The 72,089-nt window shown below is 40.2% G+C and overlaps 2 protein-coding genes across 2 annotated transcripts; one reads left to right on the forward strand and one right to left on the reverse strand.

The window, feature by feature from the left end:
* The first annotated feature begins 2,321 nt into the window (after window positions 1-2,321).
* Window positions 2,322-34,461, forward strand: MAP1LC3A (microtubule associated protein 1 light chain 3 alpha). Its single transcript, XM_014053154.2, has 4 exons — window positions 2,322-2,606; window positions 24,382-24,437; window positions 31,645-31,751; window positions 33,326-34,461. Exons 1-4 carry the CDS (start codon window positions 2,567-2,569, stop codon window positions 33,486-33,488), a joined length of 366 nt encoding a protein of 121 aa, XP_013908629.1. The 5' UTR covers window positions 2,322-2,566; the 3' UTR covers window positions 33,489-34,461.
* Window positions 34,462-41,913: 7,452 nt separating this feature from the next.
* On the reverse strand, window positions 41,914-63,541 carry PIGU (phosphatidylinositol glycan anchor biosynthesis class U). Its single transcript, XM_014053155.2, has 12 exons — window positions 63,321-63,541; window positions 62,084-62,148; window positions 60,345-60,404; window positions 59,145-59,207; window positions 57,161-57,270; window positions 54,745-54,845; window positions 50,630-50,727; window positions 49,456-49,610; window positions 46,929-47,072; window positions 45,617-45,741; window positions 44,344-44,486; window positions 41,914-42,123 (listed from the first exon to the last, which is right to left on the reverse strand). The coding sequence occupies exons 1-12, from the start codon at window positions 63,448-63,450 to the stop codon at window positions 42,010-42,012; spliced, it is 1,308 nt and encodes a 435-aa protein (XP_013908630.1). The 5' UTR covers window positions 63,451-63,541; the 3' UTR covers window positions 41,914-42,009.
* Window positions 63,542-72,089: the final 8,548 nt, after the last annotated feature.

A 72,089-nucleotide genomic window follows, 5' to 3' on the forward strand; every position in this document is an offset into this window, starting at 1 on the left:
TGCTGCCAGACAGGACCTTCGCTGGATTGTAGATAGCAGTCACTGAATAAAGAGCTGTTGTTACTGAGCCTGAGTCTGCCTCCTCCGTTCACCCTGTCTAACAACTACAATCCCAATCAAACCAATATTCAAGGGCAGTTTAAGAATAGACTTGAGAGTCTCATTTTCACTTGCATTGGATTAACCCATGAGCTGATAGTTTAATGCAAACTAAAATTCTAAAGGTACCTACATTCTCCAAAAGTTGGAATTTTTAATGTGACAGAAAGCAGTTTTATGAAATCCATAATTCAAGACCAGCCATATCAATAATATTTGAACTAAATAGAAATGGAGGTGAAATTACATTTAAAGTGCAACCTTGGCAATCTACAAAGGCTTTTTTTTTAGGCTCTTAGCCCTAAAAAGCTTTTCAGATTTATCCTGCAATCAGTGATGTTGCTGTGCAATCACTAGGTGGCTCCCTCCCCAAAAAAAGAGGCCTGCAGCTTTCTAATTTCAGACAAACTACTCTAGTAAACCCAATCCTATAATTTTGCCAACAGTTACTAGCAGTACAGGAGAAATAGGGAAAGCCAAATCTTCTTCTAGCCAAACTTAACTTCTTGTGACTTCATGGACATAGTTTTCTTGACAAAAGCTCTTCAATTTGTCACTGACATCATTTAAAATATTTTTTTGAAATTTCCAATGTAGTCTACAGTCTGAATGTTTCCTAGAAAATTCCCATTCAAATACACACCACCAGTTCCAGCTTGCTTAGCTTCTGATCTGCTGAAGCTTCCTAGGAAAAACAGCCTTTGATAACTTCTGCAGCTGGAAACTTTGCTAAGTCAACAACTGTCTTTTTCAGCAAAGCTCATTCTTTTCCTGGAATATGTAATTCAGCTGTTGAAAAACTAGAGCCAAAATGATAAAGGGCGCTGGTTTGACTGAGTCGTTGTAAAATGTCCATCTAATCTATAAGACAAAGTCATAACTGTCACATTTCAAGTTACTACAATAGTCCTTAGTTAGTGACCACAATTGGGATAGGTAAGTTGGTCACTAATCACATGATTGCAACTTGCAGTTTTATTAAAGGGTTGGAAATTCAACTAAACTGACCAACACCAATAAGCACCAATAAGCTGTTGTTTTGACCACTGAAAAAGGCAGAAAAGAGTACAGCAGAAAACTAATTTTTAAGGCAGTTGAAAGACCTACTACACATTCCAAGCTCATGCAGCAATAGATGTTGTTTATAGGATCTCAGCAAAGATTAATGTTTAATTTCTAAGCCATTAAGTGTTCTTGGCATAGTTACTTAGCCTAACTTACCTCAGGTTGTTCTCAGAATAAAGTGGGGAGTAGCATTCTCAGTAGCTAGAAGCTATAAATACATCAAGTACATGTGAGACGCTTCTCTTCAAATCCTTCTCATCCAGAAGCCTGAACCAGAGTTTCACTTTGCCTTCTAACCACAAATACAAGTAACGTCATTCTGTGTTGAGACCCTAAAGTTGCTTCTCCAAAAGGCAGCTGTACTTTTGGTGGGTTTTTTTCCTTCACAATGTTTTGATTCTCACCCAAGAAGTTTTTCCGGTTCAGACTGAGAACCTACACAGACATTTTATGATGAGAACATTCTCCCCATGTTCAGCGTCACTTCCCTGGCACTGGGGCAGGGGAACAACATGGCTAAGCCTCAAAGTGTTTATCAGTGTACAAACAAAACGTGAAATCATTTGGGATTCCTGACTTGGAAAGTCATCTTAAATTAAAGATTTAATTCAGCAAATCAGCATTTTCAGTGAATCATAACAAAGCCAGCCTTATATATCAAGCACATGTGATCCACCAAAGTGTATACAGTAGTACAAATATGTTAATTTTTAAGATGACACTTCTGCTGTCATTGACCAGTTTTTCCAGTTGTGCTGCAGCCAAGTAACAGCCAACTGAAAGCTGTTCAGGACCGGCTAAAAGAGAAGTATTAATTATAATAAATTGCTATTAAATAAACGAATAAACAAATGTCCTTTGTGGGATTATTTCTAGATGAACACCTGGCAATGCTTTTTAATAGTGTGTGCGTGCGCGTGTGTTTTACTTATTATCTGAGGACATCTGCTCTTCATGCATATTTTATAACATTTTCCTGGACGCGGCTTAATTCTTTCTCCGTGGGGATGGGGGGTGGGGGGTGGGGGAGCGAGTCTGCTGGCCGAGAGTGCCAGCAAGATCGCCGAGGGCAGCCCGGGGTTGAGGCCGGTGCGCCCCTGGCAACGAGGCCGCACTGCAGAAGGGGCGGGATCGCGCGCCTCCCCTTTAAGGAGGTTGTGGGATGAAGTCACCGCTGCGCTGCCACCTTCGGGGATCGGTGTGGCTCAGTTATCCGATCGGGAGCAGACGGCGTCAGCCGACCGAGGAAGAGGAGGCGCGCGCCGCGGCACTTGTTTTCGGGGGCTCCGGAGATCTCCCCTGCCTTCCCCAAGGCGGCGACAGCGTTTTCTGAGTCTTATCGACGACCTTCTCGCCCGTGCCGAGGCGCGGTGGTCTCGGTATTGTCCGGTTCCCGGCCGCGATGCCTTCGGACCGGCCTTTCAAGCAGCGGCGGAGCTTTTGTAAGTCCTGACTCGATTTTTTTTTTTGGGGGGGGGGGAAGAGTCCGAACGCCGTGGAGAAAGAACGGCGGCTGGGAAAGAAGCCAAATTGGGGGACTGGCTGGCGTCCAGGATCATCTCCCCTCACCTCATCCCAGCCACCACCCCCTGGAACGAGCACCGGAGGACCGAGTCCTGGAGGGGTGTGTGTGTGAAGATAGTTTGGGGGCAGGTGCCCAGCGGTGTCGCCTTCGCCCCCTCAAAATTGGGGCACAGAGGATTCTTGTTTGCTTCTCTATTTTCCCCGGAGATGCTCCACCCCCTCCCCAATTCCCACACTCCCATCCTGGAGGGTTTGGCGATCCGGATTGGAGAGGGTCGCTGCGGGGTTAGAAACGAGGGGAATCCGTGTTCGTTCGCCTACAAGGTGCCCTCCCAAAAGAGGACATTCGGCCCATCACCTCGATGGGAAACCTTCGACCAGCGGGACTGGTCCGGTGGGGATGATGAGGGGCCTTGTGGTTCGACACAATCCGAGGACCCCTCCTTGGAGAAGACGACTGGGGGAGTGGAAAAGAAAGAATCTGCCGCCATTGGATTCTATCTTCAGACTTAGCTGCCAGCCAAGAAACGCTCTCTTGTTCTGGCAGATCGAAACAGATTCGGGCCTGGGTTGTTTGTTTTTTGGTAATAATTATCTCCTCGCTTCGGCGCTTTGTCTTGGCGACAAGAACGCACAATGCCGCTTACGCTCTTGGGCGCACCCAAGAAAGGCACTTGCTCCACCGGGGATGGGAAACTGAGCCCCCTCGGAGGCCTGCCTAGCATTGTGCGGGGCACAATACGGCAGCATCTTGAAACTTATCTTGCGTTTTCATGGCTTATTCACGGTTAATCTAACCCCGATTTCCTCGATTCAAGTCTCTGGAACAGCAGACTAAAACGTGCCAGGGCTGCTACTCCGGGCTGGGTCGTGCAAACCGACACTGGCTGCAGGTTCAGGCCCTTGGAGAGGGCGAGGGGAGGGTACCCAAAACACTGCTTTAGTCGCTAGTTGCCCAAATCCCGAAGATCGATTAACTCGGGAGACTCACAAGCGGCCAAGCAACCCGTTGAGTCTTTGTTTAGCTCAGCTCCCAAGTTTCCTACTGGGCAGCCAAAGGAAGCAGGAAAGAAGACGGCGGAGGTAATTGGCAGCCGACGACGAGATGTCGTGCCCTGCTGGTGATGTAATGCCTGCCAATGGGATTCGGGGAAGGTCCCTGCGTTTCGTCGATAGGCTTTGGAGAGCAGAGCTGGAAAATAGGCCCGGCTTGGAAGAAGCCAAACTGAGGGTGGGGAGGGGGTGGAGGGGGGAGAAGCGGGGTAGGTTTTCAGGAAGAAACGTACGCTGAAGAGAGACTATGCTCCCCTTCTGGTGGAAAACTTTATTGGGTCCAAGACGGTAGGCGTGGCCTTTCCTGCTTTATTGACAGTCTAGTTATGTTTATGCTCTTAGTACAGTGTTTCCACATCCTGTGAGTCAAGTATAAAGGGCTTTATATAATAAGAACTTAAGAAGCAATCTTCACTGTTGTTCCTTTTTCACTGTAAAATAAAAATAATGCAGAAACCAAAGGGAGGGATCAGTTCTTGTCCCCCCCCCATAGAATAGAATAGAATAGAATAGAATTCTTTATTGGCCAAGTGTGATTCCTCACAAATCATAAGGTACAGCACTTAATGATAGTCATAGGGTACAAATAAGCAATCAGGAAACAATCAATATCCATATAAATCGTAAGGATACAAGCAGTGTATTAGAATAAGAAGTTAGTGGAAATTATGGTATGAAATGTGGGTGCATTTTATATGGGAGAGTTTGCCTTCTATACAAAGTTAGAATCCTCAATGCTATCAAGGAGTCTTCAACCCAACTGCCTTAAAACTTTTTTCAGGCATTGAAAACACATTTTACGGCACTTATTTACAATACCTCCGATCATTGGTCATTTTAAACTACAGGTAGTCCTTGATTTATGACCACAATTGAGCCCACAATTTCTGTTGTAAACTGATACATTTGTTAAGTGAGTTTTGCCCCACTTTATGAACTTTCTTGCCAAAGTTGCTAAGTGAATCCCTGCAGTTGTTAAGTGAACCTGGTTTCCCCATTGAGTTTGCTTGTCAGAAGGTCGCAAAAGGTGGTCACATGATTCACATGAGTGGAAATTTTGAGTAGTTTGGAGAACCGATAAATACCACCTCTGACTGGTCCCACCCCCATCTATTCTCTGCCTCCCAAGTCTCAGTTGATCGGGAGGAAATGGGGATTTTCCAGTAACCTTCCCCTGGAGTGGGGTGGGAATGGAGATTTTACAGTATCCTTCCCCTGCCATGCCCACCAAGCCATGCCATGCCCACCAAGCCATGCCATGCCCACCAAGCCATGCCATGCCCACCAAGCCACACCCACAGAACCAGTAGTAAAAAAAATGAATCCCACCACTGCACTGCAGCCATCATAAATAGGAACCAAGCACCTGCATTTTGATCATGTGGCCATGGAGATGCTGCAATGGTTGTAAGTGAAAAATTGACACTATTTTCAGTTCCATTGTAACTTCAGTCACTATAAACAAACTGTTGTAAGTCAAGGACTACCTGTAGCAATTTAACTTAGATATGTATTATTTATTTTTTGTGTGCTGCTACTGACCTTTGGAGTGTACGTACTTTAAATGTGATGCTGACAATCTCTTCTTGGTCTCTCTCTGGACAAGTCCCTACACTTTTCTTGGCCAGATTTCTGAAATGGTTTGTCATTGCCTACATCCTAGACTAGCATGGCTGTCTGTCCAACCTTTTGGCTGGCATGGGCTGCACTGAGTGAAGAGGAATTGTCTTGAGCCACAAATAAAATATATGATATAGTTAATTATATAAATAACAAACTTCCTTTATTTTAAGCATTTTTTAAATTATCTTATAGGACCATGTTACTAGCTGTCCAGGGCCATATTTGGCCAATGAGCAGCAGGTTGGACATGTCTGTCCTTGAGTTAAGAAAAAATAGGAAATCACACAGCTGGCTTTTTGCTTAAGGCAAGACTGGAATTTGCTGGTGTTTTAACCACTACACCAAATTGTAACTACTGTTAGTAGTTCTTAAGAACATTATAATATAGATCTGGATATAGGAAATCAGTTTGAGTAATTAAGGTGAACAGTTCAAGAGCAGGCCTTGTAATTTTCTAGATACCTATGCAACACATATTAAATCTTTCCTTCAGTGAATCCTCCTCCTCTCTCCAGGTTAAATGATATTGGCTCTTATTTCAAATTCCCTGATTTCACACACACACCCAAACATTCTATTTTGGCCATCAGGTGGTATGAAAGCTGACCAAAAGGAAACAAGTTATATGCACACTTGATTGTGTCCCCCCCTAGCATAGGATTTATGTAGTAGGGAGGCTTTTTTAAAAGTTATCCCTTAAGGGCCTTGTTGAGATGAAGTGGAATACTGTAAGAGATTACTGATTGTATGTTTTCATCTTTGGGAGATTTGTAAGAGTTTGCAAGAACAGTTACTAATCAGATCTGCATTTAATAAAAAAATGCCAGTGAGTAATAAACATTTTCTTGTATTCTGAATTCCAGGTTGTCATTTGTTTGTGTAGGACAAAGCAGCTATCTGTATCCTCTATTGCTCTAAAGTTTCTTGTTCTAACGCCCCTTTGTCACATTTCCAACCCAGCTCAATAAGAATTTTCACAGCTGGTTGATAGGCACAGATCTATTGTCTTTTTTTTTCCATTTCCACTACATCAAACCCTCTTTTTGAAAATATATTTCGCTAAAAATCAGCTTATTATTCATTTAAGTAAGCTTTATAATTGCAGTGGAAAACCTGAGACTTGGAAAACAATTAAACCATTATATAAGTTTTAAAACAAAGTATATATTTATTTGAAATACCAAATTTAGAGATATTGTATGATAGCAGAGGTACGCTTTTAAACAAGGAGGTTTTATATTCTATAACAGTAGAGAATGTTGTGCTTTCTAAATGTTTTGAACTGTGGCTCCTTGCATTCTTCGTAGGATTATATTTACAATAATAAATTCCATCGTAACATCTTAACACATTTATAATCCTATTAATTTTTCTGCCACATTGTCCAGTTTATCAAATACATGAAATATCTTGAAGGAAGAGTATTCCATATATACATTTATTGTTGGAAAAAAATGAAGGAATAATAAAACAAAAGGTCAAAGGAAAATGAAATGTGTAAAAATTACCTTTAGATAGTGACCATTCACAATCCAGTTATTGGACATTGTATGAGCACTTTAATAGGATAAATAATTTGGTTAGTTTAATTCAATGTAAAATTATTTAAACTTTTACAATGAATTCTACTTCAGCTATACTGTTTTGAGACAAGCCATTGTAATTCATTTCTTCATGTCCTGGGAGTGGAAGTCACAATGCAGTGTCTAGAGGGTACCAAAGAGCTCTAATGGGTGAATTATAATTGTATGCCACTGAATTTACATGATTGTAATTGCATTGTTTTGGCATTAAAGGTCCTTTTAATTATTCATGGCATGAATACATTTTGGGATCCTGAATCTCTACTACTCAAAGTGTCCTTGAGAGGATTATAAATAATAAGTGGAAAAGGAGCTTCATTTATTTCATTCCTTATCCTGTTTTCTACCCTGCAAACTACTCAAGACATCCACTTTCTTTCTTTCTTGATATTCAGAAGCTGATCTTCCAAGTTGCCCCGGGTAAATTTTATCATTGCAAATAGGCAGATAACACTTTAAGCATTTTCAGCCTCAAATATATTATGTGGAAGATACTGTTATCATTTGCCTTTTGTAGATGGAGGATTTGGGATAAGGAGGGATGAATGGAATTGAACTGCTTACTGATGACATCATGAAATGCAACTGGTAACTGTTTAGGGAAATGATGCCACTTGTCTTTTTGTTGTTGTTGTTGTTGTTGTTGTTGTTGTTGTTGTTATCTGAGGTCAGGAGCGAAAGAGATACTGCCAATTTGTGACCAGATTCCATGACTGATTGGGGGAAGAGGTGATATTGAAATGAACTTAAGGCTTCAATTTTGTACAGAGCTGCCACTCTTGGAATTTAAGTTCTGCATTGCTTAAAGACAAGCCACAGCTGAAAATTCATAGATGGCAGCATTAAGTAGGACACTAGCAAGTATAGTTTGTATGTGCATTTACTTTGGCCAGTTGAAGATTTGATCAATCCTCCTATGTTGCTTTACTCCTCATAAGCAATTACTGTGTGTAATCTCATTCTTGATAAAGTTTTATCAAGAATGTGTACTGTATAACCTCTATGCTAATTGGTTTGGCCTTTAGCCTATTAACCCTGTTAATGTTGTTGTCTGCTAAATGCTGTGTCCTTTTTTATTCATATATTCATATCTTGCCTTACATTCAGAAGCTGAAAGCGGCTTTTATAGAAAACATTTATCTTTATTCGCGTTTCAGCCAAAGAGTCTGGTGGCTTTTTAAAGGACAACATATCTATTATTGTGTAAGGTCACACAGCATTAAATGTGTTGGTTTTCAGAAGTTTTAAAACTGCAAGAGTCTGCGATTTTGACTTCCTCTTGAATCCAGATGTGCAGCCTCCAACCTGCAGAATTCCCAGCAGTGTCCCTTGCAGGCCAGGAAATATTAACTATATTCTTAGATATGGATTGCCTAGGTTGGGAGGAAGAGTTTTGCTATATAGAGAGAGAAGATACACTCGAGGAAATCTGTTTTCCTCTCGTCTTGTGGATTGTCATTATAACCCTGACCCTTCCACATGCCACAACTCTGAGTGCACCTCAAGCAGTTTGTTGTTGTTACACTCTGACTCACCCCGACATTGACAAAAACTCTGTAGCAAGAGAGAATAACAAACCCAGAGAAAACACGTGCCATGCCCTGTTACTCCATCTCCCCCTTTCAGCTTCACTTCTCTATGGAGCAGTGGATCTCCTTCAGAAAAATAACAGGCCGAGACGCTCCCTTCCTCCCTGCTGCCCTTTGCTAGCAGCAACATGGCTTGGATGCCACAGGGGTGGAGCAGGCAGATGGTGCTTGGTCTGCCTCCAGTTACTCTCCCTAACTGTCCCAGCTCAAAAGCAAACAGGATGAAAATAGCTCAAAAGCAGCAGGGGTGGGTGGGGGATGTGAGCCCAGGCAGCTGCAACTGTTGAGTGCCTTTCAGCTTATTTTCCATATATCTTTTTTTTTTTTTTTTGCTTCCTCAGCTGACTGGCTTTCTCTGTTTTCTGGGAAGAAAGGCAGAGGGAAAGAGGGTCAGCCGGATAGCTCTATAGAGCCACAATTATGGGCAAGGGGTAGAAAAGGGGGAGGATCTTTAAGAAGCCGAGTAATATCCATGAAAGAAAATGCCTTTCGATCAAATGTCCTCTGGGCTTCAGCATTTTTCAGGCTGCAAAATTTGTAGCATTAGACTAGCCTGAACAGTGTAAACCTGGCAGTGACATAACTGAATGTTGACAAAGCACTTGAAAAACACTCTTACCTGCCCTTAGGTGCACTGCACTTAAAATTTGTTGACAAGGGGTTTCTAGAAAGAATTGTTTTTTTAAAAAGTTCCTTTTAGTATTTTGTATCATTGCTTTCATCATGAAGTTAGTTTTTAAACTTTTAAGGTAAACTAGGACGATGAATGGCGAACCTGTGACACGCGTGTCAGAGGTTGCATGCTGCGGTGTCTCTGAGGGCATATGAGCCATTGCCAGAGCAATAAAAATTGCGCAGAAGCAAAAACCGTTTTGGGGATGTGGCAGGCCTGGGTTGCTGCCGGTTCCCGTGACCCAGGCCGCCAAAGCACTACTGGTTCAGCCAAACTGATCCGAACCAGTAGGAATCACCACTGGTTGTCGCCCCAGTTCAGCTCCACCATGCATGCGTGCGCCCGCTGGTCTTTGGGTCTCTGCTGCGCATGCGCATGGTGCCTGCGAGGGGGTGCATGCGCGGGGCCACTCACGCTTTGGGCACTTGGTCCGGAAAAGGTTATCCATCACTGAACTAGGAAATAATCGGATTGTTTCATCTTTTTTGTGATCTTTTTTTGTAAGCCACTCTGTGAGCGAGATGGGTGGTCTCCAAATTTGATACCAACAAATAAATACATAAAATTAATGCAAAGATTTTAAATGTAGTCTGGCTTGGTTTGAGGGTGGGGATTGGTTAGATTTTCATTGTTCTTGTACTTTAGCAATATTGCTGACATTTGATCTCGAAAGAAAGTCCCCAGGGCAGCATCTTTCCTTTTAGTATTGTCACATGGCAACCTCTGTTGTTGTATTGTGCAAGTCTGTGAAATGCTTCAAATGGAAGCACTTCCTTGATGGAAACTCAACAGCGGCCCAGAAATAAAAATGAAGCAAAAAACAGCAAAAAACACATACATTTTCATAATCAAATGGAGGGATTATCCCACAGCTTTTTTTTTAACTAATGGTTTTGTTTTCAATTATTAAATATTTCTCAATCCTTCTAAGTGTTTGCTCTTTTCCTCATATCCGCATCCCCAACTTCAAGAAAATCTTAGCCTGAAATTTAATGCACAAAGCGAGTTGCTTCAGATAATTTGCTAGGCCATTATGTTTGCTTGATTAGGTTTAATATGAGATGTGTATCTTACCGTGTTTCCCCGAAAATAAGAATCTTCCAGCAGCAGCTGCTCTAGGAGTGCGATCTATGGTTGTGGGCTGGCTGCCGGACAGAGAGTCTTCCAAACAGAGAGTCTTCCAGCAGCCAGCCCACAACAATAGATCACACTCCTAGAGCGGCTGTTGCTGGAAGACTCAGCAGCTAAATTTTGAAGTTTGGAAGCCGGAGAAGAAATTATGCTCGGAGCGCGCCGGCACCCTGGTCCTGCAGGGAGATCTGGGCCAGGGCATGGTGAGGCTGGCAAGGCATGCTTGCCGGGGGCAGAATAGGCGCTCGTGCAACCCCCCTCTCCAGCAAGGCAGAGCTCCATGCACTGACCTAGGGGGTATCCCTCATGTGCCAAGCCGCGGGAGCTGGGGGGTGGGCAGAGCGCCACGTGGCTTGGTGCTTTAGGGATACCCCTAGGTCAGTGAATGGCGTTCTGCCCGACTGGAGAGAGGGTTTCCCGGGTGGCTGCTCATGAGCATGGTCACCTCATGGCTGCTTCGCCCCTGAGGCTGTGCCCGGCTCTTCGGGAGCCCGCTCACAAGGGAACAGCCACCTGGCAACTCCCCCCTCCAGCCAGGAAGAATGCCACTCCCCAATCTAGTGGTATCTCGAAGGTGCCAAGCAATGTGGGCGCCTTTCCCCCCCGTGGCTTGGTGCCTTCGGGATACCGCTAGGTCAGTGAGCGATGCTCTGCCTGGCTGGAGGGGGGGTTGTCCAGGGGGCTTATTTTTGGGGGTGGGCTTATATTTTTGCCCACGCGAAAAATGTGGTAAGGTGTTAGTTTCAGGACAGGTCGTATTTTCGGGGAAACATGGTACCTTATTGTCATTTAAGATTTTTCATTATGTGTGAATTAAGCCACAGTGACTTAGTAGATGTCCCATCTCTCATTTGAGAGCTTAAGATAGCATATTCAACAACTCAGTGCAGTGGGTTGGACAGAGAGCCTCAAGTCACCCAATGTGTTTTTATAACTGTGCATTGACCAGAATGTGGGTTTCTCAACTCTTAATCCACTACCTTAAACACGACACTACATCTGTTTTACCACATTCTTATATTTCTGGAATATCTCAACCTTCCTCTCAGAAGCATAAGTTAAAACAACAGTACATAAGGTAGTTTGGGCCAAAAGAAAATAAGTGTTCTAAAGTCAAATAATGGGGCTTCTGTTTTCAACTCCAAATTCCTAAGAAGTTTTATTATTACTATAGTAATGTCTTTTTTAAAAAAAACCAAGGCTTTTTTTAAAAACCAAGACAAAGACACTGCTTTGTCCTTCTTCACTTTGGAAGAGTGAAAGAAAGCTCTTGTGCTCTATGTTTTGGCACACATACATAAACTCGTAGAATATCTGCAGGGTGGCACATTACCTTAAGGTGGCATTCAGCAGCTGATGGTGTGGCATTCTGAAGAACTACATTGAACAGAGCCTTTCTTGAGGCTTCACACAGGCCTGAAAGCTGGCTACTGTATTTTTTGGTCTATAAGACACACTTCCCCCCCCTCCCCAAAAGTGGGTGGAAATCTGTGCGTATTCTGGGAGGCCAATCCAACCACCAATTAGCTGCTTGTGCTGAAGACTGTGCTGAAGCTGACCTGGCTGTTCTCCATAGTGAGGGGAGGAGTATCCAGGATGGATTGACCTTGTCCTCCCGTTGATTGGACTGAGTCAGATAAGCTCTTTGGAACACGCCCCTGGTCTACCAGGTACTGCCCACTTATCGACTCAGTCCCTCAACTGGACAGTTTGCCATCCTGGATCTCCGTTAAACTTGGAAAAAATTCAAAAGGATGCTGAAAAAAGCCAAACAGAATTGCCACCCTGCCGTAAGCAGCCTCCTTCGAGCAGGACAACTCCCTGATGCTGAGAAAGGACTGCTGCAAGTCCTCAGGTGGCACGCTGACCAGGCCACTGAGTGAGACCAGGGTCACTTAGTGAGGACTTCTGCCGGGCAAGCCAGAGGCCAAAGGCACAAGCCTTATCAAGGCAAGTCTTGTCACAGAGGCTCTATCGGCACCGGAGTGCTCCGCCGCTCCCCACAAGGGTGGAGCGGCGAACCGCGGCTTTTCCAAGCGCCGCGGAGCATCCGCACCACTTCCACATGGCCCAATTCATCGGAGGAGACCACGAGCAGAGCCAGGCTACAGTGGCACCGGAAGGAGGCAAGTTCAGTTCAGTTCAGTTTATTTATAGGCCGCCCTTTTCCCTGAGGGGACTCAGGGCGGCTAACAACTTGTATGGAAGGGGAAGACATACAATAACAAAAAACACAATATATAATTAAAACCAAGCAACATTCATACAACATTCGGGTGGGGGCGGACTATGGTCTTACCCCCAGGCCTGACGGGATAGCCAGATCTTGAGGGCTGTGCGGAAGGTCTGAAGGGTGGTGAGGGTACGAATCTCCACGGGGAGATCGTTCCAGAGGGTCGGAGCTGCTACTGAAAAGGCTCTCCTCCGCGTAGTTGCCAGCCGGCACTGGCTGGCAGATGGCACTCGGAGGAGGCCTAATCTATGCGATCTTATGGGTCGAGAGGAGGTAATTGGCAGGAGGCGGTCTCCCAAGTACACAGATCCACTACCATGAAGGGCTTTGTAGGTAGTAAGAAGCACCTTGAAGCGCACACGGAGATCAACAGGTAGCCAGTGCAGCTCGCGGAGGATAGGTGTTATGTGGGCGAACCGAGGTGCACCCACAATCACTCGCGCGGCCGCATTCTGGACTAGCTGAAGCCGCCGGATGCTCTTCAAGGGCAGCCCCATGTAGAGCACATTGCAGTATTCCAGCCTAGAAGTCACGAGGGCGCGAGTGACTGTTGTGAGAGCCTCCCGGTTCAGGTAGGGTCGCAACTGGCGCACCAGGCGAACCTGGGCAAATGCCCCCCTGGTCACAGCCGACAGGTGGTGATCGAAGGTCAGCTGTGGATCCAGGAGGACTCCCAAGTTGCGAACCCTGTCTGAGGGGTGTAAAATTTGATCCCCCAGCCTGAGTGGTGGAACACTAGCCAAATTTTTGGGAGGGAAACACAACAGCCACTCGGTCTTTTCTGGGTTGAGTACAAGCTTGTTAGCCCTCATCCAGTCCCTAACAGCTTCAAGTCCCTGGTTCATCACGTCCACCGCTTCATTGAGTTGGCACGGGGCGGACAGATACAGCTGCGTATCGTCCGCATATTGGTGGTATCTTATCCCGTGCCTCCGAATGATCTCGCCCAGCGGTTTCATGTAGATGTTAAATAGTACGGGGGACAGGACCGACCCCTGCGGCACCCCATATGTTAGGGGCCTCATGGTCGATCTCTGTCCCCCGACCAACACCGACTGCGACCTGTCCGAGAGGTAGGAGGAGAACCACTGCAAAACAGTGCCTCCCACCCCCACCTCCCGCAGTCGTCGCAGAAGGATACCATGGTCGATGGTATCAAAAGCCGCCGAGAGGTCAAGGAGAACCAAGATGGAGGGGTGGCCTCCATCCCTGGCTCTCCAGAGATCATCGGTCAATGCGACCAAAGCGGTTTCTGTGCTGTAACCAGGTCTGAAGCCGGACTGGAAGGGGTCCAGATAGTCGGCTTCCTCCAAGGACCGCTGGAGCTGGTAGGCCACCACCTTCTCAACAACCTTCCCAATAAAGGGGAGGTTGGAGACTGGACGATAATTGTTAAGTACAGCTGGATCCAAAGATGGTTTCTTCAGGAGGGGTCTCACCACCGCCGTTTTAAGTGCGGCGGGGAAGTGCCCCTCCCGAAGCGAGGCGGTAATAACCGCTTGGATCCAGCCCCGTGTCACCTCCCTGCTGTTAGCAACCAGCCAGGAGGGACACGGGTCCAGTACACAGGTGGAGGCACTCACAGCCCTCATGGCCTTGTCCACGTCCCCGGGGGTAACATCCTGAAACTCAACCCAGCGATGGTCTACCAAATCGTCCTCTTGTGTCACGGCTGGCTCTGCAAAGGTGGAGTCCAAATCCGACCGAAACCGAGCAACTTTGTCCGCCAAGAACTGGGCATAGTCTTCAGCCCTACCCTGCAAGGGGTCCCCCGTATCCCTCTTATTTAAGAGGGAACGGGTTATCCTAAACAGGGCGGCTGGACGGGACTCGGCGGACGCAACCAAGGTGGCAATATAAGATCTCTTTGCTGCCCTAAGTGCCCTGATGTAATCCTTGGTGCAGGTTGTTAAGAGTGCTCGGTTCGATTCGGATTTATCGGACCTCCACTGGTGCTCTAGGCGTCTCCTCCGGCGCTTCCTCTCCCGGAGCTCCTCGGTGAACCAAGGAGGCCTCCGGGATCCGCCGCCTCGGGCAAGAGGAGAAGAAAACCATCGGCAAGGGTGCATGGCAGCTCCTCTGACCACAAGCTGCTTGGAAAAGCTTTTTAAAAGCAGCGCCCTTTGTTTCTGGCATGTGGCACCATTTTGAAGCCGAGAGGAAGCACGTGACCCAAGATGGTGGCGCCCAGCAGCTCTGACGAAGCCAGCAGGACCCAGGTAGCTGCAGCTACAGCCAGCAGCCCCACTGGAGGGGCAGAAGATCACCCAACCAGGTTAGTGGCCACCCCAGAGGTTGCCCAAAAGGGGGGGGGGAGCAAAGGCTAGAGCCAAGAAGAAGCACCTTTCCCCCAGGGCAGAGTTAGAGGCAGAGGGTGGTCCCAAGCCTTCCAAACCTTCTTCTAAATATGAGAAGCGAAGGCACCAGAAACTGGAGCGGATCTGCAAGAAGCAGACAGCCATAAGACTATCCCAGAGCCAGGAACAGAGGGGAAGGCTCCTGGAATTCCTTCAACCAGCGGGGCCACAGAGGAGGAACCTGCCTTGCAAGCAAGGATCCCTATTGACACTTCAGGTCTTTGGGGCCCTGCTCAGGGATGGCAACCCCCCCCCCACTGCTTCACTGGGGTAAGCCCTGCCCATGGGACTACCACCTCTGGATTCCCCCCTGCACAGGTGGACATGGGCACCAGCCAGCAACCCCCCATAGGAGTTCCCAACTTTCAGGACCTGATGATGCGGGCCTTCCAGCAGTGCATGGCAGCGGCATTCCAGCAGCTACAAATTTCAGCCACAGGTGGCATCTCCTCCTAGGGTTCCAGAGAGCCAAGTAGCACATGGGGAGGACCCTCCCAGCTCCCCAGCCTCATCCCAAGAGGACAGTGACCTGGAATGCGAGGAAATCGAAATTAGAGAGGATAAGCTATCTGAAGACGAAGGTATGCCCCCTCCTAAGCCGGTCTTTTCTGGGTTATTCCAGGCCTCATTGTACAAGTCACTTCTCTTCAAAGCCAAGGCAGCCGCCAAGCTTGGAAACAGAGCAGCAGAAGCACCGCCTCAGCGCCAGGGCTTCTCAGCAGAAACCATCTTCGATGAGCAGGCCCTTGAGACCGACACAGTGCCAGCCCCCAGGGCTTTTCTTGACCTGGTCAAGCACCAATGGGCATCTCCCACAGCAGGACCCACGCCCACGTCCACTAGTCTAATCCATCTAGGGGCTCTGATAGATACAGAGGCAGGCAAGTTTCCTCTGTCATCAGAAAGATAGCTCTCTCTAAGACAGCTAGCTGCTCAGGTAGCCAGGGAACGTAGGGTGTCCTTAGCCACTCTGACCAAACTGCTGGGCACCATGGTCTCTGCCATTGGCATTATCCCTTGGGCTCGCCTCCACACCAGAGACCTCCAATGGTTTATTTTGCCTTTCCAGCGAAGGCGCATAAGCTGTTCCCAGACCAAAGTCCTTCTCCCAGCTGCATCCTGCTATCTTAGAGGAGGTGACAGAGCACTTCGGTCACCCGGAGGTTGATCTATTCGCCACCCCTCTCAACACCCAACTTTCAAGGTTCTACTCCAGGTACTAGACATGGGGGGGTGGAGGGGGTGGATGCTCTCCGATGCCCGAAGCCTCGGGGACTCCTCTATGTCTATCCACCCTTGCCCCTGATTCCCAAGGTCATTCAAAAAATCCTTTGGGAGGGGGCAGAGGTGGTGCTGATTTCCCCTCACTGGCCCAGGAGGCTGTGGTTGGCCGATCTCCAATCGCTCTCAGTGGACAAGCTTTGGAGGATCCCCCAAGAGAGGATCTCCCTTAGCCAGGGGTTACTGGAGCACTCGGATCCCCAGTGGCTCCAGCTGACCGCTTGGCGCTTGAGCGGAGCATCCTGAGGGCAGACCACTTCTCCCCCAGGGTAATACAGACTATCCAGGCCGCCCGCAGACCCTCCATGGAACGCATTTACAGCGCGACCTGGCGTGCCTTCTCTACATGGTGCAGCTCCCGGAGGCACGATCCAGTGCGGGCCACTGTTCCACTAGTTCTGGACTTTCTCCAGATGGGCCTGGACAGAGGGTTAGCTCCCAATACAATTAGGAGACAAGTCTCGGCCATCTCATCGGTTCTTCTGTGTGGCAGGGCCCAGACACTGACTCACCACCCCATGGTCAGGCAATTCCTCAAAGGGGCATCCAACCTCAAACTGCCCACGGTACATAGGTACCCTTCCTGCGACTTGCACAAGGTATTGAACACTCTGACGGGTGCTCTGTTTGAACCATTACGAACAGTGTGACTAAAGTTTTTAACTCTTAAGGTGGTGTTTCTGGTGGCCGTCACATCCACCAGACAGATATCTGAACTGCAAGCACTGTCCACTAGGGAGGACCTCTGCATGTTTCACCAGGACAGAGTGGTGCTACGGTTGGACCCCTCCTTCATACCCAAGGTGTGTTCCTGCTTCTACTGCTCACAGGAGCTGATATTGCCCAACTTCTGTCCAGACCCTTCTCACCCGTTGGAGAGAAAGTGGCACACCTTAGACATAAGGAGGGCTCTGAGGATTTACCTCAGAAGAACCCGGCCAAATAGGAAATCCGAAGCCCTGTTCATCTCCTTCCAGGCGGGGCCTCTGGGCAACAAGGTGACTTCCACCACCATAGGCAGGTGGTTGGAACCTGCATTGCTATGGCTTACCAATCTCAGGGTCTGCAGTCACCGAGCCCTATCATAGCGCACTCCACACGAAGCGCGGCCACCTCTACAGCCTGGGCCACGCAGGCTTCATTGACTGAGATCTGTAGGGCATCCACATGTCTTCCCCCTCATCCTTCATGAGGAACTACAAGTTGGATTCCTTTGCCTCAGCGGAGGCATCGTTTGGTCGCAGGGTGTTACAGGCGGTTCACAGGGCAGGGGACACACCACACCAGGCATAGTTTGGCCATGTTCCCTTCATATGTTACCCTCCCTAGGGACGTGTAGGCTTTGGTACATCCCATCCTGGATACTCCTCCCCTCACTATGGAGAAAGGGCATTGGTACTTACCTGATACGCCTCTTCTCATAGTGGGAGAGGAGTATCCAGCCCCTCCCTGACATGGGGATGTAGCATGCATTATGTTGGTTGTTACACTGTTATGTTGAAGGTATGACTCAATAAAAGTTTGAAACTATAATAAAAGTCTGAAGTGGATGGCACGAGTCGGATAGAGTTCTTCGGGCAGTACCTGGTGCACCAGGGGTGTGTCCCAAAGAGCTTATCTGACTCAGTTCAATCAACGAGAGGACAAGGTCAACCCATCCTGGATACTCCTCCCCCACTATGAGAAGAGGCGTATCAGGTAAGTACCAACGCCCTTTTGCTGTTTGCTGTAAGGAGGCAAATTGCTGGGAGGCAAAGGCAGATTTTTTTTCTTGTTTTTCTCCCCAAAAGCTAGGTGTATCTTATGGTCCGGAGTGTCTTATAATGCAAAAGATACGGTATATTATTTATCTCACCTTTATTATTTTTATAAATAACTCAACATGGTGAACATACCTAATACTCCCTCCTCCTATTTTTTTCCCAAGAGGTGGATTGGGCTAGCCCAAAGTCACCCAGCTGGCTTTCACACCTAATATAAGACTAGAACTCACAGTCCCCCAGTTTCTAGCCTGGTGTCTTAACCATTAGACCAAACTGGCTCTTCAGTTTTCATTATATGACAGGTCTCAATATACGAGACCAAAGGTAAACAAATGTCTATTGGCAGGCAGTTTTATGTCCCAAGAGAATGGTTAAGAGAATATATGATTCAGAAAAATAATCTTGTGATCTGATGTTGTGTACCGCACGTCTATTTCACTCTGGTTTTTTTCCTCTGCCTGTTTGTAACTTCTTGAGTCAGGCGTAGAAAGCTGCTTTGTTATATGACTACCTGGTACTATACAGTCAATGCTACAGAAGTAAGCTATGTAATATATAAACAATGGTCATGAAAGGTATAAGATAATGATTGAAATCATAATTTCAGGCCAAAAGTGGCTTGAAAAAATGTCGTAATAGTTGTAATAGTTTTTTCTTGCTGATTCTTATTCTGCCAAATTTCATTCTATATGGGGACATGCATATATACCTGATCACAGTTCATATATAAATTATGTAATGTGTAAAGAATATAAATGGAGTTTAAGACACAGCTTAAGATACATAATGGTCTTCATCATTTCTTTAATCACCCACTGAAGCTAAATCAAGGACACTTGGGATGAAGGAGAGGAAGCACTATTGTGAAGTCCCTGGAAGAATGTGGTTGGCTACAGGCCTGCACAAAATGCTGATTGTCCTTTACTCTTACTGAGCAGTTTTTCTTACCATCTTCTTCATATAATAAGAGACTAGTATAGTGCCTTGCCAGGGCCACCTTACCAAGTTCAAATTATATACATTAAATTTAAACTATGAACCAAAAATCCTCATTTGTGTGCATGTGGCTGAGCCACCATTCCTTACTCTTCAGCTAAATTTTAAAGTATTTCTGAGAACTTAAAAGGCAGGATAAGAATGGATTTCTTATCCTGCCTTTTAAAGTATTTCTGAGAACTTAAAAGGCAGGATAAGAATGGATCATTTCAAAAGGCCATAATGAAATAGAGCCTCCAATGCCTTCTCAGTATTCCCATTTTTTTTCTTTTTTTTTTTTTGTGATCAGTCACAATGATTTACAGAAGTCTGGATACAACAGGACCAGTAATATGCATTGCAGTATCTGGGAGTAAATATTATTACAGGAAAAATATGGGAAGTATTTTCAAAGCTCAAGGTCTCCGTGAGTCCTGTTACTTTTATAGCTAGCTTAGGACAAAACGCTGAACTAAAATCAATCATCCAACAAGTTGTGGGGCCAACTGTAGATGTTGCCTTAGCTTGTTATATGATCACAGTAATCTTGTTTGTGAATTCAGGTTTAGCTTGTGCAGTAAATAAAGTCACTGAGTAATATGCTTTTGGGCATAATAGTACAATTCATTTATAAAATACTTGGGAGGCATCAGACATTCTGATTGGATTTTATTGTATTTTATTTATTGGGAAGAAATGCCCATTCAGCTTCTTTTGTGGCAACTGGCAGAATCCAACATGGCTGCTTTCAATTGACTGTCAGACTCTCATTTATAGGCTGTTGGTACACATGGCTAAGCATTTGCCCTAACAAATATGTGACTTGGTTATATAAAGTGCTTACTTGATATGTGCATATGCACTATTGAACATGTAGAAATTAGGGACAGAACAGTGGTTGTACCCCATGCTCCTTTCCAGATTTTCAATTTCTATTGTGGGTATAGCTGGATATTTCCACAGCATTTCCTTAATCCATTATGTTGATATGTACATACCAATTGCCTTTCTCTTTCAGAACTCTTGATTTTATACAATCAGTTTGCAGAGATTGTGAGAGAGAACATAGGTTTCCAAGTTGTCCTAGCCCTAACCCAGTGTTATCTTGGCTTACTTACAGGTCACTGTGTTCCTTTAGAAACTGTGACCATCAGATAAAATTATCTACTCTCTGCTATTTTCCTGATGGCTAGCTGTGGGCTGAAAACCTAAGACAGCTTTGTTTTTGCTAGTAGTTGGTTGACATTTCAATTTCTCTTCTCCCCTTGAACATGTGAGCAAATTGGAGGCTGAAATTGCTTGTCTCATGATAAGTGATCATGAAACCAGAGCTTTCCAAATGCCTTTGACTAGAGAACTTATTGGAAAGCACAAATGTTATGATAAAAAGAACTTCATCAGCGAGATCTCATTGTTTTCAAGTATATAAGTGTATGTGGTAATGACCTAAAGCTACTTAAAAGCAACCTGAGTAAGCCTGGGAATAAAGTAAGCTTTTTTTTTCAGATTTGGATTTATTTTCTTATTGGAAATATGCTGTTCCTGTTAGCCAGCAGTAAACTCCAGCCTTGAGGCTACATAATCAGATTTAATAAGTCACAATCTCAATCTCAAATGTGAAAATGTTGGCTTTGTTGCAGGATGCCCTGTGAAAGCCAAGGGTAAGAGATATATTGCTTACATGTTTATACATCAATAAATTAACTAATAAATAATATCTTCTGGTTTTTGTTGGTCAAAGAATCTGTGAATCTTGATAGCATGAAAACAGTTTTTATCATTAGATCTTTCCAAAATGAAGGATTTATAAATATTTTATTACTACTATTGCTTTGGGAAGCCCTTACTGATATCTCATCCCACTTGGTAGTGTCGAGTGAAATTGCAGGTTTGACAGCCCCCTAACATATTATTTCACAATATAAACCTGTAGAGAGGCCTCCACAACGATATCTTTTTTCTTTGTTTCCATTTGTTTTTAAAAAAGAAAAGCTTGCCTAAGGAAAAATTTATGAAACTTAAACCTGAAATTATTGTTTACAACTTCAGTTCACTAATACAGTAAAAGTATTGCCCATAAATATTTCTATCTCTCTCTGTGTGTGTGTGTGTGTGTGTGTGTGTCTGTCTGTCTGTCTGTCTACCTACCTACCTACCTACCTACCTACCTACCTACCTACCTACCTACCTACCTATCTATCTATCTATCTATCTATCTAATCTACCTACCTATCATTGTTCTTATACTTTTTAATAAACATTAGAGGACCCACATGATGGTCACAGGTAAATATTTTTAGTAATTGTTAGGAATATAATCTAATGGTTGGGTTGGCAATATATAAATCATGTAACAATGCTGTACCTGTTTCTTTAAATCATGCTGTAAATGTGATTGGTTGCTGTTTCCTCAATTGGCCATAAGATGGAGCCAGAATCACTGTTAGACGCTGATCTGATCTGAGTGTTTGGAAGCTGGCTGTTAGAAGTGCCTATAGTGATCAGCATGAGCTCTTGTAAGTTTTGCAACTGTTAGCAAACTTTGTGTACCGGACTGTTTGTATGATTATGGACTATGTTATTTGGATTATCTCTTAACCATAAGATGTTGATGACTGACTGTCTTAACCGTGCATGACTTGGACTGTTTGAAGGACTCTGATACCTCTATTTCCATGAAAGTAAAAGCCTATTTAAACTGCAGTGTCTCTGTATGCCAGTTTGTGTATTCTCCAACACCACTCTCACAACGCTTCTCTGAATACACTCGCTCTCCCAACGGGGAACTTACTGAACAGTAATGATTTTAAAAATTGAGTGATTTGACTCTGGAACATGACCAGCCACTCCCTGTTCTGGGTAATATGGTTGAGTAAAGGCAGAAGCCAATTCTTAGAATATGTAGAATGGGCTGTTCTAGGTGAAAACACTCCCAGAATCAGATTAGGCACATCTCTAATTTTTAGGCAGCTTCCAAACAATGACTCATGAATTCCAAAGGCTCTTTGGAAGCATCTAAGGCAATCAGTTTTATGTTAAGGTGGTAAATAGTTAATCAATATTTACAGGCAGGATATCAACTTTTAAGTCATATTATGTCAGATACTAGAAATGTGTCCTTCTAAGAATTCCTAGTTCTGTTTTCTAGTTGTTGATTTGGGAACCCTCAAGAGTTTGATATAAGATGGGTGACTATATAAACATTTTTAATAAACAAACTGTTGAGTCCTTGGTGTTCTCTGAGCTTGGTTGCTTTCTTGCAAATGTTTCATTACCAAACAAGGTAACATCAGGCTTGTTTGTCATCAAACAAACTGTATTTCTTTCCCTGTTGCATATGAAATGAGAAACCTACACAGTTGCTTAGAATATTTGTTTCAATCATTAATAAGTCAGCATCCTTCCTGGTACCAAAATATAAAGTTCACAAGAAACTCACAAAGCCAGTTCTGACTTTGTTCTTCAGTAATCTGGATCATTCATATTGTGGGAAAAAGGAAGATCCAGCATGTAATACTTGCACTAACTGAATAATTTGGCTAGCCTTCAATTAAGTGCTTGAATGTACATATTTAAGATTTCAAATTTATTTTAATCTCAGTACTTTGGCTGTAAATATTGTGCTGGCTAATAGCAATTGCTATCACCCCCTTTTTTAAGATAGCTTCTTGCAAAAATATTCACATGATCCTTTGGGAGTAAACAAACCACCTATAAGTCCTTAGCACTGACTTGTTGATCATGAGTTAGGGTGATGGTGTTGTGTTTTGCTTCCAGGAAACGAAACTGTTCTTGCATGTGAACAAGTGGAACAGTATCTGACACTGGGCAAAGTTAATAAGTTATCTTCCTTGCTGTTAATAATGAAATTTCTTGGAAACATAGCTTTGAGCTCTCTGCTTTTTATCAGCTCTCCCAGAATCCTTTTATTGCAGGTGATAGTTTTTAGTTTGTTTGCATTGGCCTTTCTGTGCTTCCAGGGCCTCTGTCTAGTCTACAGTATTGTGTTTCTAGACCTTGCCAGTCAGGTGCTATCCTCTTAGTCGAATCTAATTTATTACCTCTAAAAACTAGCTTGACTAGAAATATGTTTTGCAGCGAAACTTTTACTATGTAGTTCATTGACAGTGGCATTCCTCATCCTGGTTCAGGGGGCTGAGTCAAATGATCACATATGAAATATGCAGAAATGTACATGTGTTTTAGGAATTTTAACAAAACAGGTAAGCTTGAAGAGCTGAAAACGAACAACTTTGTTCAAAATAGGTTAGTGTTCCTATTTTGCAGAAGAAGGTTGTGAAATAAGCAAATTAACATGAAACTAGAAATGTTCAAGAATTGGAAATCGTTGCAGATCTGCTGGAAAGAATTAAATAGAACTGAGGTAGATCATATCTTATCTTCTGCTTACCTGTGAGGTAGAAGACTGAAAGATAGGAAAATTAAGGACAAGACTGCCTTTGGTCATTGTGGCCCCAAAACCCTCCAGAAAGGACAAGATTGAAAATAGTGGATTTTTATTGTTTGCTTGATTCATTTTTCAAGGCTTACTGAATAGTATAGCACCCATAGCATCCTTTTAAAGAAGGCAAAATAAAAACAAACAAAAAAAAAACAACCATGGGGGGGGGGCAGTCCTGTGTTTTGTGTTGATAGAAGCTGCGTAAAGAGCTCCCTTTTTGGAACAAAACAGGCTATATAATCCTTAAAATACATAATCTGATACTAAAATTATTGCTGCTCAAGTAAATATCTTGGCAGAAGGCAGGCCATAATTCATTTTACATTGCACTATGACAGATGCTTCAAGAACAGGTAGTTATTATTGCAGAATTTTATCTCTACCTTTCTTGATAGATTAAAAGGTATTGGATCCATTACATATAAGGTACAAATAGACCAGAGTAGTGGCCTAGTGGTAAACATGCTCACCCTCCCACTTGGAAGATTGAGGGTTCAATCCTAGGTAGTTGCAGATGTATCTCTCCCAGGGCGCAAAGAAAAAACATTTGCTATGAGCTCGGTATAGGTGTCAGGAAGGGCACCTGGCCAGTAAAAGCTCAGCTCCATCTAATCTCCCTGACTCTGTCCAGAATTAAGGGTCATAAAAAGAGAGTTATTTTTTTAATGTGAGGTGCAAATGGGTAGGGATTAGTAAATTCACATTCTTGGTGAACAGGTCAAGAGGGCTTGTATTCAGATGGCTTAAACAATTAAACATACTAAATATTCTTCTTTATAAGTATTACTGTTGACACCATGCCACTATATTTGGATTGGTAAGATTAATGTTTTTTTAATTTAAAAAACTGCTTAGAATCACCACTCCCTCTTCCATATTTTTTTCTGAGGTTTATAAAACTGTTGAATATGAACAGTAGGCTAGAAAATTATTTCGAATTCCTAAAATTAATTATGCTTCCTTTTTACAGCGGATCGTTGTAAAGAGGTACAGCAGATCCGAGAACAGCATCCAAACAAAATTCCAGTAAGTAAAGAAGATTATCTATGCTTTTAAATCAATTTATATAAATCCCTGAAACATAATAAGTGTCTGGTAGGTCATATGCCAGGATCATGAAGCATTCCCTGTTTTTTTCCACACTGACCATTTGATTGTATATATTGCTCAGTTTAGGGAGTGGCTTTATAAATGTTATTTTCTTTTTAAATGAGACTTTTTTTAAAAAAAATCATAAATATTTTGAATACAGTATATTGTCAGGGTATATCATTTACAAAAGAAAAACAAAGAGAAAACAAAATTAAATATTAACACATATACTAATAACAATAGTAATAATATAACAGAATAATTTTGGTTCAATTTCTTCTTTATATTAGTTTATTCATAATCCTGTTAATTATATAAGCATATTTATAATTATAAACCATCTTTATATTTAATTCATACATAGCACTAATCTTTCTTCATCTAATTTCTACCTCTTATCTCTAACCACTCATAAAATCTGTTCCATGTCAAATAATAGTATGCCTCTTTTTTGTCTTTTAATTTTCAAATCAATCTATCCATCTCTTCACAGTCTAACATTTTTCGAATTACATGCTCATCTGATGAAGTGTTCTTATTTTTCCAATATTGTGCAAACACAATCCTTGCTCTTGTTAATACATGCAAAACTAAATATATAGTCCCTTTATCATAACCCTATGGCATTATACCCAACAAAAATATTTCTGGTTTCAGATCTATATTTTGCTTAATCATATTTTCCAACCGCGTATGTATTTTGTTCCAATATTTTCTTGCTTTCATACAAGCCCACCACACATGATAATAAGTACCTGGGTTTTGATCTGGGTTCAATCAGAGTCACAGTACAATTGAATCCAGTCTTTGGGGGACAGGAAGAGTGTTACCCCTCAAGTCTCTGAAATATGTGGCAGAAGAGTGGTGATTGGGATGGTGTCAAGCTATGACATTTATCTCCTCTTACCAAGGCAGATCTCATGCCAAGTTAAGAACGAAGAGGAAGATGTTGCTTTTGGCCAGTCTCCTAATGGGAGTAAGGTTTGGCCAACTTTACTCTTGTAATAAATCACCTCTTGTGATGATAGGGAGCAAAAAGCAAAATTGCTTGTCTGTTTATTACATGAGATGAACAGAAATGTTTTGACTCCCATAAGACTCGCCCCATAGGAACTCTCTTGTGTCCCATTTAATTTTTCTTCTAAGTTTTTTCCTCCAAAGAAATTCTTTGAGACTGGAATTTTTATTGCGTTATTATTCATATGTGAATATTCCATTGCTATAGTAACAACTGATTACGTGCATGGAAGTATCATGTTTTGCTTATTACATTATGTTAATATATAAACATATTGGAAAGCACTAAATCTGCATAGTACAGGCTTGCCATCAATTATCCTCTATTTTTTTCTTGTTTTCCTTTATTGTTCTTAGATAATAAAATAATTTAAGCTCCTCTTTCTTTTTTTCACTAGTCATGCCCCAAATGTTATTGCCCAGGGCAGAAAATTGCATAGGCATGTTCTGCAAACTTTTATTAATCAACAATTAAGTTATGTGAATATTAATCAAAAATTTGATGGTATCAATATTGCACAAAGATATCACGTAGAATGTGACAGTCAAAATAAGCATCCCAGACTCATTTCTGGGCAAAAAGGGAACAAGAAATTAATGTAAAGAGATTGTTGTTGGGATATTTAATGTTAATGCTATGCCTCAGTTTAAAATGGATGATGAAATACCTAATTAAATGTAATGATGAAATGCTCTGTGTCAATTACTTATCCTATACAGCATTTGTGTTTCAGCCAATATATTAGATAGGTGGGCCTTTGTTAATAGTATGAATCCTTCCCCCCCAAAAAGTGCTCCAGAATATACAGTAGCTCTTCTCTCAAATGATTGAAACATTCCCTCATCCACCCAGCTCTCACATACTTCAGAAGCTGTTTCTGGCTGTCTTTGAAGTACAGAGCTAAAGGGCTAATCGTGCTCATGCATGTACAGTAGAGATAGCTGGGAGCAGTTTCTGAAACAGCTGTGCCAGTTCAAAAAAAGATGCACCTGCTTTAACAATTTGAAAAGAGATGCTGTGCAATCTGAAAGCCATCTTTCAAAAGGTTTGTCAGCCCTATGGAACAAGTGTTAACTGGTTCATAATTATTATTGAAGTCTGCTGGTGTTATTTATTTATTTATTTATTTATTCGTTTGTTTGTCTCTTTATTATTTTCATAATCCATAGCTGACAACACAGCCTAATGCTCCTTTTTTCTCCTTTTCCCCCCACAACAACAACAACAACCCTGTGAGGTGGATTAGGCTGAGGGAGAGTAACTGGCCCAAAGTCACCCATTTGGCTGTCATGCCTAAACTGGGACTAGAACTCACATTCCCCCCCACCCCCGGTTTCTAGTGTGATCCTTAACCACTACAACTACTGGCTCTTTTCCTTATTTTTCCTGCTCATTTTCAGTATGGCACACTGTTTATATGTTTTACAATTTTAAATATATAAATATATAATTTCTTTGTAAGCTGCTTTTAGTGTACAGTGGGCCGAATACAGTGGTATCTCAGTATCCATCGGTAATTCATTCTGGGAAACACGACAAATACTAAAACCGATGAGTACCAAGAAAACCACATGACCCACTGTTTTGGCCAGAAGAAATAGCGAGTCACAAGGCAGCCAACTTCAGCAAGTTATTCCTTGCACATTGACTATCAAGAGAAAGATGAGTACCAGGACACGTTTTCTGCTTCAGAATGTGTCAAACGCCAAATTTAATGAGCTTTGAAGCAGTCGAGTGCCAAGGTATGATTGTACCAATTAAGAAAAATAAAAATAAATAAAACATTTCCAAACAACTTGATTTATGTTAGGGCTGCATTGCAGATCACAATTCGCATATCAGGCATTAGAGCTTACTGATTTAAGCACATGGTTTAACTGTTTTGAAATGGTTATAATGCTTTACCTCTTTAAGTGACTGAAAACACATTAAGAAATCTTATAATTTTTAAACGTGTCTCTCACACTGTAACCCTTAGCATTCCCACCAACCTCTCCAATGCAAGGTGAATAGGAAAAGCTAAATGTGTGCCTTTGTTAAACCTTGAACTGTTCTTTGAATACATCCCTAAAGCATCTACTTCACTACCTTACACTCAACTGATAGAGCTAACTTCCTCCAATTTATTTTGCTCCAATTTAGGTAAAGAATATGTTATAAACATAAGCAATGGTGGGGAGAGAGACAAGCAAGAGAGCAAGAAGGGGAAAATGATAAACTTGCACAATGACTTTGTGGTGCAAACATCTCCCCTTCCATCTTTGTGTGTGACATTGCAACAGGAGTACAAAAAGCTTGTATTGTGATGTCACCGTGTATGTTTTATTATTTTGATGTGCTGTGGAATTGTATCTAAATTGAATACTTTGTCTCTAGTCTTGATTTCTTTTCTAATCACCTGATACTAAGAAGCTGACTTTCATGCAAAGAAGCTATGAAAATGTCTGGGGTTATAAATTAGGTTGAGGGTTATAAATTAGGTTGAGGGTCTCTAGTACTATTTGTAGGATTTTAAATCCTGATTCAAGAGCTGGTATACACTGGAGTTAAAGCAAGTTCAGGGTGAGATCAGATTGGCAGCTGATCTATCACAGGTTTGCTGTATTAAGTTCTCTCTAAGTGTCAGATGTCATACATGTGATACTGAGTCCAAGAAATCTGCCAATTTACATATGAATCTGATGTGAATGACTTGGGGGGGAAGGAATAGGTGAAAGTCTGTCCTGCTTCTGTTTTAAAAATTAGTCAGATTGTGTCATTTTTATTAGTAATGGTAGAAGTAATAAAAGTGAAGGAATTAAACCCAAATTCTACATTTAAACAAACTTCCGTCCTGGAGAAGGGAAACGAGGTGAATGCTGTTGGATGTAATTCCAGTCCAGCTTTCTTGCTAGCAGATAGTAAGGGGAGAGGTAGACTAGGAATTCATTTTTAAGATTTTCTGGATGCTAAACTTGATCTCAAATTCATAGCCCCAGAGGAGGTGACACCAAAGCTTTTGCTGTACTTCAAAATAATAATCTTTAATGCCTGAAGTGATTCAGCACTATCATATCTCTCTCCGAAGCTATTTTCTCCTTTTCTACATTAATTTTAGTTCCCCCACTTGCCAATTCCTGTGTCCTGCAGGGTCTCAGGACCACACAGTCTTTGCCTAAATATAATATATGTTGGTAGACGGCTAATTTTAGAAGAATTACAGACATCTTAGGCTGCCTAAAATGAGCCACGAGGGGATAGGGGAGAAAGATATTTCAAAAACATCACAATCTTGTCTATGCCTTTTGGAAACAGCTTTGTCACAGCTTTTGCAGGGCTTGAAAGTCATTCACATATTTTTTGTAATTGTTTGCTGGAAAGAAATGTGTCCACTTTAGGTATAAAAAGAAATAAAAATAACTGTCCTTATTCAGTTTTGCACATTTCTGGAGCGGAGAATTCACAAACATCAAAATACAAACACAGAAGACTGAAGATTAACACTGTTGAGTCAAGTTGGTTAAAAAGCTGTAGCTGCTTATAGCTTAGATCGGGCTACAAGCCACATGTGCATAAAATCAGTGGCTCCATTTTTGGCCCTACCAATTATTGCTATGTGGCTTTTTCTGATTTTGACCTTAGGAGGCAAAGGACTGTGTCTCACATGCTCGTACTTTGAATTTGAATTTGAATTTGAAAGTTTATTTATAGGCCGCCCTTTTCCCTGAGGGGACTCAGGGCGGCTTACAACTCATGGGGAAGGGGATACAAACAATGACACATAAGAACAATACATAATTAAAAAGAACACAACATTCATACCATTCGGGTGGGGGTGGGTTAAATCTTTATCCCCAGGCCTGACGGGATAGCCAGATTTTAAGGGCTGTGCGGAAGGTCTGGAGAGTGGTGAGGGTACGAATCTCCACGGGGAAATCGTTCCAAAGGGTCGGAGCTACTACCGAGAAGGCTCTCCTCCGTGTAGTTGCCAGTCGACACTGACTGGCAGATGGGATTCGGAGGAGGCCTAATCTGTGTGATCTAATTGGTCGCGAGGAGGTAATTGGCAGGAGTTCTAGTTTGGTTCTAGTTCAGAGTACGAATTCCATGGTTTCTTTTGAGAAAAGAGCAGCATCATGGGGCAGTCTGGTACATATTTAGGGTTAGGTTTTATTTGGCTCCAAGTGTAACTTAAGCATTCCTAGGAAAGAATGGCAGTGTTCTGATAATATCTTTATAGTCCTACCATGAGCCACGGTGGCGCAGTGGAAGTAGTAGCAAACCCTGTTTCTTTCCAGGTTCAAAAATTCTCTTAGACAGTAAGTGAGACATTAACATGAGACACACTAACAACATCACATGTTGCCAAGGCCATGGTTTTTCTCGTTTTGATATATAGCTGTGCAAATATGAGCAGAGAAAAATCTATGCCTCTGATACATGATATAATTCAATATTAGATTAAGTAAAGCCATATTACTCAGTGAAAGCATTAATAACGAAGCTAAAGCCTTTTGGATACATAATGGGAAGGCAAGTGTCACTGGAGAAGACACTTCTTGGGAAAATGAGGGCCAACTGAAAAAGAAGCTTACAGGGGACAGAGAGGTGGCTAGATGATATCACTGACAGCTGAAGGGAAACCTAAGTTTACAACTCAAAGAAGCAATTAAGAGTAATCTATGCATCCAAAGCACCATACAGCCCCAATACAGGTGAATGATCAACTGTCTCCTTTGTGTGATAATGGGGAGTGTCAAAACAAATGACAGTCCTCTTTAATATTGCACAGAATTAAGCAACTGTTTGTATATTGCATACAGCACTTAAGTTTCCTTTTTCTTTTGAAATAAAGAGTGCAGCTGCAAACATTGTAAATCTTTGGTGACCTGATTAAGAATTGGCACATAAATAGAGTCCGCACTTTTGATAGGTAGGCAAGCACAGTTAATGTATATGGATTACAACAATAGAAAGAATTGTGAAAAGAGCAAGATTAGCAAACAATTTAGCTGGTAAAATACAGTAAAGGAATATAAGCAGACATAGCAAAACGAAAAGAGGCAATCACTATATATTAGTTTTTTCCATAGTAAAAGGAACACAAAACTGAATATGAAAAACTAGGATATCATTGGAAAAATAAGGCTTAAACTTGGCTTTCCATCATGAGTGTTGCTGCATATGTGTCTGTCATTCCAAAGTGAGAAAGTCCTCTCTATTTTTGTCACATTCCATGTGTTAGTGTCATGGAATACAGTTTTTACTGTCCAATATCATGTGGCTGGAATGCAGATGTTTGAAGAAAACCTCCTAAATGCAAGCAGTTTACATAACTAGGACCTCTGAATAACCATTAGGATTACATAGAATTTATCTGGGTGATCATCTGCTTTCAGGTAGGGATTCTCCAGCCATCTATATCCAAAGGTAGAGTTTGATGTTCATATGCTATCAGGCTATGGCTAGAAGTCACACTTTTGAGTAAGAACAGACGCATTTGCTTATTGCAGAATTTTAATTTGGCCTTAAATATATTTTATTGTACAAGAAACAGATTTCTGGGGTTTAGTTTTATTTAGATCATCATGGAAGTTTTTCTTTCTATGATCACACAAAAAGGAAGTACTAATAATGATAAAGCAAAATTATAATGATATGGCTTTGAGTTTGCCATGATTGAACACCATTTTATAATTGCTCTTTTTCTACTGATGAAAAACAGTGGTTCCCTGCTTTCCTTTTTACAGACTCTACATCATTATTAAAGAAAGCTTTTACAAACTTCTTACATTAATCAGCTGAGTGGTACAGCACCTGCACCTCCTTCAAAGCACCTCTTGGGACCCTTAGTTTTTTTTTAATGTAAAATATTAATATGTTTCAAATCTCACGAAACCAGTGGATTTTGCTTATTTTGTGTTCTCATTTGAAATTTAATTAGATTTTGAGTGCAAACTTCAACATCTCACAAGATAATTTGGAAGAAATATGTTTAAAAAAGGATCCAATTCTCTGTCTTAATTGTGTGGATCCAAAAAATTGTTACTTGTTCATTAATAATGTTTGCTGCCTTAAAAAGGATTCTTTTTTTGATTTTGCTGGGCAAGAAAAAATCTGACAGCACCACATTTCTTCTTCTAGGTCATTATTGAGAGATACAAGGGGGAGAAGCAGCTACCTGTTTTGGATAAGACCAAATTTCTAGTTCCTGATCATGTCAATATGAGTGAATTGGTAAAAATAATACGGTAAGTGAAATACTTCAAAGCAGCTGTGATTTGCTTCTCAATACCATATGACCAAGGAGCATCTTTCCTTTTGAGTAGAATAGTGCTGACAATTTGGTTGCCTATGGCAGGGATCACCAAGCTTGGCCACTTTTAAGTCTTGTGAACTTCAACTTCCAGAATTCCTCAGCCAGCCAAATCTTAAAAGTTGCCAAATTTGGAGACTCCCTGGCCTGCGGTATGAAAGCAACTTCTCTTTTGTTGTAGAGTACCTTGCCTTTTAACCATCTCCTCATTCACCCAGAAGAAAGGAACCCTGGGAAGGTTTGGGGATAAACGTTTAGAGTGGCAAGGATTAGAATGACTAAGAGTGTTCCCAAATGTATAAATGGCTGGCTTACCACATTTTGAAGTCAGTGAAGTAATACACATTCCCAGTTATAGATGGGAATCCTCCATAATTCTTTGCTTGCTGCTGCTCAGTAGTTGTTTGGAAGATTATCACCCATTCAAGCAGAGGTGGGTTGCTCCCGGTTCGTCCTGGATCAGGCGAATCGGTAGTGGTGGTGGCGGGAGGTTCTGCCCACCTGCCCGGGCGCAGAAGCATCGCTCACAAGCAAACCAGTAGCACCAGGAGTTGCAACCCATCTCTTCATTCAAGCCAGCCCCCGTTGGTTCCCAAAGAAATATAAGGATTATAATTGCATTTCTGTCTTCTATGAATATGGGTAGTTGTCTTGGAGATTAGATAACCCTGCATTGAGGATGCAGATTTGCAATATCTTTTATCTGCATTTTGACTAATTCACCAACCTGCATTTATCAAGATGCAGTTATCAAATCAGAAGTATATCAAATTTCTGCCTCTTCCCTGAAACTGCACTTTTTTGAGAGTTAAAAGAGCTTCATAGCTCCATAGTCATTATTTGGATTAGCTCTTGCTGCAACTGTGTGCAAATCACACAGAAGGACACTTTGGAGGCCCTCCAAGATGATTAATGTGTGTGGCAGAGACACATGACAGTTAAAGCAAGGCAGCAGATATATTTTGCAAAGCTTCCATCATTATGTGTGATAGAAATTTGAGTGCTTGAAACTGTCAAGTGTCCAAAGTGGGAGTAAACTATAGAATGAAAAGGGTAAAGCATCCTTGACCAATCTGAACCTCGCCAATACCTCTCCCCCCTCTTCCAATCTCTGGGAATGGCAGTCCGACACATTCTGAAGGCAGCATGATTGCAAAATCAATTTCAAATAAGCATACTGTCTTCAAGATGTGTTGGGAATACCATTCCCATTTAAATATCTTAAGATGCTCTTATTACCATTAATACTGACCTGCTGTGTGGCCTACATTATGAAGACTTTTTTTAAAAAAACACAAGCAAATTAGAAAAAGAAAGAAAACTTAGTAGGGCAGATTTATTAAATGGATGATAGAACATGTAATAAAATAGCACTGACACGCCTGTTAGTTTTTAGACATTTATGGTATTGATGCCCCATAGCTCGTTCATTTATATTTAACTAGAATTAGCTGTGCATGCTCCATTATGCTATTTTAGGCTCAATAATTGCCTTCTGCACCTCCTCAGGCGCCGACTACAACTGAATCCAACCCAGGCTTTCTTCCTATTGGTAAACCAGCACAGCATGGTGAGCGTTTCTACCCCAATCTCTGAGATCTATGAGCAAGAGAAGGATGAAGATGGCTTCCTCTACATGGTCTATGCTTCACAGGAAACCTTTGGATATTGAAGGTCACCACCAGAGGACTAATTCCAAACTGTCGCAGCAACATCTCTGCCTCCTCACTGCAGCCCACCTTGGCACACCCTGTGCAGAGAGAAGCTTTTGGTCCAGGAGCAGCCTGGAAGCGACCGTGTTCCTCCAATTTCGTAGCGCATCAGACCAAGATAATTCAGTGTGTAGGTGTGTGAGAGACCCATAATTCTCTGTTTGCATTGCCTCTTTGTCTTTTATGATTGCTATACATTGTCTCCCATCTTGTTCACGCAGGTGTGTTTGCTCTCTCCTTTCATATTATGTCTTCTTTCTTACTCCAATGCCAAATTGATGGAACCCCTGGCAGTCTGGCAAATAAACTGTTTTCCTCACTTTTTAAAGCAGGGGATGTATTTGTTCTGCTATTAAAGGGCAGAAAATTAAAACATAAATAAATTACTATAACTTTTATTGGGGTTTTATTGGAGTTTTCAGTTATTGATTCTTGGTGCTACACAATAAATGTAGGCATCGTTTCCAGTATTTTTCAAAATATATATATCTTTTAAGTTTATTATCTTTAAGCACGAGGGGGATTATAATTTGCTTGTATGATGTAGCCATTAAAAATATATTATGCTTTTTTGCACTTTAAAATGTTGTAAAAGTGAGAATGAAAGTAGCTTAATTTCACAAAGGTGTCGTATTCTGTGCTGTTTCTGACAATGTTTCTCTTTGCCTTTTATAAGGTTTATTTTTCAAAAGCCAGTCTCCCCCCCCCCTTTTTTTTTTTGCTTTTAATGCATGCAATTTTTTTTCCTATTTTTAATCCCATTGTGGCAAACAGGCCATATGGTTCAAGGAATGTACTGATTTATATTGCTATTCAACCTGGTTATTTTATTAAAAAAGACTATGATACCAAAAAGTGTGTATGACAGAGGAAAAAGATCTGCCCAGTTAAAACTATATAATCAGCTATATAAATAAAGATAAATTAAAATTCTCTTCTAATGGAAACTAGTTTCCCTGCCCTGAACTCATCATCACATATCTCTGAAGTTAAGGAACCGGCCTTGAAAAAAAAAGTGGTCCCTTTATCAGGTTTTCTTATCACTTTGATTTTACTGCTATGATGCAGATAGACTTTCCATATTCTACTAAGGTTTTTTTCACATATTTATTACACGGCTCAGTTTAACATACGGCTAGCCCTTAACCTACAACCATTCAGTCATCAAACACTACAAGTTACAATGGTGCTGAATGAAATGGGATTACTCAGAGTGCCAGTTGTCTCAGCACCCTTGCGGTCTGCTTGGTGACCCATTGACACTTAAAACCAGTTGCAAAGCACTCCATGGCCATGTGATCACTATTTGAAACTTTCCCCACCAGCTTCCTTAGAAACCTATTGGGGCAGGAAAGGTCACAAATTGCTGAAGGTAATGCCCCTCCACCTGGCATCCCACCCCCAGTCCTACTAGTACTCACACTGTACCAGTCACTTGCACACTTTCCCCCGATACATGTTGTGATTCTTACAAACATGATTCCCACTTCACACACCCTCCCTGATCCGCACTCTGCCTAACACACTCCTTGCACTCTTGCATACTCTGCCCACTCTGCACTTATTCCGCATCCTCCCCAACCCTCCCATGTACTTGTTGCTCGCCCTGCAACTGAATAGCAACAACACTTATATGTACTGCTTCACAATGCTTTACAGCCCTCTCTAAGCAGTTTATAGCAGTCAACATATTGCCCCCAACAAACTGGGGCCTCATTTTATCGACCTCGGAAGGACGGAAGGTTGAGTCAACCTTTAGCCAGTTACCTGCCACTTACCTGCCCGTGGGCCTGGGACATGCAAATTCCTGCCAGTTTCCCTACTGACTATAGTTGTGGGGAGATGGCAGGAAATGGCCTCATCTATCGACCATTTAATGACGGCAATTGGGACTTCAGGGATTGCCATCACTTAGCAATGTAGTCATGCTTTATGACTATACTGCTTAGCAATAGAAACTCTGGCTGCAACTGCAATCATTAGTGAAGGGCTACCTGAACTTCCAACCCCACCCCCCCAAAAAACCCTGCTTCAGAAAGTTAGGTGGGGATGACTCGGTCACTGAGATGAAGGTCATCCAATTTATTGACCAAAAGGTAGACTAGTTCAATGATTTGACTTTGAGTCAATATAGTATGCTCCATCTAGTGCCCTTTGTAATATGGTAATGTTACAACATATTTGGAGAGCACCAGGTAGAAGTTGAGCTAGAACCTATCTTTAAATCTGATTCTAGGGAGCAGGGCTATGTGCCAAGCCCTGCCCTGCATGTGAGTTGCCTTTTCTACAGCCAAGAAAGAATGCTGCTCAATCATTCTGTTCCTTTGTGAGTGAAGTGGCGTCCTTCTATTTTCATTTTCCCAATCTTGCCTGGCCAGTGATCAACTTACATGCAAGGCAGTCAACAAATTGAGCCTCTGGATGTCTTTCAGCCACATGAAAAAATAGTAAGGCCACAACAACTATAAACTTCAGAATACTGAAGTTACAGGAATTCTGCATGCTAATCTAGAGAAGTAATGGGAGTGGGGGTATTAGTTACAGCCAGATAAAAATGATTACATTTAGCTGAACAGATTTTATGTGTTCAGTAAACCTCATGCAGAAATATGCAATTAACCACTGCATAAGCATACAATCCATACTTTGTGTCCTTTGTTCAATAAATACACCAAAATATGCATATTTCCCCCTTCTCACTCAATTCATCTGCTCCATAAAGAAGCTAATTTATCTAAGGCACTGACTCACTCAAGATGGGATTGGTTGGTGTTGCTCATAGCATATAAAACCAGCATTTCTTTTCCAGTTCACAAAGAGAATACAAAACAGAGAAAATGCCATTGAATGGAAAAGCCATTCCACAGAAGGGCAAACGTGTTGTATTTTGTAGGCCAAGAGAATCTCACCAGCATGTTACTTTCTATGCTACCAAACGCTTAGACTTCAGACAACTATTTTGTCAATAAAGCTTTCAGTTTAGTTCATATTTACTGAGGAAATTAATCATTTCCATAAATAACAGAAGTCTTAAGAGTTATGGAAGACATAATGTTTGATTGGATTGCAATATCCTGGATATTTTGTAATGAAAATGATAGTTCAAATTTACATCTGGGCAGAACAGTGGTGGGTTGCAGGTGGTATGCCCTGGTATCGAGCGTATCGGTGCCTGTCCGGAGCACCGGGTACTGTTCCGGTACGGTACTCCAGAGGGACCACCTGCCCGCGCTCCTTACCCGTATCTGAGCTCTTCGGCGCTTCCACACACGGAGCACACAGCACCTGCGCAACGCTCCACTGAGCAGCTGGAGCATTGTGCAGGTGTCAGAAGAGGTAAGGATGCATGTGTGCGCTGCACACATTCATGTGGTGGACGCGGACCCTGTTGCAACCGTACCGGTTGCAATGGGATCCAGAACCCACCACTGGGGCAGAACCAGATAAACACCCTTCTAGAGACTCCACACGAACCCTATGCTTACCTGGCATCATGTGGAGACGCCTGGGAAGGGCAGCAGCCAAAAATCAGCTAGCCAGTGCACGCATGCACACTGGAGCAAGCTAGGGCAACGCTGGTATGCCTACAGATATGGCTCTGCATGCCGCCTGTGGCACGCGCCATCATGGTTATAGACCTTATGGAGCTCTGGAGATCGTGAGAATGGGGTCTTTAAGCTCTGCCTGGCCATCCCAGATAGCCCCTGCACCAGGAAGAAACCAAGAAAATAATTCTACATTACACCAGAAGATACTTTAGACTTCAATCCTATCCTCCAAGAAAGTAATACACTCTGGTCTCAAGGGAATGCACAGCACACTGATTTACTTCTGTAACACATTAGGAAGATTATTGCAGAGATTCTTTGAACCTATCATGGTAAATTACTGCTGAAAGACCCATATTCCCATGAATCTCTAATTTTCCTTTAACGCCATCTAATTTAATTGTCACTATGTAGTTCCAAGATGAAAAAACATGTTGCCCTCCAAATTAGTATTTATTTAGATCGTGTCGTCATTATTTTTATAAATCTTTCAAGATACCACGACCTTTCAATCTTCACTGTTAATTATGCTGAGTAGGGCTGCTGCATTGTAACTAAAAATATCTGGAAGGCCAAATGAGAAATGTACTCATGGTCCAGAAAACCATAGGGCTGCTTTATTACCATGCTCCTTAGACATTATTTCCACTGGGTGCCATTTCATCCCAATCATGTCATAGGTTCTACTCATTCCAATATAGCTTGTCACTACTACTAATCTTTTATTTAGTTAGCTTGGTAAATACCGGTATATGTAATGAAAACAGAAAATTTCAATATTCTTTGAAGGTGCACATCCCAAGTGTCTGAGATCTTATGTTCCCATTAAAGCAAAGTATCTGAGATGCCCTGATATTAGTAGGGTCTAATTTGAAAATGTTTGCTCTAATGTCTAGCCATGTGCTACAAAAGAATTATCTCCTTCCTCCCCTATCCCTCAATACCAAAGGAGGAAATTTCCTCCTTTATGCCACTTTAACAAATGTTTTCTATTTCCGAGGAACTATGCGGAAGTGAAACCTCACTCTTTTTTTAGTTAAAGAAATTCACATGTTCTAGAAATGTGGAACTCTTTCATCCAAGAAAAGATCAGGTTCATCGCTCAACTGTCAAAGACCGGCATTGATTTACCATTTATTTCTTCTGCTTGACCCACAGGCCAATTCAGATTTTGTTTTTCATTTCCACGGCTATATATGTAAACCTGTCTCACCTGCCTTTTTCCCTGCTTCTTAAACTTAAAAAGGAAAAGTCAAGTCTCTTTCAGGTCAAGCAGAACTCCTGATGGCTTCAAATGCTTCTCTGTAGGTTTTTTTGGCAACTAAAAGGAGAAGTTTGCATTACCTTTTTCCAGAATACTTTTCTCATCTTCCAATCTAATGTAAGATCTGGTATTCCTACACATTTCCACCATAGCAGTAATGAGGTCTGACCCAGTTTGGCTTCTCAGGCCGTTCACTTCCTTTTCTCCAATTCTATTCTCACCTTATTCTTTATCATCCATTCCATATCACATGCATCAAACGTTGAGCAATCCTTGGTTCTAAAAATCTTAAATTCCCTTTCTTCTATAATCCTTTCACTTATTATCTCAGTCTGAACCCTTCCCCCCCCCACCTTTCGTCATCGTCACCCTGAAATCTCCCCTACTACTATTCCTTTTGTTGGAAAAGCCCCAACAGTATCTTAAATGGTGTATATCTGTCCCTTTATGGCAAGTTTGTTTTGTGAGATTGGACTTTTCAGGTATGTCACATTCATAATGGGCAGGAATAAGTATAAATAAGCAGGCACTGTAATTATGTAAAATTTAGCATATACAGTAACTGGCACTTTTCAATTTTCGACAGCAACATATATACAGAGCTGACTCCTAGGCTAAGGCTGAACAGGCACTAATCTAGGGGCACCAAATTTTAAGAGATGCAAAAATCAAAAAGTCTACCAAAAAACACAATAGAAAAGCACAAAGTAGTAATGGCACATTTCCTGAGCTGGCATGCAACTTGAGGTTAAAATATAATTTCACAGCATAAACATGAAATAAAAATGAAAATATCCCAGAAAAATAATGTCGGGCTGAAAATCATAAATGGAAAACTCAAAGAAGAAAAAAATCCAAGAGGACGCCTTTTAAAAATCCTTATGAAAGTGAAAAATGAGCCAAACTATAGACCTAGGGCAGCAAAATAGCTAGAGTAGATCCCGAACATATACCAGTATTTATTTCCTATTCTTGCCATCATCTTATTGTTAAAGTTCACTGATTTAAAAAGTGGACTAGTGAAGGTGTTTGCGTTGTTCATGAGAAAAACTAGCCGAACAATAAAAATCCATATTCAAGCAATTGTTTATTAGGCCAACACAATTTTATAAAATAAGTGGGCAATGCTAATTTATTCCTGAACATTTTAATTATCTTAATAAAAAACTCGAAAGCTTTCATACCAATTTATAAATCTTAAACTGGCCTAACAAAAATATCAATAGGAGTTTTATGTATACAGTCCACTGATATTATTTCCATATTTGTTCTAAGGTAGGAAACTGGATTGTTCTTGCTTTTTAAACCCTGGATAAGGTATGAAAAGAGCAGAGTTCTAGAATAAGCTAGCCAAATGCAAATTACGTCAGTTGGAAATGCAGCAGTTCCTGCCTTTCTTATGCCTATATCAAGTCACATATTAAAAAGTTTTTCCTCTTATCAACATGTCGCCTTGCAACAGCCTTGAATTTGACATAAGATGCCAAAAGAAGACCCCCCTCAATAAGAGAAAAAACAACAGGCTCTCTAGCAAAGTATCAATTTCATTTCTTATTATTAAATTATTGTATCCAGATTTGTTGGAATTTACATCAGATTACACTATTCATCAAGGATTATCAATTTGCATGAAACAAGAAACAATTTTGATTTGATGGTGAACTTCAGGCTTTATAGTGCTGGAATATAATAGCAATAGCAATAAGACTTATATACCACTTTACAGTGCTTTACAGCCCTCTCTAAGTGGTTTACAGAGTCAGCATATTGCCCTCAACAATTTGGGTCCTCATTTTACCCACCTTGGAAGGATGGAACTTGGAGTCTGGTGGGATTTGAACTGCCAAATTTCAGGCAGCCGGCAGTCAGCAGAAATAGCCTGCAGTACTTCAATCTAACCACTGCGCTGCCATGGCTAGATATAAGCTATTACAATATATGAATATATAGATAATGAGTGTATTATTATAACTGGGTTTTTAATGTACTGATTGTATCTATTAATTGAGGCAATTGAATGGCTCTTTGTTTTATATACATGTTCACAATCTTGGGATTGGACAATGCAGTTGTTTTGTTTTTTTTGTAATACAATGTAGAGTCCTTTCTAGACACAGCTGCAGTGTTCCACATATAAATACACTGTAGTTTAATAAGGCAAGATGTTTCTTTATTTTTAATTCCTTTTGAAAGAGCACTTAGTAAGAAATACACTGTAAAAGAAAAGCGTATGTGTGACCTGCAGAATGGCTTTGCAAAAAGTAACAGATGGTGTATTTAATACTAAATTCAGTGCCTCCCAATCTCATCATTTCTGCTCACAGGTAAATTAAAAGTAGTGTGTCCTTTTTCTGATAACTGGGAGCTTAGTTAAATTTTGCTCAGCTTTCCTGTGATAAAAACATTCTGTGACTAATAGAGAAAGAGATCAGGTACAGCTATATTAAGTTGGAAAAATTTAAAATAGCAAGTACCATACACACACACATACATACCATACATACATACATACCATACATACATACATAGGGAAGAAATTTGCCCAGACAACACTGAAGGTAGATGAAAGGACTAGCCTTTTTGCATAGCCTCTTTTCTAACACCCTCACATTTGATTGCTTCTCCTGTCAAGAGGTAACACTTAGGCTGGAATATGTATGTAATGGTCTGAGTATTGTAAAGGCTTAGGATCATGTGGAAATACATTTGGAGATAAGTTAAAAGGTTTGTGCTTTCTGATTATTTTTGCACAAAATCAGAAAAATAAAAAAGAATACATATTATGCTCTCAAAATTGGATCAAGGTAAAGGAATTATTTTATGCATCTCTTAAAAAATGGATTACATAGCTCACCCATGACCATGTAGATCCATGTGCATTCCACCGGGGGAGGAAGGGGGTGGGTGGGTAGGGAAGATTTCTTATATCATGCTGTGTTAATCTCTCTTCCTTAAAACTAATATCCAAATAACATAGTGGTATCTCCACAGGAAGAAACACATTTTTCCTTTAAAGAAAAGTGAGCAAATTCTATCCACCTTGTGACCTTAATCCTAATCCTGACCACATGGATTTAGCTCTCCATGTCTGCCAGACTGGTTCCGACTGGTGCTGAATTCACGATCTGTCTGGAGCACTGTGTCGTATCAGGCCTCCTAGTTTCTAGTATTAGCACAAGAAGTTCCATGTAGCTTCCATTTCTTCAAAGACCTCTGTAAATTTAGGCAGGTAAATGTACAATTACAGCAAAGGAAGCAAAGCTGGAAAAACCAAAATAATGTATACTTTTTGTTTCCTTCCGAACAGTATTCCAAGAAATTATCATTATTATCAGCATCATCAGCATTTACCGCCTTGCTTCTAGGTACAAAAGCTCATTCTGATTGTAAGTCCCAATGCAGTTTACCTGAAGAAACTCAAGGATTGTTGAACAGCAATGCTATGGCTGGAGAAAATAGCTTTAAATAGGGATACAGGATATAAATGCAGTCTCTTCCACCTTGTTCACAAGTTCTTAGAACCAACTCTGTATCAGGATTAGCGTTATTCCCATATTGCAGCCTAGTCTCCATATGCAAAACAGTTTCTTCCCAAAAATCAGTCGCCCACCCCCTTAAGTATCTTTTCTTCATAAACGTCTATTCCTCAAGTCACATCAAATGCCAGGATTATTTAAGAACCAACAGAGGCTCTGTCCTATCTTTTCTTATTAAGTGGATTCCGTGAATGAGGTAGTATTCCCTCTGCAGGAAGGCATAAAAATAATCCGAGATGAGAAAAATCTGTAAGAGAGAGGGAAAAAAAGTTGACATTAACTTCCTTTATAACAAAATGGTTGCACTTTAATGTATTGTAAACATTAAAGCTTAGCCCAATACACAGTTTAGTAGTATAAACAACATCAGACTGATTTATGGAGATATGGATTTACTTTATCTAAAGCTACACTATGATTACACTATGACAATATTACAATCAAGAAATCCCAAATTGCTAATTTCAAATCATACCCAGATCCGTATGGGTATATACACTATATCAGTGTTTCTCAAACTTTACAATTGAAGATCTGTAGATTTCAACAGTCAAAAAACTCCAGCCAGCTGGGGAATGCTGGGTATTGAAGTCCATTTTAATATTCTCAAGATTAAGGAATGCTGATCTATATTATAGATAGAACTGGCACCAAATTTGTTCTCATTAAAATTCTTTTTGTTGGAATTCCTCTGACATCAGCAGTTTTCTCCTTTCAGAGACAAATAGTCATTACAGGAAAATGCAGCCAATTCATAGCTACCTGCCAATGGCAAAGGGTATAAAGGAAAATAGATAAGAGTGTCTTAGATCGTGTATGTCTTTGCACACTGAAAAGCAACATTGTCTTTTGCCAAAAGAACAGCTTCGGTGGTGGTAATACAATCAGTATTCCAAAAAGAACATTGCTGCCTGTTGAGTTTGTGCAAGACCATGTGGGTAAGCTAATAAGATGAAAGAATGAAACTTTTGCCTTACGAAAAGTTTGAGAACCATTGTCCAATGGACTATTTTTGTAAGATATTAGGGTTTGTTTCTCCTTTGCAAACCCAACAAAACGCATTGCCAATGACAATTTGAGCCTTGCCAGCAATGCTCCTATTTTGATACAGGTTGAAATGTGGCAATCAGTTTTAGGAGACAGAAAAGCTGAAGCCAATATTGTAAGAATTTTTTTTTAGGCGAATAGATCAACACAAAAATAAAGGCTCAACTTCTGGATTTATAAAACTAAAACAATATATGAAGATAAATTTGGAGGGACAAAATATGGTACTGTAGATCCTTAAAGATGGTGTAGTTATGAACAGCTGATCTAATCTATGAGCTAATATTTCCACTAAAACTATAAATTAATGGTTTGAAATATTCAGCATAAGAGAAACAAACCAAGATGGATAGCTGCTCAGCAGTATTATGCACTGAAAAATTGAATCTTAGGTTCAACCGAGTAGTCACCTCTGTCATTTTCAGCTCCATATCTATCTCTTGTCAGCAATACTGACTAGTTATAGCAGAAAATAGAGATTTTATATAGCAACACATTTCATCACAATAAGGTTTAATGATACATAACTTGCAGGAGTGCCACTTCCCTTTTCAGATGAACAACCATTAAAGAATAGGAGAGCACTATGAAAAAGACTAGTTGCACACTGGTGATTACTTATCTACTAAATCAGATGGGTCTAGGAAATTGGCAATGCTGTCAGAAAATTCCAGCTACGACAGAGGAAGCAGCTGTCATTCCCACCTGCCAGGCTGAACCAAATTCTCATGCAAGTAATACGCATATAAGTGAACATTGTGTTTTACTTTCCCATTTTCCCCTAATAAAATGTATTTGGATTTGAGACAGCATCTTTGGCAGAAAACAGTAGGTTGCCAATATTACCCCATGTATATAATGACAAAATCATGCAAATGCTGTAATTATATATTTCAAGCAGGACAACTGATAAATCTATATGTTATGGCCTCTGTGTAATCATCTACATCATTACTTGGACACAGACAGACCCTTGATCATCACTGTTGATGCCCATTAGTTGGAAACAAAGAACCAAAAAGTCCAGTTCAACAGCCCTGACAAATATTGTGATAGCACATTTGAAAGATGGATATTAACTAAACAAATTGTATTAACTTGCCCTAGAAAAACTGTTATATAGACATATAAAGTTATTAAATTTGGTCCGATCATTGGAAAATGCAAGGATCTACATAGAGCCCTTATTAACTGAATTCCTATTTATCTCCACTCTTAATTCTGGAAAGATTTGGAGTACTTTTCTTTTTGATAGGAAACAAAGCCAAGAGCCTAAGGATATATGTTTTTATGTTTAGTACCACAGTACTTTCAAATATGTCTAGAATGTCTAGTACCTTAATACTGATATAAAACAAAAGTTAGAAATAAGAGTCTGTGAGGGCTACTTAACTCAAACACAATATTTAGTTTCACTAACCTGCCCTACATTGAATGTCAATGTGATTGCATAATAAAAATTGGAGTTGGCACTTCCTGCATAAATCCAGAGATGCCATAAAACCGGGAACAGCAGGGAACACACAATGAGGACACAGGAAAGTATAAAGACATTCCGCAAAACTGCAACAAAAAAGGCAGAGACATCATTAAAGCTGGTTAATTAATACACTGAGGCATTGTTGGCTTGTCCTATCTTAGTTACAATGGGTGGCACATACTAATTTAGAGGGTGGATCCAGAGACAGCTGCTACAGACGTCCCTTTCTTAGAATCGTTAATTAACCATAGTTCCTGTGGGGGAGGAAAACTTTGACAGGTTTATTTGTGCAGACTTCCCAACTGCACAGGCCCAGATTCTACTTCCTGAATTGAAGCAGGTGCGAACTATAAAATACAAGGATATCACAATACAATACAATATGGGTGGGTACTGGGTGGAAAGCTAATCCTGGACTGAATTCTTCATGTTCTAAAAATGAACTCTAGTATTTTATAGAATACAGTACTGTCTCCCACCACCCTTTTAAGATGCATTACTTAAGTCAATGCTTAGCAATTTAAAAATATATATTTAACATTGATAAAGTACTTTATAATTCATTGATTTATATTTAGTTTTATATTTTATAACAAGACTCCCAAAGTGATTCAACAGTACACTGAACCAGGGGTGGTATTCACTTACCTTTCCTACTGGTTCACAAATGTGAGCGCACACGCCACCTCCACACATGCTCTCAGCCTTCTGCCTATGCACATTTGGTGAAACAAGGGCCTAAATGGGATGCCATAGAACCAGGGCAGGTGGGCAGAGCCACCTGTGATTTCCGCTACCGGTTTGGGCGAACCGGTCCGAACCAGTAGAATACCACCTCTGCACTGAACCTATAAAGCCACATACTATTCTCTGAAAAATCTTATGTTTCAGATAAATACATCAGAAGAAAAAAATAAGTAGAGAATATTGCTCAGTTTTCATGAACCAACTATTCACATTTTTTAACTTTCCCAATTGATGAAATTAACACTCCACTGCTGTATCTGCTTCACTCAGAAATGTATTAAAACCGTTGGAGAAACCAGCCATTGGAAGCAGATTTTGGAGCTCCTTAGCATAGGTTGAAACCCAAATAGATCTACTTATGAAAAATTATGATATCTTATTAGATACTCTATATTTCTTCCTGGCCCAGTGTCAAGGTAAGGACCATTATGCACAATTACCACATTAATAATAATATAGAACTCACACTGATATAGGTGGCTCCAGAGAGGGAGGAAGGCCATGTAGAGAGCAATATCACCTACAGTTGGGTAGGACTTAAAGATGGAAATGATGGCCAACTGAACAAACATGAAGAACATGGGATGTTCCCTAGAAAAGAAAAGAAAAGACCGTAAGTAATTGGGTGACTGAGTTGCTGCTGTTCTTCTGGTTTATATATTCTGAATTACAATTAAGTAGCTTTAATGCACAATATCCATTGGTGTCACTGTGTAGATTGCTCTCCCAGTATTAAAAATATAGAAGCCATTAGAGCTTCTAATTTATTTCATGTATGGATGATGCATGCAGGCATCTTAGTCTGAGGCAAAACAGAAATTTAGAAACCTTACCAAGCTGGAGAGTAGTTTTGGATTATTTCATTCAAAGTCAATTAAAACCAATTGTTTGGTATTAGCTCATGCCTGGAGGGGTTCAAACCCTCAATTTGTGTAACTTTTCTACTAACAGTGTATTATTTGCCTTAGAAATGAAAGCGCTGCTGTATATATTAAAACACTGTATATATTAAAACCTCTTTCAAAATAGTTTCTGAGAATACTCAATGAAGATTTCATTGCTCTCCTAGGTGGCTTTGGCCATGGAGAAACTGTTTTTACAACAAGGGAAAACTCCCCCAGCCTCCTGCCATAATACTTACTCCAAAGAGACTCTCTCTCATAAGATAGCTATTACAGGTAGTCCTTGACTTATACCCATTCATGTAGTGACCATTCCAAGTTACAACAGGATTAAAAAAAGTGATTTATGAACATTGGTCACACTTACAACCATTGCAGCACCCCCATGGTCACATCCTTGACAACTGGCATGTACTTACGACGGTTGCAGTCCCAGAGTCATGTGATCGCCTTCTGACAAGCAAAGTCAATGGGAAAGCCAGATCCATTTAACAACCCTATTATTAACTTAACCACTGCAGTGATTCACTTAACAACTGTGGCAAGAAAGACCATAAAATTGGACAAAGCATACTTAACAACTATTGTGCTTAGCAATGGAAATTTTGTGCTCAATTGTCATAAGCCAGGGGCTACCTATAGTGTGTGTAAGACAAAGGAAATAGAAAAAATAGCTATCGCTATATAATGCCAGTAACCTATAAAAGTGTAAATTCTTAATAGGAAAAACTAAACTGACTGAATTACTTTGAATCAATTCTTGAAAGTTTAACTTTTAGTTAAAGTAAGGTAATATCAAATATTACCAACAATTAATCTGACCTAAACTAGCATGTTACAATTATGCAAATAAATAAATGTCAAGAAGCTGCTTACTTTAATTTTAGTGCCAATGGAATAGTGTAGAAGAAAACATTGATTTGAAAAACACACACAAAAAAGAGACTGAAGTGTTCGAACATTTCAGCAAAGAAATACCAGAAAAGGCCAACATTGGGAGTCAGGTCTGGAACAGAAAGGCTGAAATTGACAGAATAATATCATCATTAGTGAATTATCTAGATCTATAAAATTATATTCAGGTTCACAAATAACTTCCAAAAGATGTCTGGGTTAGTATGTTGCAGAAAACACTATAAACAGGAAGTGTTTTTGTTCACTATGAAGACATGAAAATAAACCCAGTTGTTTTTTTTTTAAAGATACTTTTAAAATTCTTTGTGTTTGTTAAGAATTATATTCAGCCTTTTCTTCAGGAGCAAAAGTTAATGGGCGCAAGGTTCTCTCCTTCTATCTTTCCCCAAATCATTTCTATGAGATAGGTTAGCTCAAAAGAGAGTGATTTACTGAAGAAACATCCCTAAAGCTGGAAGAAAGGATTATATATTTATGTCTTTTTAATTATGATATAGAATGTCTTTTGTCCAGAAACATATTAAGCCTAAGCATGACTGGTCATAGTGATTTCCAATGATCCAGTATGATCTAGTAGTTAAGGCAGCAGGTTAGAAGCCAAAGAATTAGTTCTAGTCCCGCCTCATGCATGGAAACCGACTGGATGACCTTGGCCCATTCATTCTCTCTCAGTCCAACTTAGGTCACAGGATTGTTATTGTGGGGAAAAAGAGGGTGAAAATCTGGGTGCGCCTTATACACGGAATACAGCAGTTTTGGCCTCCTGAACCCCCGCCCCCTTTGCAAAAATGGCCATACATAGCCTTTAGGAGGCTTCCAGAATGCTCCTGGGGGTTGGGAAGGGCTAAAATGAGCAAAAAATGGGCCGTTTTTTGCTCATCCCACCCCCCATCCCCAGGAGCACTCTATAAGCCTCTTAAAGGCTATGCATGCTCTTTTTTTTTTTGACAAAAAATGGGCCATTTTTGCGAAAAACGGGCCATTTTGGGGAGGTCTGCAGAGTGCAAAACTTTTTTTTTTAATTTGCCTCTTCAAAATCTTGGTGCATCTTATACTGCGGTGCATCTTGTACTCTGAAAAATACGATATTTAAATAAATAGGTGGGATATTAATAAATACATAAAATAAAAATAAATAAAACTTACTGAATTCTAAACTAATTCATTGCCGGAGGGATGAAGTAACTGAGCCCTGACTCTCCAGCCTAGTCAACTACCGTATAATTGTTCCTCTCAGTTGCAAAATGCATTATATTTTACCAATCATACCCAACAGAAATAGAGTATTAGCATTCATCTGAAAATGTTTTTGATTTTTATTCAAGAAACTGAAGTCCACCATTGCTTGCCTTTTCACAGCAGCAAGTTTTGTTTCTTTTAACAATTTTATTTTGGGTTTTGGGTGGGGTCTTTATTAGTAAAAAATATATATTAAAACCCCTCAATAATAAAAGAGCAGAAAATAAACATCCATTTTCAGTACTTCTACTCAAAAGACAATTGTATAGATAATACAGAGTCACGGTTGAGATGGGTGGGGAAAGAAGTAGAATAAATGAATATAATAAAAATAAATAATATATTTGAACTTTATCATTTAATAATTTCTCAAGTGTACGTCATTTATAATCTAAGATTATGCTGATCTTTTTGCATAGAGTGAAACAGGTTGCAAGACAAATGTCAGCAAATAACATTCAAAACTAGTAAAAGCAATTTGAAAATTATATTTCTTTTTTACTGTCACTTACTGTCATTTCTGGGAAAGTGTTTGGAAACAAAAAAAATTCAAAGACGCTAAATAGACAACGTGGTCCAAACCACCGCACTATATTGACTTTCCTATAAAATAATCCTGGCAGGTGTGTACGGAGATTTTCACTCAGCCAGGCCACAGTTGCCCCAAAGATAGTTTTGAAATATTTCACTTCTTCTCTTAGAAGCTTCTTCAGTTCTGGAAGAAATGGGAAAACTGAAGACGCTTCTTAGATGAGAAATGAAACATTTTCAAAGAAAAAATAAAAAGAAAGTCCAGTGACGTTTTGAAAACCATGTTTGGGACAATCCTGGCAAGTGCTAATCTAACCTACTTTTCAAAATCCAATGAAGATGTTTCATCTTTTATATGCAGCTTTTTACATGCACTGCAGCATTTGTGAACATAGCTTTTCTCATTCCACAAAATTTAAGCTGTGGATTTTTTAAATCATGCAACCCAGGATAACTTAATCACACTTCTATTTCACTGAACTAATTAAACACTACTCAGGTCATTCAGATCAACAAAGGTATATTATTTATCCAGAATGCTGAAGCAAGAAATCGTCTAATTAGTAAGCCATTGAACAAAAGTAAATGTTTTTAAAATAGAAGGCTTAATTCAATTGTTTTCTTTTGTTTTGTTTCATACTTTGAACTCACAATTTTGGGAAAGAGATCTTTGTCCTATATGAGGTGGTTATAATGCAGACGAACAGGATCTACTTACATAAAACCATAAACAGATGGAATGAAATCCCACGAGTTGAGGACAAAGAATGAGAGGAAAATTATCACCATCAGACTCCCCAAATATAGTCCTGCATATTGCATGGAGTAAAACCAGAACTCCTTGCTTTTCATTTTCACTGGTATGAACTGACGCTGGAGAGAGAAAAAGTGACAACGAAGTATAGTTTTGTAATGTCTGTACGTAGTTTCTTGCAAGCAAACTGCATGAAAAAGCTTTCTTTCAATTTAACACATTTATTTCAGATATTAAGTATAGACATTAGAAGAAAAAATTGCTATGGGAAGATTAACTCTCAAGCTCATATAACAATTAGGAAGCTATTGTGTTTACGATTGTGTAGTTTTTCCTGCATAGGAAGGAATTGATCTAGCTGAAAAAAACTGTCTGGATATATCTAGAACGTGAAAATCCATCTTTGCAGGAGGGATGGTACAAGATACCTTGAAGGAAATAATAGTGGATCCACTCCTTTGTTTCTTAATGATTTTTTACATAATAGCGTTGCAGTTCACAAAATTGCATATAATTTTATTTATTAAAATTTTATGCCACCTAACTCCCCTATAAAGTGACTCTGAGTGGTTTATAGTAATGCAAATTATATATTCCATTACAACTCCGGTTGAGGCCTGATGGACTTTATCAGCCTTGGTTGCTTTCATGATTGAGCTTAATGGGAAAAGAAAATGGTAGATCAACCCTTTGGATTTTCTTGCTCTAAAAGACTTTTGAAACTATCAACCAGGCTAATCTTCTGCATTGACTCTGGATTAGGAGTTGAGAGAACAGTATTACAGCAAAGCCTTTGCAAATCTTTAGTCAGAGAAGTGGGAGAGAGGTAAATGAAAGCGAACCACTGCCAGCTGCATTCTTCTAGATTTAATTGTTTTCAGAGAAATAGCTGCGAACAGTAGTTCCCTTGAAGCAGCACAGATAATTTCCCAATGATTTTGGTCACAAGTTATGATTTCTGATCCTATGAAGATGATTTGCAAGCAATTTACAGTTTGCTTTCCCATTCTAGCCATCACCCTACTAGCAATCCTGTAGATATAGTTATTCCTTTGCAGGACTAGCAATTCATGGTGGCTAATCTTTTTATTTACTGAAGATATTAAAAAGACTCATTTGCTGTTAGGAAATAAGATACCTGTAATAAATAGAGAAGGGCTGGTGCAAACAAGGTAAGAGGATACAAAGACTGATATGTTGCTAATGCCAGAAATATAGCACTCAGAAAAGCACTACCTGCAAGATAAAGAGAAAATGGTATAAATAGCCAATAACAACAAGCTTCTAGGTGAACATGATATTTACAGTACTTAATATCTATGGCAAATCCATATAAAATGTGGGCTGGCGCAGCAATTCTCAGTAGAGATGTCGTGCATTCTGAACTAAACAGTAAAGTCTAAATGTTGGTGCCTCAACTATAAGGCTGAAATGATCCCAAAAGGAATCCAGTTTTTAAAGGCATCTGCTGCACTGGTTCCCTTCATCAATTATGTTACGGTATTTAAGAGCTCACCAGCTGTAAAGCCGATGCAACTATAAAGCTGATGAAATGTAAGGCTGATGCAATGAAGATGAATCAGCACCAATGTTCCCTCTAATTTTTTTTCAGTGTGAGCAGAAAAGTATAGTGTTTGAGCGGCATATTTTCATGCCTGAGCACCTGAATTTTTTTCACAGATGTCACTTAAGACAACAACAAAATCAGTATTATTTGAAACTCAAAGTTATGTTTATTCAAGGTACCTGCTTAATTAAAAGTGTTATATAATATCAGTATCACTTAACAACGGTCCTGCTTAGCAACCAAAATGTTGGCTCAGAAACTCTGGCATTGAAGCATGCAAGTCTTAAAGCTGTCAAGTTACAAGACCCTTGCACCCCTAACCCTTTAGGGAAAAAAAACCCAGGGGTCTTCCAACCTGACAGCTTTAAGATTTGTGGACTTCAACTCCCAGAATTCCTCCTCCAGTCATGTTGGCTCAGGAACTCTGGCATTGAAGCATGCAAGTGTTAAAGCTGTCAAGTTACAAGACCCTCGTACCCTTAACCCTTTAGGAAAAAAAAAACCCAGGGGTCTTCAAACCTGACAGCTTTAAGCCTTGTGGACTTCAACTCCCAGAATTTCTCCTCCAGTCATGTTGCAGCAACGTCATCTGCTTGGATCTGCTCCATCTTCGATTTTTTTCACAGGGGGCAGGGCTGCCGCTGAAGATGCCAACAAGCCCCCACCGCAACTAGAATATGCATTTGTTTAGCATGACATAGAATAGTCTTTCGACCAGAAGTATGGAATAAAAGAGACTGATAAATATTAAAAAAAATAAAACCAAAAAGCAGCTATTTATTTGAGTTTTAGATAAACATTTAGTTCAGATTTAATAGTGTTTCAGAGATGTGGCTGTCAGCTATTTGTGTATGTATGTTATTATTATGGAAGGTTAGATGAGATTTCACCAACATTATTCACCCCTGATTAATGCATTCATTCTAATAATCGAGTCTGACTCTGAATTACAAATCTATGTCTGAAGAATCTGGGTTAAGTTTTGGATTGGAAATTTGGGGAACATGAAAGTTTATGCATAATTTTTGTAATTTTTTCATTGGGTCTTAATAATGATTTTATTCATTTGGGATTTGGGGGTCTTTTTTCATAGGCTTAACACAGCTCTAATTTTGTCATTAGGAGCAATGTAACATTGGCCACTAATGTATTGTATACAGGTTGCCTTAGAAGGTAATACCTTTTGTAAAGTAGGAACTTAAGATAGGCAGACTTCATACAGATAAACAATTGAGAAATATTGTTCTTTTTAAAAAGCAGTGTTAATTGCTGCACCTTTCTCATATTAAGTATATTAGCTCAAGTTCATGTTAGGAAAAACTTTCAGTCTTAAAGGTTTGGTGAGGAGAAATCCAAAAATTCTTTAAAAGAATTTAAATTAAATTTGAGGCTGCCTCTACTTTCGCTCTCCCTCCCTCAGCTGTGCAGCAGCGGCAGCAGCAGCTCTCAGCCTACGTCGGCAGCGTCACACAGGCTGTGGAAGGAGGAGGAGGAGGAGGAGGAGGGAACCAAAGAGAGGCTTTTACCGGGCGTGCGCCTCACAGCCAGGACCGTCCTTGCGCCTCAAGCTGCGTTTCTTCCTGCAAAGCCCTTCGGGCAACCCGAGAGTTCCGCCTGACGCCTGAAGGGCTTTGCAGGAAGAAACGCGGCTTGAGGCGCAGGGACGGTCCTGGCTGTGGGGCGCAGGCCCGGTAAAAGTCGCTCTTTGGTTCCCTCCTCCTCCCCCTCCTTCCACAGCCTGCGTGACGCTGCCGCCATAGGCTGAGAGCTGTTGCTGCTGCTGCTGCACAGCTGAGGGAGGGAGAGCGAAAGCAGAGGCAGGGCGCCAAGCTTTGGTTAAGGCAGGCAAGGGAAACCGCGAGCCGAAAGGAAGTCTTGCTGGGAAGACGCGGCAGCAGGGCTTTAAAGGGCTCCCCCCTCCCCACCCACCCAGCCCACCTAGCCCATTCTTCCCCTGCCACAACTGTATCCAACAGGCCAAGTTGCTGGGAGGAGAAAGTTTGGGCTGCAGGACATGAGATTCCTCTGGGGAGGTCCTTTGCGGGCGGCCAGTTCTAGCAGCCTGCAAAGGACTTCCCCACGTTTGCTTTGAAAGAAATCTCTGCGCGGCAGTTAGAAACTGCTGCGTGGGGTTTTCTTGCCATGTGCGCGGCCGCGCAGCCGCGCACCTTAAAGGGAACAGTGATCAGCACTGGTATAGCCAGTTGAAGACTATGAAGGGGTCCACAAAAGTCTTTACCATTTTAGAAGGTGTTTATATAAGGCAGCCAGGAGAGGGCGTTTTTCTCTCTCCTTGTGTCCAGTATCCAGTTCTCCGTGTAGAGTCAAGAAGAAGATTGATTACTTATCAAGTATTTGCTATCACGTAGATTTCTTTAAATGTTGTATATATATATATAAACCACTGTTAAATGTCTAAGTCTCTATGTGTTGTGTTTTGCTCCTGGGTTGCATCCTAATAGTAGTCATGATGCAAACGCTATACTGTAACTCTAAACTAAGAGCAAGTGGTCTTGGTGCCTGGATGTGACTTAACTCTTAATCTCATTAGGTTTAGCTATTAGAAACAAGACATGACAGAAACCAAGAGGTTTGTAATGATATTTGTATTTCCCCTTTCCCTTTCAGGAAACCATCAGTAGCAGTATAATCAATATTCCCTTGTGGTCCTTACAAACATTAATATAATTCTGTCACTTTTAAGGAAATCTAACTGTACATGTCCCAGTAGCACACTGGAAGCCTCTTAAAGGCTAGGTACGGACATTTTGTGAAGGGGCGGAGTTTGGGGAGGAAAAAAATGCTGTATTCAGTGTATAAGACGCACCCAGATCTTCACCCTCTTTTTTGAGGAAAAAGGGTGCATCTTATACTCCAAAAATACGGTATATTAACATATATTACATATTCTGAGAGTAAATTATTTTAGAGGTCAATGCAGCCCAGGTGTTTCTGCTGAGGTTTGCATTATTTCTCTATTTACCCAGTTCTATATTTTTATGCTGTAGCAGAACTATCATGTAATATCATGCAAAGTAGATCTCAATATTCCATTATTTAAGACACGACATGAAAGAATATATTGAAAGCAGATGCAGATCATTGTTTCGGATTTAATCTGATATAAGCCACAAAAATGTTACACAGAAACGTGAAAAAATTAAATACGTTAATAAAATAAAGTATGTTTATAAAAAGCATTGGTGGTTGTTTCAGTGGCTGTTCCCAATCTGGTCCATGCAATTATTAACACTGAGACAAAGTTCCAATTTTACAAAAGTATTGTTTTGCCAATTTCAATGTCAGTGAAACATGGAAGATGACCTGGCAGGTGGCACAAAGATTAAATGTGTTCCATTAGGACTGCCTTTGAAAGATCCTGGCATTGCCTATCATGATTATTAATCCTACAATCCTACATGGAGAGGATGTGCTTCATGAGACAAGTTTTATCTCTTCCAGATCAGCATCATGCCAAGACTGCAATTAGCTGGACAACACCCGAGGAAAACAGAAGAGATGCAGATATTATAAAATTTGGTGCAGAATATTCCACGAAATGGGTAAATTGCTGATATCAAGCAGAAACATCTTCAGTTGATAAAAAACTTTGGAAAGAATTTGCTGCTCAATATGCACAGCAGTATAAAGTGGTCTATTTCAACATGAAAAGCAAAGTACATTACCTTTTATTGTTGCCAAAATGAAGAATGCAATTATAGCATTGTTGATGGCACAGGTGGATTTTGCCACACAAGACAACACAGTGTATGGATTCAATAGGTAACTGGAAAAAAGAGACATCCAAGTTCACATAGATATATGATTTTTTTTCCATCAAATTAGTCAAACAGATGCTTCATGAGGAGTTTACAACTGGAATTGATATAGAAAGATAGAAATATTCTCCTCTTTCGTTTTTGTTACTCTGCAACTGTATTTGAAGGTATGCTATCTCGATCCACAGGTAACATTGAGTCTCAAGATTAATAATCCTCTGGTTTCTCTTCAGATCGTATAAATCTTTCGCCTTTTATTAATCTTAATGGATATGTCCTCCTTGACCAAATCTGTGATAAATTCCATAAATCAATTATGTACTGTGTGAAGATGGGTTCTCTTTTGCTTGTCCAAAATCTCTTTCCAGTCAACTTCAATGGATGAACTCTAATTCCAGTACTTTAAGAGAGGGAGAAATACTTTGTCCACTTCCTTCTTTATTTTAAACACCTTTATCATGTACCTCTGCAATTGTCTTTTCTTCAAGCCAAACATTTGGGATTCTGCACTCAATCACAAAACCATGAAAGGAAAGTGAGTGGCTTGAAATGAAAGACAAACAAGTTGTGGTTGGATAGAGGTGATGACCCTCAAAAAGATAAAAGTGAACAAATGCAATATATGAAGAATTATGCAGACATAATACAAGCAAGAATAGTTTGTAAAGTATAGAAAGGTATACTTAATGGTGTTAGTAACTAGGTTTCTTTTTTCTCTTCTTCCCTGTCTTTAATTTCATCTGCTTGGCACTTCTTATTCTTTTATGTGCTTTACATAATATTTGCTTTCCCAGAAGGCAATAGCATGTGGATATGTACATAATAACAAAAGAGCTGACACATTCCAATCACTAGGAGCCCTCTCCCCTTTGGCAGATAAAATGTAAGAATAATCATTACCTTTATAATAATACAGTTTTAAGCAATAAAAGTATTCCTACTCTTTCACCAGGCAACTGTATGCCTAAATATTTTGGTTGTTTAAACAACTCCATTCGGAGGTTTTTACGTTTGCTTATTTTTGATGTCTTTGAGTCAAATCATGATTCCTGGTGACTGCCTGGACACCTCCTTAAGGTTTCCTTGGCAAGATTTTAGAAGTGGTTTGCCACTCTTTGTTTTCTAGGGCTGAGAGTGAATGGCTGGCCCAAAGGCACAGAGTTCGCTTTGTGCCTAAGACAGGAGTAGAACACAATCACCCATTTTCTAGTCCGATGCCTTAATCTCTCCACTAAACTGGTTTTCTTATTTGGGGTATAAATCTAACTTAAACAAATCTCAAATCCTCAGCCAAGAAGCATTCCTCAATCACTCAAAGTCACAGACTTCTGAAAAAGCAAAATAAGAGGCAAAGTGTCTTCAAAAATAAAATAAACGTTCCCACTCTCTCTGCATAAGGAAGATAAACTAACCATATTTTTCGGAGTATAAGACACACTTTTTTTCCTCAAAAAAGAGGCTGAAAACCTGGGTGCGTCTTATACACTGAATACAGCATTTTTGCCTCCTGAAGCCCCGCCCCTTCACCAAAATGGCTGTGCATAGCCTTATGAAGGTGTTCAGAGAGCTCCTGGGGGCTGGGGAGGGCAGAAATGAGCAAAACATGGACCGTTTTTTGCCCCCCCCAGGCCCCAGCAGCACTCTATAAGGCTATGCATGCCATATTTTTTGACAGAAAACGGGCCCGTTTTTGAGAAAAATGGGCCTTTTTTGCTTGTTTTTTGCCCCCCATCCTCCCAGGAGCACTCTGCAAGCCCCCCCCCCCAAGGCTATTCATGCCTTTGGGGGGGGGGAACGGGCCTGTTTTCCCAAAAAACGGGCTGTTTTTGGGAGGTCTGCAGAGTGTAAAAAAAATTTTTTCTTTTGGAAAGCTCTTTAACTGATTGATGAGAATTACACTGATCAAGTGCTGGGCCAGCAGAAACAAAAGTCTTAGGTGCTGCAGATTGTCAGTAATTTCCTTCTCCAGCACATGGATAATACACCTGGAAACATCTACCTACTACCTATTCTCTCTTTCTCCCTCCCTCCCTCCCTACTGTATTTTTCTCTCTCTTCCTACCTACTCTCTCTCTCTCTCTCTCTCCCTACCTATTTACTGTATTTCTCTCTTTCTCTCTCTCTCCTTTTATCTACCTATCTACCTACCTCTCCCTCCCTACTGTACTTCTCTTTCTTTCTCTCCCTCTCTATCCCTCTGTCTACCTACCTACTTTTTTTAAAAAATTGCCTCTTCAAAACCCTGGTGCGTCTTATACTCCATTGTGTCTTATACTCTGAAAAATACAGTAGTTTCCAATCTCTCTTGAAAAGCAATACTTACAACAATGCTACTTTGAGAGGAACATAGTACATTTCCATAGGAGTTCGGATAAGCTCTCCAGCATCAGATGCATATTTATCCAATTCTATTAGCAGTTTTTGCTTTTTAAACTGAATACAAAGAAAAAGTGTATAAGTAAAAGTAATGTATTTGTTTAGCAATTCTGCCCATTTTTATGATGATTCCTGCAAGAAATACTTACATCCCTAGATTGTTATCCAAGTTTATAAATTCAACATTTACACCAACTTGATTTATCATTACATAAGCCCTGATTCTTTTGTATTGACAAGATGCAATAATACCATATTTTTGGAGCATAAGACGCACCTTTTTCCCTCAAAAAAGAGGGCGAAAATCTGGGTGCATTTTATACACTGAATACAGCAGTTTTGGCCTCCCGAAACCCCACCCCCTTTGTAAAAATGGCTGTGCATAGCCTTTAGATGGCTTCCAGAGTGCTCCTGGGAGCTGGGGAGGCCAAAAATGAACGAAAAACAGGCCATTTTTTGCTCAATTTCCCCCCACCAGCCCCCAGGAGTACTCTACAAGCCTCCTAAAGGCTATGCATGGTTTTTTTTTGAGGAAAAAAAAACGGACCCATTTTTGCAAAAAACACACCGTTTTTGGGAGGTCTGTAGAGTGCAAAAACTTTTTTTTTTAATTTGCCTCTTCAAAACCTTGATGCGCCTTATACTCCGGTGCGTCTTATACTCCAAAAATACGGTAGTAGAATGCATCTTATTCAACTCATAACTGGGTAACGGACTCATGCCAGTTATCTTCAACACATTTGCCTAACATGTATTTCAAGCAGTTGCTGGCTTGTAATATTGTGTACTCTGCTTGTGATCATGGATAATGTGTTTTACAAAATTATCCTAAAACAAGCCATGGGTTATTTCAGCTGGTTTCTCCAGTTGGGAACACTAGAAGGCACAGACAAACAGTGCAGCTGAGAGAAAGGGAGCAGCCAGCTATTATTAAGAAGCATATTCATGACTGTTCATGGATTATACTCATCATTAATTCGTTATTGTTTAAGTTATCTAAATTGTAACATCAACTAATTGGCAATGACTCTGAGCACTGTACAGTAACATTTAGAAATGTCATAAAATATAAGATATAATAACCAAAGAAAGATTGAAGACAGACGTTCAAATGGGTTTACAAATGGCCAAGGATCTGCCAAACCCCTGCCCCCCCCCCGTCCAATTTTAACATTTTCCTGAAGGTGAAAGGTGGAATGGTATTCCAGAGGGTTGGAGTAGCAACATAAGAAGCATGTCTCCATGGCACTGATGGGACCCAGAACATGCTAACCCTGCCAGATCTTATGGGATAGGCAGAATGTGCATAGTTTGATAAGAATTCATTAATCTTGAAGTCACATTAAATTAGTTTTCCTCTGCAAAAATAAACAAAAAACCCTAGTCCATCCCTTGTTCTTGATTTAAGCACGCACTTTAGCCTTTAAATATAATTGTGTATATTCTGGCCATCCTATAAGACTTGGCAAGGCTTGCATCAGCCCCATCATTGCTATGGAGGCAGGCTTCTTATGTTGCTATTCCTACCCCCTGAAACAGCATTCCCCCTCTTCACTTTCAGGGAAATGTTAAAAATTTCGAGGTTTGGGGCATATCATGAATCAATCTAAAACTAGAAGTGCTAGATGTTCAACATGGATTGAGAATAGCTCTGCCAACAACTGACACATGAAACCATTCAAAGGAGCATGTTGAATGGAATCCAGCTCACAGTAAGGCACTTCCAAGCCAAGGTGTCTGAGCAGAGCAGCCTTCCTCAGCTGGATACTCTGCAAATGTCTTCTGACAACTCCCAGGATTCTCAGCCCCAAAGAACAATATGTAAAAGATCGGGAGGGAAAAACATGGCTGTATTTAGAAATAGAAGCTGGGAAGGATATAACAGTATGAAGAAAATGCGCTGAAAGTAATATAAATAAAAATGGGCTCACCAAAACTTTGTTGTAATCCTGAACAGCTAAATAAAGGGCTATAGCCGTCAAAATATCTGTAAACTGAACGGAAAACAAATCAAAAGAATACCAAACCACAGGTTATTTTCTCAATGCAAAATTGTACTTTTAGTGATTAAGCAAGTTTTCTAAATTAACATTAGGACTGTCTGAACAAATTAGTTCATATTACTATATTGGAATTAGACAATGCTCTGGCTATGTAGGTTAGAGCAGGGAAGCCATGGGTAGAATTAATTTCACAAGATGGCATCAAGGAACTGTCTCATTTTTATTAGGCATCAAAATTCCTTTGTGACAGAAAGTATTGCTGGTAGTGGATTTACAGTATTTTCAACTTGCCAGCAATGGATTTTTTTGTACACATCCCTATGGCTAAGTGATTTCTATTTTAGATAGTTATGAATGGGTGATTATGTATATAAACTTTGAGATGTCCTGATCTCAATATATACAACTGTGAAACTTTTTTACATACATGATTCAATAAATTATTTAGTTAACAAACTCTGGGATATTCAGTATTATCAAAAAACATTTTTGGAAGAAGTTTACCAGTAAATGTCAAGAAATTACGGTATACCACAGTTTCTAAAATAATTTCCAATGCCTTGGATAATTATTCAGCAGTAGGACAGCTTACCCTGAATGAAATTAGAGTTAACAGATCTGGGCTGCAAACATCTGGTCAATCACTAGATAAAAGCAAAAGTATAAAGCTACAGGTCTGGACAACCATAACAGGGCAGACAAAAAATTCTGCCTATCTCTCTCTCTTGCTAGCTATCTGTCATCCAGATTTTTGCACTCCAGATGTGGGGTTCTATTGAAAATTTCTGGAAATATAGAAAGGTACTCAAAGAGTTGACAAAGATGAACAATGGTGCTGTACATGTTACGCCAATCATTTTTTCCATATATGTTTGTTTTAAAAATACACATAAAATATTAATGTTATCCTAAACATGTTTTTTTCTCAAGAATCCTACTAAGTTCCATAAGTTCCTAATGAGTTCAATGAATTATGTTTACTTATTAATTGTGCTTAGACTTTCAGACAGATTTAGGTCTTTAAAAAAGTGTATATTGTAAATTTAAAAATGTGTTCTATGTGCAGAAGAAATCAAAGAATAAATTCTGAAAACAGAGCCAATTATCTGATGGTTGAAAATTACATACCATAAACACTAGTTCAGCATAATCAATCAGGAAATGAAAGAGGTATATTATAAACGGTGTCTAAGAAGAAGAAAAAAGAAACAATTATCTTAGACAACTTGTCTTTAGATCAAAGCTTATTTATTTATTAATTGTGAAAATGATAGCTATCTAGTGTCTTCTAAGAATGGATTTTACAGAGAATACTCAAAATCATTAATGCAAAAGTAATTCACTGTACAAGTCTAAGACTGGTGTAACAGAAAAGATACTGAAGTCGGACAGGTAGTTCACGACTTACAACCATTCATTTAATGACTGTTTGAAGTTACAACAGCACTGGAAAAAGTAACTTATGACCGGTTTTCACACTTACGACTGTTTCATTATCCTGTTGGCTGCATGATCAAAATTCAGCTTGCAACTGGCATGTATTTGTGACAGTTGCACTGCCTCAGGAACATGGGATCATCATCTGTAACCTTCCTAGCCAGCTTTCAATAAGCAAAGTCAAATGCGGGAAGTTAAATTTGCTTAATGACTGTATGATTACTTAACAATTGCAGTGATTCACTTAACAACTGTGGCAAAAAGAAAACCTTGTAAAATGGAGCAAACTCACTTAACAACTGCCTTGTTTAGCAATGGAACATTTGGTCTCAATTGTGGTCAACATAGTCACAAAGTAGTCACAACCTAGAATTTGCTATTTAAGGGTGTGAACTTAGTTTGTACTATGGCATACAAAAAATATAGGCATGTCCGCAAAAAAAGATTGTTTATATTTTTAGTTTTTATCATTTCAGTCTCATAAAGAGAAAAATCTTACTTTTGTACAATGTTAATATTTTAACAGCTGTGCTATTACAACTAATCGGTTTTTATGATAAACGGACCTGGAGGGTGACTCTTCCCTTCCAAGCAAAATACTTTAAATGTCATATTAATTTCACTTTACCTTTATGCATAGCAATAGCAATATCGTTAGGCTTATATGGTGCCCCACAGTGCTTTATAGCTCTCTCTGGGAAGTTTATAATATAGAGGCATTATTTTGCATATTGCACCCAACAATCTGGGTCCTGATTTTACTGACCTCAGAAGAATGGAAGGCTGAGTCAACTTTGAGTCCTATCAGGATCAAACTCTTGGCTGGGCAGTTTGCCTGCAATACTGCACTTTAACCACTGCGCCACAAGGGCTATCAGGTGGCATAAACATTAACCTTCCATTTAAGTTTCCTAAAACACTCTGACAAAATATCTATGAATCTTTTTGCTACTGATCTGACACTGTAAGGATAAAATTTGGTATTTTAAAAATACTTTATTAATTATACATGCGATAAGCCAGTTTCTGAGGGGAAAAAAGACTGTTTTCTCCTTATGCCAAGAACACAAGGTATTTTACTTCATGTAATCACCACCTGCATCGTAGAATTATATTTATTTATTTCATTTAACTATTTTATATATCTTTTTTCATTTTGTAAAAATATTCCCAAAGCAGGAAATAATAGACTTCAACAAATTGAGATGCGAGTTTTGAGTTATTTCTATTATCAAAAAATTAAAAAATAAGCATTCCTGTGAATTGCATTTGTGTATCCACCTATGCACTCAGGAGCTCAAGTAAGAAGACAATATAATTCTATTAAATCCTATAGATTCTTTCACATTATATTCTCTTCAATATAAAAAGCATGTTATATGGGAGAAACAATATCAAAGCAGTTCATAGCAAAAACTATATATACTTACTTCATGAAAAATATCTCCAGAATACGGAGATACACCCAAATCAAGTAAAGCTAGTCCTTCAACCACTGGAAAATAGAAAATAAGTTCTTGTAATCTACATCCTTCTTAACATACAAACTTAATGTACAAACTCAAGGTAAACCGCTCCAAACTTGATTGCAGAAAATACGACTTCAGTAACAGAGTTGTCAATGCCTGGAATGCACTACCTGACTCTGTGGTTTCATCCCCATAACTTTAACCTTAGACTGTCTACTATTGACCTCACCCCATTACTAAGAGGTCTGTAACAGGCGTGCATAAGTGCATCAATGTGCCTACCATCCCTGTCCTACTGTCCCCACTTATTCATATCCATTTCCTGTATTCATAATCATGTTTATACTTATATCTGTTATCTTATACATGCTTGACAAATTAAATTAAAAATTAAATTAAACTGCATCACTCTGAACTGCACACAGTTCTGGGCATTATCAAGAACAAATTAGTATGACCCAAGGGTAAATGTTCACTTTCTATACAATTTGGTTAATAAGTTTCTTACAAAATTGCTAGGTGACTAAATCTCTGTTTTACTCCAGAAGACATCACTTACTGTCCTAACTTTTTGCATCCCAGAGATCTGGGATGTCTCAAGTGTCAAAGAGAGTGTTGGTACTTTGACTTGTAGAAATAAAAGAAGCTCATCTAGAAGACAGCCTATTCATGATGCTTGGATCTAAAGTGTGATGTACTTGCAGCTTAGCCTGTTATAGGAACCCAAACCTTTTGGTTTGGAATGTGTGGCTTGGTGAAATTCGGGAGCCTTCTGACATCTCAGACTAAAAGCGACAAAGGCAAGATAATTTCTTGGACAAAGCCGTTAGAAAAAACAAAGCCCCTTGCAAAGAAACGCCCCAAATTCTCGCTGCTTTCCTTCTTCCTCCCCTATGTCCATTTAACCCTTCCTTAGACTCAAGGCTGAGACCGCAAGGCTCGAGGCTTAATCCTAAGAAAAACAGGAACTCAATAGGTTAAAATACATCGTGCCAACGCAGCCAAAGCGTCCTTGACACCAATATATCTTTTCCAAGGTAAAAACCCCGCTCGGTCACGACCACTCCAAGGCTCGCGAGGGCGGCGGGTGGGGCACAGCGACGCCCCACGAAGCTCAGTGCTTCCAGGCGTCCAAGCTCTTGGAGATGCCCTTTGAGGACCACCAATCCCCACCCCTGTCCCCCTCCGTAGGCCTCACCTCGTTTCCAGGCATTTAAAGGAGACGCCACCTCCACCCTCTCAGAGATGAGTCCGGCCAGGCTGGAGCGGAATAAAGCGGCCCGAACCGTTACGGCTACCAAAACCACCAACACTAAGGGAGCCACCATTTTGGCGTAAAACACCGGCCGAAACTAGCAGTAGTTCCCACGCTTGTCTGTTGCATTGAGGATCTACAGGACAGGTTACAGGAAGAACACTACAACTCCCGGAAGCCATTGCGCAGCCTTTACTTCCTGAAGATGATGGCGAAAGAGTTAGGACAAATTGCGGATGAATGAGCATAGTGTGATGCACGGCTCTTCTTCGGATTGTTTTGTACTGTATTGTATTTCTTGAAACGTTACCAAAAAGCTTTTTTTTTAAATTATACGAATAATTATTGATTCGGTTTTTCGATCGGACCTCCTCCCTAGAACCAGAAAACATGCTTTAATTTCTGAATAAGAAGGTTGCTTAGAGGGGGAAAAACTCCAAAATTCTATCTCGAAAAGGACAACAGTAATTTATAATCAGCTATTAAACCAAGATCTTTTTCAGATATTCTCCATTTTATACTTTGCACTTGATATTCAATTTCCAAATTGAAAAACGGCTTTTTACTCGCCAACTTCACGACTTCTGACCCATTGTTTCTTAAAGTTTTAGATACCCCTGGAGAACCTCCTCTCAGGGGTTCTTGAAATCAGAATTATTTGCCACCCTATGTTGAAAAATAATACAATATTAAAATCCCATCAAATGATCATGAGAAGCAATTGTGGTAGAAAATTTGATTAATAGGATACTTACTGATAAATATAACCTATACGAGCAAAAACTCTTTTGGGATCTTCCATAATTTTAAAAAGTGGAAAGGGGGCCAGAGACAAAAAAACAAATTAAGAAAGACTGCTCTGACCCATGAATATTATTTTTATTCTGTATTCTAGTGTATTAGCTATACCATCTAATTTTGTATTTAACAGCCTGCATATTTCTTTGGGATTCCCCGTACGTATCTGCATATTCTGTGTGTGCATTGCGAATAAAAGCAAATCAAACTTCAGCATTGGTGTATTGTCATGTTTTTTAAGTTTACCCACTCAGTGGCCTGGGGTTGGTAACAGAAACTGCCTTAACTGCAGCCCGCATCCTGCAATTCAATGAATCTGTCTTAAGAGCTGAGAGTTGTCTAAATACATGGGAGTCCATAAGGCAGAGATGGACGTTGTAGAAAAGATGTGTGTGTTATTTTAAGACTGATTGAGATTCATCTATGTACTATACATACAAACTACATATATTTTTATATGAAAAGCAGCTATTTTGTTGAAGCTAATTAGCCAGGATGAAAGATGATTTTAAAATAAATGCTTGCTCATGTATGATTATAAATAGCATATCTCACATGCAATGTAATAGTATTGGAGGCAATTAAAGAATAACGTGTTATAGTATAAGCCCTTTAGACTGCAGTTCATTTCAGTTTCTTAAAAATCTCTGGGAGGGGATGTTTATTAACAATAATCAGAAATACACAAAAAATAAAATGCAGGCAGTATTTAAAAATGATAGGGATGCTCAGTCTAAGTATATTTTATGTTATATACTGTATGCACACATAAGCCCCAGTGTAAGTTCACAGATGATGGAATTGAACATTATAGAAAGGAAACTTGAAGCTTTTATATTGCATCTTTATTCTAGAGTGGGCACTTCAAAGTTTTTTAGAAAATACCAAGAGATTGAATTTGGCCACCTTTCCTTCCTACACTGCCCATAGCAGATCAAGAGAAGTATGTATGGGGCTGAAACGGACATTATTTAAATTTTGTAAAGTATATATTCTGGAGTGTACATTGATGATTAACTTTTTACAATACACAGTATTTACTTTTGGCATTTGTGTATCCTTCTATAGCAATGGTGTCAAATTCACGTCACGGCGGCATCATGTAAAGTATCAGGATTTCCCCCCCCCTTCGCTAAATCTGGCATGGCCAGCGCGTGATTCATCTGGCCCGTGGCCCGTGAATTTAACAGCCCTGTTCTATAGTGTACCTCATCAGATGTGCTTATATATATTTGGCTCTGCATATGTATAAGAAATTACTTCACCATATTGAGTTATTCCACTTAGTATGTCTTAGTGGGACAAAGATGGAGACTTGTGAAATTTATTGTGACCAATTCAAATAGGGAGTTTAGAATTCATTTTTTTCCTCTATTTAGAGAAGCATGTTATATATAATAAATTGCTTGCCTTGTTTTGAAGATGTCTCCCAAGTAAACAGTTATATGAACAGCTATTGTGGTTTTATGCAAAATTTCAACCTGGGTGGTATTTTTATCTTTTTCTGTTTATGAAGACTATTATAATAAAATAGTTCAATAGTTTTGGGTGGAGAAAAAAGGGAATTATCACAATTTATCATAATAATCCATATTATAAATGAATTATAGCAGATTCTAAAGTTTAGGAATTATGTTGCCATTTTTGTTTGGCTAGAAAGGTGACCAACTGCACTCAATGGGTAATCCTCAATGGAACTGCATCTACATGGAGGGAAGTACCCCAAAGCTCTGTTTTAGGCCCAGTACTCTTCAACATCTTCATCAATGATTTGGATGAGGGAATAAATGGGGAACTCATCAAATTTGCAGATGACACCAAGCTGGCAGGAATAGCCAACACTCTAGAAGACAGGCTTAAGATACAGAAGGATCTTGACAAACTTGAACATTGGGCACTATCTAACAAAATGAAATTCAATGGTGAAAAGGGTAAGGTGAGGTTCATGGCCGGTGAGGCAAGCAGGCAAAAGCCGCCCTATGTCTGCCAGCACCGGAGCTTCAGCGGGGCTTTCGGAAAGCCACCCCAAAGCCCCGGTGCAGCTTTCTGAAAGCCCCACTGAAGCCCCGCTGCCACGTCCCGCTGTAAGGTGGACGCAGCGCCGGGACTTTAAAACCCTGCCCCAGGGGCCCTGCCGCCACTTTAAAGCCATGGAACCACCGTTCCCTTCTCCCAACCTCCGAGCCGCACCGCCCTCTCTAAACTTCCGAGCTGTGTTGGGGCCAGGAAGCAGGGCTGGCCCGCAAAGGCCTGGGTGTGGGCAGAGGAGCTGGCGGCAGAAGCGGGGCCTTGGGCGAAGCGAGACCGAAGGGAGAGCAGGAGGAGGCCGCCTCGGCCTCGCCTCCCAGCCACAGATTGTGGAACAAACTGGAAGCCAGCAACTGGGCCTGGTGGCAGCATTTGGGGGAGCTGCCCCCACCAAATACCGCCTTTGCAAGGAGGGAGAAAAGATTTTTTGCAACCATTTAAAGGAGATGGCACAAGCTTTACTCAAATTAATTGGTCGTAAATTTGCAATTTTCTTCTCTTCCCGCCTCTCCTTTGTGTCCCACATAAAAAGTGCCAGTAAAACACACACACACACACACACACACACACACACAACTTACAATAATAAAATTACTTACAAATTACAACAATTTTGAATTCCTCCACCCCTCCCTCCGACCCACATACCTTTTCCAGCTGTTTCACAGAGGATTTCAACTCTCCTCTTGTCTGCCATGATGAAAATGTAAAAAATGTAAAAAGAAAAAGGCAAGAGCTGCTGAAGTCAGGCTGGGTTAGCTGCTGCCAAGTCCAATGGATGACTCTGCTTAACTGTTTTAAAAAAGCCTCTTAAAAAAGTGCCCTCTACTGGAGGAGGCGAGAGAACCACGTGCCTCATCTACATAAGGAATTTTTCGCCTTTTAACCCTTGCTTAACTCTGCTCAAGTGATCATAAAAATAGACTAAATGAGGCATGTGGTTCTCTTGCCTTCTGTAGATGGCACTTTTTTAGAGGCTTTTTTAGAGGCGTTCTACATTTAGGCAAGAAAAACGAAATGCACAGGTACAGTATAAGTGGTACCTTGCTCAATAGTAGTAACTGTGAGAGGGATCTTGGAGTCCTAGTGGACAACCATTTAAATATGAGTCAGCAGTGTGCAGCAGCTGCCAAAAAAGCCAATACAGTTCTAGGCTACATAAACAGCGGGATAGAATCAAGATCACGTGAAGTGTTAATACCACTTTATAATGCCTTGATAAGGCCACACTTGGAATACTGCATTCAGTTTTGGTCGCCACGATGTAGAAAAGATGCGGAGACTCTCTCCTTGATTAGTTTCCACCAATTTCTACAACTCTGCTATTGTATTGTATATTTGTTTATGAAAGAATTAGATATTTGCTTGATACAGCTGAATTTCCATTGTAAGCATTTCCAAAAAGCCGTGTTATTCTGCTATAGCAAATAAATAATTGCATGAAGGTCTTGTTTTACTTCTAAAATTCCTTGTGTGTTCAATCACACTTGGCCAATAAAGAACTCTATTCTATTCTATTCTGTTCTATTCTGTTCTGTTCTATTCTATTCTATTCTAAAAAGATCCCTCCTAACTGACCCTAATCTGGAATTCCATGTATGCTTTCTCTTGAATTTCATGTAGCAAGGATATATACTTTTAAATAAACCAAATGTGAAAATAATAAATTGAAATTTAATGTAGTATTTTTCTTTCACTGAAGGTGGCATCATATATCCTCTTTCTGAAGCTCTAATTACAGAAGCAGTCTTTCTAGAAAATATAAAACATATTTCCTTATTTTTAAAATAATGTAATTCCATTTGCAGAAATTTACTAAAATTCAATATACTATATATTTATTGAATGCATAAATCACAGTCTGGTATTAAATTAAAATGCCACTAGTTTACTTATCAGGTTTCTTTGCTTGATGAAGATTTAGTGATCTATAAAGAACTATTTTCCAGCATCTGCAGATTGTATTAGAAAAATTATTTTTTGAAAACCCTGGCAAGCTGCTGGTCTTAGAACTAAAATATCAATTTAAATAGTTCAGTAATGTTAAGTGATGAGAAGCACCTTCCTGATCAACATCTGTTAATTTCTGCTATTTATCTTCTGAATGTGGATATAAACTTAGTGAATTATTTTAGAACCTTATATACACAAAACATCACTATTGTCAAATAATTATGTATCAGATACATGACAGTTCCTTACCATTTCTGATTGGCTGGAAGAAGTAGAGATGCTATATCTCATCATACTTTTCAAGGTTTCTCTCTCCATACTTATATACATATATGTTCCACAATTCTATTCTGCATGTAGTGATATTTATACAAATAAGTAAGAAAAAAGTAATGCTCACAAATTAAGACATGAGATAATAAAAAGAAAAGGAAATATAGCTAAAACAAATTTATACCAATACAGCTCAGTGTACTTATCCATAATTTGCTATTCCTAAACAGAGGAATACCTAGGCTAAAATGTTAAATGTTGTTGCTGAGCTAATGTCAGGTACTTTTATTTTAAGAACTCAGCACGTTGAATTATATTTGTTCTCATGTTGTGCAGCTATAAAGAAAGATCTACAAAGAAGCTAGGATATATCCAAGTTTTGGCTTAGCACAAAATATACTAAAATTGAAAAGAAATCAAGGATAGGTTTTTTTTAGTATCCTGCTTTTTATGTGCTAAAGATATCCAGAGTAAAGCATGTTACTTTTGATAACCTTTGCTGTGTCATCTTTGTGAACTTTAATCACAAATGGCATTCCCTGTAAGATGGACTAATTTCTCCAGACATTTTTTAATGAGGCACATACCAAGCAGACATAATTTCAATGAAGTCATTATTAAGACATAGTTTATATTGAGCTCCTGTTACTTGTCCCAGCTTCTGCCAACCTAGCAGTTTGAAAGCACGTAAAAATGCAAGTAGAAAAATAGGAACCACCTTTGGTGGGAAGGTAACAGCGTTCTGTGTGCCTTCGGCATTTAGTCATCCTGGCCACATGACCTCGGAGACGTCTTTGGAAAGCGCTGGCTCTTCGGTTTTGAAATGGAGATGAGCACTGTCCCCTAGAGTTGGGAACAACTAGCACATATGTGCAAGAGTAACCTTTACCTTTACCTCTTTATATTGACCTTAATTCAATCAGTGCCAATATACCATATTGGTTAAGATCCTGACTGGTAAAACTCAGTCAGAGTTGATCTGAGAACTGACATTATGACTCTGAGGCATCATTGTTTCTTAACAAAGACATTTTTCAAGGATAAAAGTATAGAAGAGTTCTCTGTTGAGCCCTTAAAACATGGGTGTACAACTTCCTTTAATTCAAAAAGCCACTGCAAAGGTCAAATTAAGGACTGCAATGAGTACTCTAAACATCTGCAAGGCTGAAAATATTTACCTTGCACCTGAGATATCCCAGCCCAGTAGGAAAAAGGTCTAAGGTTTTAAGCCCATCGATCAAAAAAGCTGCAGAAGGAATGCTGGCAGGATGAATCTCATCCCAAACTGCGCATCTCTGCATTTTATCTAAAGAAAGGCAGAATATTTATTTAAGCATAACAAATAAATACATTAAAACCATTATATTGATACAGGCCTTTGGTTTTGGTATAGTATTTGGTATAAGAAACCAGGGTCAATCATCAAGTATCAATTGCAAGCTAAATTCTACACGATGAGCTTTGGAAACATTGGCAACAAAACAAAGGAGATAAGACTCTAAGCCCAGAGCATCTCTGGAGTGTAATTCCAAAACAAATATTTATGTAGTGCATTACATCCAGCCAAAGTTTCCAAAGTCTTTGAAAGGATTTAAAACAGCAGCTAGACAATTTTTGAAAAAATATAAATGCTCAACTTTTTTTGTTTTGATTAAATTACGTTTTTGTTATGGCTATTCTAGGCACTTCAGTAACTTTGGACAATAAATAAACAATAAAATTAATACCTTAAATTGGAATTATCATCTGTGCAAAGTTATACGCTTTCACTCCATAATTAGCAAAAGGAAGTTAGATTATTGTATCAAGAATGTGGTTTTTTAAAAAAACAAGCACTTCATTCCATTCAAACCTTTATTGTCAAAGCACAATATTTGTACAATGAGATTGGCTGAGCCTCCCTTAGTGCACCCCCCAACACAAATACATCTCAATAAGTCACAGTGAAAGAAAGAAAATATCTAACCCACTAAATCATATTAACAAACACGCAATCCTCTATACCAGTGGTGGGTTCCGGATCCCGTTGCAACCTGTATTGTGCAATGTGGCCCGGCGTCCACCACATGAACACGTGCATGAGTCCTTACCTCCTGTGATGCCTCTGCGACGCTCCAGCTGTTCGGCGGAGCATCGCACAGGCACTGTATGCTCCATGTGCGAAAACTCTGAAGAGCTCAAATAAAGGTAAGGAGGGTGGGACGGTGGGTGGGCCCTCTGGAGCACCATACTGGAATGGTATTCGGTGTTCTCAGCAGGCACCAGTACACCCATGCCGGGGTGTACCGCCTGCAACCCACCAGTGTTCTATACATATATGTGTGTAACATTAAATCAGAAGTGGTATGCTTCCAGTTCTCACCGGTTCAGGTGAACGGTAGTGGAGGTGGCACGAGGCTCCACCCACCCACCCTGATGTCATCACGGACCTCCTGCGCATGCCCAGATGTGCGGTCCCGCTACTGAATTTATAGTGAAGTGAATAGATGCATTACTGCATTACATTATAATATATTGCACCAATATGAACATGTTGCATGTTGCGCCGCCCTTGCAAGTCTATCATACTACATACTTATGATGTTATGTTGCATTCAGGAGTCTCACAGCCCATGGATAAAAGCTGTTCTTCAGCCTGTTTATACAACTGGCTATGCTTCTATATCTCTTGCCCGATGTAAGAGAGTAAAGAAGTGCTGACCACGGTGTAAGTCGTCCCTGAGGATTTTCCTCACTTTTCTAAGGCAGCGAGTCCTAGCAATTTCATCTAGTGGTGTCAGGGGACAGCCTATGATATTTTGTGCCGTGCTCATCACCCTCTGTAATGTCTTTCTATCCACGGTTATCAAGCCAGCGTACCATACTGTAAGGCAATAAGTGAGGACACTTTCTATTGTGGAGCAGTAAAGGGAAGTCATCAGTTGTTGTTCCACCTTGTTCTTCCTCAAAACCCGAAGGAAGTGGAGTTTCTGTTGGGCCTTGTTGGCCACCTGGATTGTTTTGTTTTTCCAGGTGAGATCTTTGATAAGATTGACTCCCAAGAATTTGAAGGAGAGTACTCTCTCCACACAGCCCCCCTTGATGTAAAGTGGTGCAGGTTCCTTTCTCTTGTACCTGAAGTCTAGTACCATCTCCTTTGTCTTGCTGATGTCCAGGTGCAAGTTGTTTTCTGAGCACCATGTGGATAATTTTTGAGCCTCCCCCTGTATGCTGCTTCATCTCCACTTCATGCTTCATAATAATACAATAATACAATAGCAGAGTTGGAAGGGACCTTGGAGGTCTTCTAGTCCAACCCCCTGCCTAGGCAGGAAACCCTATACCGTTTCAGACAAATGGCTATCCAACATCTTCTTAAAGACTTCCAGTGTTGGAGCATTCACAACTTCTGGAGGCAAGCTGTTCCACTGATTAATTGTTCTAACTGTCAGGAAATTTCTCCTCAGTTTTAAGTTGCTTCTCTTCTTGGTTAGTTTCTACCCATTGCTTCTTGTTCTACCCTCAGGTGCCTTGGAGAATAGTTTGACTCCCTCTTTTTTGTGGCATCTCCTGAGATATTGGAACACTGTATCATGTCTCCCCTAGTCCTTCTTTCTATTAAATTAGACATACCCAGTTCCTGCAACCGTTCTTCATGTGTTTTAGTCTCCAGTCCTCTAA

This window comes from Thamnophis sirtalis, unplaced genomic scaffold, assembly GCF_051295495.1.
Source record: "Thamnophis sirtalis isolate CommonGarterSnake01/CBP01778 unplaced genomic scaffold, rThaSir2_p1.2 scaffold_7, whole genome shotgun sequence".
In the NCBI taxonomy this organism is placed as follows: Eukaryota; Metazoa; Chordata; class Lepidosauria; order Squamata; family Natricidae; genus Thamnophis; species Thamnophis sirtalis.

Coding starts and splice junctions, on each gene's coding strand:
- PIGU (XM_014053155.2), bottom strand. CDS start 63,450: ATGGTGGCTCCCTTAGTGTTGGTGGTTTTGGTAGCCGTAACGGTTCGG. Junction 50,728..54,744: donor CATTTTGGCAACAATAAAAG/GTAATGTACTTT, acceptor TTTATCTTGCAG/GTAGTGCTTTTCTGAGTGCT. Junction 45,742..46,928: donor CCATTGGCACTAAAATTAAA/GTAAGCAGCTTC, acceptor TTTCTTTTCTAG/GGAACATCCCATGTTCTTCA.
- MAP1LC3A (XM_014053154.2), top strand. CDS start 2,567: ATGCCTTCGGACCGGCCTTTCAAGCAGCGGCGGAGCTTTT. Junction 24,438..31,644: donor AGCATCCAAACAAAATTCCA/GTAAGTAAAGAA, acceptor TTCTTCTTCTAG/GTCATTATTGAGAGATACAA. Junction 31,752..33,325: donor GAATTGGTAAAAATAATACG/GTAAGTGAAATA, acceptor GCACCTCCTCAG/GCGCCGACTACAACTGAATC.